The 72089-nt window shown below is 36.5% G+C and overlaps 1 long non-coding RNA gene across 1 annotated transcript; it reads right to left on the minus strand.

The window, feature by feature from the left end:
- Positions 1 to 22162: 22162 nt before the first annotated feature.
- LOC120068564 (uncharacterized) lies at positions 22163 to 52694 on the minus strand. The gene is made up of 3 exons (XR_016525514.1): positions 52033 to 52694; positions 22604 to 22663; positions 22163 to 22421 (listed from the first exon to the last, which is right to left on the minus strand). It is a non-coding gene; the product is annotated as an uncharacterized LOC120068564 (long non-coding RNA).
- Between the last annotated feature and the right edge of the window lie 19395 nt (positions 52695 to 72089).

Here is a 72089-nt window from a genome sequence, read left to right on the forward strand (position 1 = left end):
TAGTCTCAATTTTTTTAAAAAGAAATAATATTCTCAATTAAAATTGATGTAATTTCAACTATTTCAGAAGATATTTTTTTTTCCTATATGTTTTTTATATTCATGTTCGAGTTAGTTTATATTTCTTTCAATTACACACTAGTTTTCAATTTTCAAATGCTTAATTAATTTAAATTACAGATGATGCTCTCTATTTATTTAGAGTAAGGTATCTTTTCCTATATAAAAATTTGATTGCATGTACCATCCAAATTTTATTTTATTTTTAAATATGGGGACATTTTTCTTTGTTGGTCAATGATTGAGGCTTTATTATAAAATAAAATCATTTGAGAAATAATTAGTAAAGGTGATGATATAAAAATTAGGATAGAGTAGAACATATAATTTATTTGTTTTGACGTCCACATATAGTTTATTTGTTTTCCTTATGTGTCTTTTTTCATTTTAATCTTTAAGGTTTCATTTGATAATCATTTTGTTTTTTATTTTTTTTTAAAAAAATTTAAGTCTATAAACACAATTTCTACCTCCAAATTTTTTCGATTTGTTATCTACTTTTCACTAATAGTTTAAAAAATTAAACCAAATTTGAGAACTAAAAAAAGTAGCTTTGAAAAAGTTTTTTTTTTTTTTTTTAGAATTTTTATTTAGAAACTTTGTTGCATTCTTCAAATTTTATTAAATTATTTGTTTATTTTCCAATAAATCTTACTCTCAATTAAAAAAATATATATATTATTCTGAGATATTTAAAATGGATGTAATTACCAACATTCATAACCTACACATTCTGGATTACCATTGCTATATGACGATATTAAAGGTGAAGCTTAATCAAAGTTTTTATGTTTTAAATAATTGTTTATAAAATTCAAATTAAAGCAGCAAAATGAGAGAGGAAAAGATTTAAATCTGTTTTTTTTTATTAATTTATTTTATAAGCAAGCTGATTTTAGTATTGAACTTATAAGATCTCTTCCATTTTGATTCATAAATTCTTAAATTATCTTATTTAGATCTTATTTGGTAACTATTTCGTTTTTTGTTTTTTGTTTTTTAAAATTATTTCTTCCCCATTTCTTACATTGATCTCTATCTTTCTTAAATACAATGGTTAAATTCTTATCTAAATTCTAAAAATAAAAACAACTTTTTTTTAGTTTTCCAATTTTGGCTTAGTTTTTTAAACTATTGGTAAAAAGTATATAACAAATGAATATATGTAGAGGTGGAAGTAGTGTCTATAGGCTTAACTTTCAAAAACAAAAAACAAAAAACAAAATAATTACCAAACGGGACCTTAATATTTGAAACTTCGTAGTCTACATCTAATATATTTTAGCAATTTATAAAATTATAGTATTTTCATTTATATTCCATTCTTTTCAATGTACAAAGGATAAATAGAGAATTAATTATACCTACAATTATGCACCTGATTTAGGAAAGAATGATTACATTAATTTTTTTTTTTACAAAAGAGGTATTTCCTAATTAGCTCAATACAACTGATATTTTCTAAAAAACTTAACACTCCCCCTCAAGTTGGTGCATGGATATCACACATGCCCAACTTGCTAATGATCTTGAGAATACTCGCTGAGAAAGAGCTTTGTTGAGGATATCGCCAACTGATCTTCTAACTTTATCTTAGGCAATTCCACAATATTTTCATCCAACTTTTCTTTGATAAAAAATCTATCAATCTCAACATGTTTTGTACAATCATATTGTACTGGATTACGGGCAATATCACAAGCTACCTTATTATCACAAAACAATAAAATTGGTTACTTGGAACTTTGACCCAAGTCTTCTAAGATTTGTCTTAGCCATAATGACTCAAGAATCCTGAAGGTCATACCTCTAAATTCAACTTATGCACTTGAGCGAGCAACAACATTTTGTTTCTTACTTCTCCATGTTATGAGATTATCACCTACAAAGGTAAAGTAGTTCGAGGTAAATCACTTATCATCCACGGATCTAACCCAATCTGCATCAGTATATACTTCAATTTTCTGATGGTCATAATTCTTTGTGAACAAAATTCCCTTTCTAGGAGCATTTTTTAGATCTCTTAAAATATGCATAACAACATCCATATACAGTTCTCCAGGATTATGCATGAATTGACTTACAAAATTTAGTGCATAAGCTAAATCTGGTCTTCATCGCATAAGCCCATGACAAGTCATTTCCAGATGCTTCTTTCGGAAGAGCATGGGAAATGCCTATGGAATCCATTGTATTAAGACTCGAAAGATCATCCAAGGACTGAAAATCGGGACTCAAAACGAACGAGTCAAGAAAGCTTAACTCAAGCAATAAGTACATCAATTTTTCAACAATTCTTTGGTGTCTTCCTTTATCTGTAAGTATTTGATCAGATTTAATAGATAATTTTTTTCCTTCTTTTATTGGAGTATTAACATAATAGGTTAACATCCTGACATTCCAATCTCTTATAAAAGGTCTAGAGCGAACTTCCTTTGAGATAGGAAGATTCCAGTGCTTGATCGAGAAACTTCAATTCCAAGAAAATATTTTTAAAATTCCCAAATCTTTCATTTCAAATTCTTTAGACAAGAAATTTTGTAGCACCTTCCTTTCTTCATCATCGTCTCCTATAACTATCATGTCGTCAACATAAACAATAAGTGTTGTGATCTTACCATTTTGTTTATTCGAGAATAGGGTATGATTTGAATTGATTTGACAATAGTCAAATTCTAACACTCAGATTATGACAAGACCCCTTGACTGATGTGGGTGAACGCATACTTGAAGATTAAGGGGCAAAATTCTGACCAAGTATGAAAACTATGCTATGAATACATAGCATAGTGGAAATTTGACTATACTGTGATCTTTAGGAAAAATTTTGCTATGAGAATTATAGGAAAGAAGGAAGGAGTTGGACTAGGAGTTACTAGAAGATTCACCTCAACTAAGTCATAACATAGTTGGGGGAATTTATTCATAGAATAGTAAACAAAAAGTTCAACTCATAGCATAAAGAACCATGTTGGGTGCGTGGTATAGAAAGTTTGTAGAGTTGGACACATAGGGTGAGACATTAGGCACAAAGAAAACCTCCAAGTAACTTTAGTTGAACAACTTAGACACAGGAAGTGACTATCTTGGATATATGGAAACTATGCTATGAGAAAATGAAACTATGAACATAAAGGACTTTGCTATGAACTCTAGGGAACTACAAGATCGGCCTAGGAAAGTGAAGAAATGACTAAGTACCAAGGGTGTGAGAAGTAGGGATGTAGCTTTGGATATGACATTTCAAATGGAACATGTTATGGGAAAAGAACGAATATTTGGACGCATGATAGGGTATGTTGGGCGCATATTTAAGGCCCTTGGTCGCATAGGAAGTGTTGCGTTGGGATGTTTAGAGTAGGTAAGCATATGAGGAAAGAATTGGTTAGCATTGGAAGGCCATGTATTGAACTATGCACAACTAAGAGTAGGAACAAAGGTTGGACGCATAGCCCTTGGAAGATGGGCGCATGGGACAACTTAGGCTGAAAATTTGGCTAAGTGTTGGACAACATAAGACACAATAGGCAAAGAAACCCTAGGAAAGAGAAATTCAAGGCCATAGAGAGAGGAAGTGAACGCATTCCTTACATATTGGTGTACTTTGGACGATCAAGAGGAGAAATCATGCTACAAAAAGGAAGCTAGGTCTCAGAAGTGGGGATTGGGGAAGTTTAATGCATGGAAAATGGGACCATGCGTACAACAAGTAGCATCTATGCATTGAGAGACACCAAGGTGAGGAACGTGGCTTCTCCGAATGCAAGATTGAGCATGTAAAAGTATAGAAAAACCACCTCAAAAGTAAGCATGCGTTGGACATGCTTAGGTGAAGACAAAACCTACCTATATGCAAATAGGTGGTGACAAAAAAGAAGATGGTGGCTCAATAGGAAGAAGACACTAAAATTTCCTCCAAGGAGGAGGTGTCATGAGTTGGGAGTGGGGAGGAGTGACGAGGATGAAGTCTTGAAGCCTATAAAGATCCTCCGAGGTTCTCATTTCATTCTACGACTCAAAAACCTCTTAAAAGATTCAAGAAGGAAGTGATTGGAGAGATTCGGGAGTGACCTTGCGTTGAGAGGCTCATCTATGCTTTGAAGAGGATCCAACATTGTGTTCAACTGGTCTAAGAGGAGTATCCTTGCATCCAACAGTGCAACTCTGCGGCCAACAGGCTTCTCTACCACTTTAAAAGTTTAGTTTGAGGTCTTTGGGGTTGGTAAGCTAGGTTTAGGGTTAAGAAAGAGTTCTAAGATTATTTAAACCCTAAACATGGGATTCTAAGTTGGTTTCTGGATCGTTACAAACTCAAGATTCAAGTGAAATAAAAAGAACAGAAAGCATGAAAAACCCTTTTTCTAGTGAAATTGTGAGCGGTTTTACTGTGAATTTGTGTGCTTATATGGCTATATATATGTGTGTGTGTATATATAAGATGCATGTATATTGTGAATTTGATTGGAAACTAGAACTATACTCGGGATATTGTTAACATATCTCATGAACATCTGGCTGGGATTGTCAGAGTAATCTGACTAGGATTGTCAACATACCCGAGTATGACTAGCGGGAATTATCGACATGTATACATTCGATGGGTTATATTGAGTATTAGAACAATTTTCTTGGATATGTGTTTGGTTGAATTACTCGTCCAATTGGTCTTGGATTTGGAGAGACATATGATCATGCCAACATTATCTCAGTTACCAAATTCAGGTCATGTACACTATGTTTGTTTTCTCAAATCGATTTAAAAAAAGAAAAACTTATTTTCATACATCATGTTTAAGAATTTGGGAGATAGTGTATGGTCTATAATCATGAAATTGTATGAATATTAAAGCTTTGTGTAGAATAAATTCTTTTTAAAATGCTTCCGGTTGTAGAATATGGTTTGTAAAAGCAAGATATTGGACAGTTGGCATTACAAAAGGGTAATGTTCGCTATTTTCACACCTCATTTCGAGAGAAAGAGCTAAGCTCGGGAGGGGGTGTGACAAGTTAGTATCAGAGCAAAAAGTTTTGAGCAAATTGAGTTAGTAATGGCGCGGAAAGGCCAAAAGTTTTTAGAAAAACCAAGAGTGGTACCTTGAAAAGTCAAGTCACTAGAATTAGGACAAAAACCAAGAAATACAGTGGGTAAAGGTTTATATAAAACTAGAAGAGGGTAATGGAAGGTAGGGATTTGGGGAATACATGAAAAGGATCCAAGAAATACTAGACTAGAAGAAACGAGTTACGCAATTGGAACAAATTTCTTGGAACTACATGATTATTATAATTCTAAGTTAATCATTATTGTAGGAAACACGTATTAGAGGGATAGATATATCGAAAGGTAGGGTAATCTACTATGTTGTCAGAAGGAAACCGAAAGTATCATGAAGCCCTTGTCCCTATATGGAACCTGAATTGATAGAAAAAATTAGAAGTGTTGTCGTATCAGAGTGTTCGAAGTGTGAAGGAAAGCATATGAGACCCTATCTAACTTCATTAAGAACCTATTTCGAATGTGGTAAAAAGGGCCACCTTCGGAGGGACTGTGTTCTCTATCAACAGAAAAGTAAGGGTAAATAGAAGCAGGTAAGTAAAAATAACCCACCCCAAAAAAGATACCTTCCTAGGAAAATAACACACTGGATTTCGGATGACAAAGAAGCTTGGGATTCGTTTGAAGAAGATTCAAATAAAGGATGGACCTAGTCAAACTGTGAATGATGTTAGGATACTGACTGATGAGATACTGAAAACTCGATAGGGAATTTGCTTAAGTAAGATACTAAACTTCATAACACCTTTTGTTTCTTTTGTCTACAACCAAGATATTCTTTGGAGGAGTGTCTATGGAATCTGGGAGAAAAATATGGGATAACAAGAAAAGAAAAAGAAAAGGTAGAAGATTAGTAAGGAATAATGACTGTAAACTTATAAATATAAATATAATGCATAAGTTGGATGTAAAATACAAAAATATTGTGATAACTAAAGAAATAAAAGTGCTATAAAAAGTAGATGTTTTGGTAATGAAATTTCCAGTACTTAATCTATGTGTTGACTAATTCTTTTATAGAAACCATGTTGAGAAGTGGGAGACAAAGAAACCAAGCAAGTACCAGTAGGTCCAAAGAAGGCAGTGAAATCCAAGCAAGTAATTCTCAGAAGCAAGTTATGTCGGAAGAACAATATTTAGATAGATTCGCACAACACCTTATTGAAAGTTTGGATACAATTCAGCTATACCCAAAGAAGAAATATGGGATTGAACGATTCAAGTCACTAGAATCAAGTACATTTGAAGGGACCACAGATCTGGCTGATGTTGAAGCCTGGATCACCTAAATTGAAAAATGTTTTAAAGTTGTGAGGTGCCTGAAGAACGGAAAGTAACTTTGGCCACCTTTCTATTACAAAGACGGACGAAGGACTGGTGAAAGATAGTAGAGAATAGAAGAAGGGGAAGAGATGAACCAACGTGGGGAGAATTTCAAAAATCTTTTTACAAAAAATTCTACCCACAATCATTTTGTGATTTGAAACAAAATTAAGTTTTAAAACTTACTCAAGGGAACATGATGGTGAGGGAATATGAAAAAAAAAATTACTAAGCTCTCGAGATACACCTTGAACATTATTGAAGACAATGGTGAACACTATAAGTGTTGGGGTTGGTGTCCTAAATGTCGTATGGTTCTAAAGTTTGTAATTGTAATGTACAAACATTTTCTTATGTAATAAAATATGTGATATTTTATTTCAAAATTAGTTGCATTAACTACAAGCCAATAAACTAACATCCAAGGTTATCTTATAGCTTAAACATGTATGTAGAGACATACGAGTGGATCATGTTTTAGTGATAACCTAAATGGTCTGTAGTAGATGGATAAGGCTGGATACCTTATCCTAGTGACACTACAAGTATGGCTCGCTTTTTAGATGTTACAATTATTGTAAAGTGCTACAAAGGATTTGATCCGGATCATTCATATGGAGATATGTGAGCGAAGATATTCTATACAAAAAAGTTGGTATAAGATCGGACCAAAAAATATGTAGTCTCATTATATAATGCTGTTCATAATAGAGACTTACATTTCACCAAGATGACCATAGGAAAAATGACCTGAATCCTGAGTGAGTTGTGAACTCCTACCCATGAGAGCGGTCTTTTGATTTTTATAGGTGAGAGTGACTAGATCGCCGACTCAATAAGCTGACCATTTTGGGGATTCGTTTGAATGGGGAGTTGGGAACACACTACACAAAAAGGAATTCACTCATTCCCCAATGTCGGGGCAAGTAGATAAATTGTTCCCTTAAGGGTTGATTCTAGGGCTTGAACAATGTGGCGCCACACCCTCTCCTAGCTCGAGAAGGGTTTGGTCATAGTTGGACTACGATTTATTAATCATTAGAGGGATTAGTGGTACTTAAAGAGTTAGATGTAACTATAGGGGCAAAACGGTAATTGTGGCCCAGTTATACTTACAAGCAATTTGTTAAGGGTCATTGTACTATTGATTTGTTAAGGGGATTTATCTTCTACCTCTGGGGGATTTTTTCACAGAAGTGCTCTAAACAGAAAAGTTCTTAGAAAGTTCTCTGCTCCTCCATCTCCTCTCTCAATCCCTTCCCTCAGAATCCAAAATAGATAGAGCTCACACCTCCTGGGTTCTCTGCCTGAGAATACTGAGGTTTCCTAGTGGTGGTGCCCTTTTGGCCTTTCAATTATGTTTGTGATTTTCACAGATAAGAGGAAACGTGAAGATTTTAGTCCTTCAAAGGTAAGAGTTTTTTGAAACCCTATTTATTTTTCTATTATTTTTATTAATGCATGTTGTAATTTTTTGGGTTAAATGCATATGTTCTTTTTGTCTCTATAAAATTTTATATTCTGTAAAATTGGAAAGATTGTGAAGATCCATCGCTTTCGCTCATGGTCCCTTTATAGGGTTCCTTCAGTAAGAGGTTCGATGCTAGTTTGAGACAAGAAATTGAATCCTTGTTACTGCTTGTATCGCTTGGGAAGAATTCTCTAAACTCATCGAAGCAGCAATGATAGTGGAGAAAAGCCTGATCACTGAAAAACATGGAAGGGAAGACGCTTCATTACCAAAAAAATAGGAAAAGAAAGACGTGGAAAGTTTGTTCCAAAGTGGCACGTAAAAAGATATTAAAAAATAAAGGTGCTTCCAAGTCTGTGTTGGGGTGTATGCCCTAAAGCCTCGTAGTTTTTGTTAGTTGACTCGATAGTTGATTGATTTTGTATTACTTGTGCAATAATCCATTAACCTAAGATCCAAGGTTATATGATGTAACTTAAACATGTAGTTGAGACATACAGGTGGATCATGTTTAAGTGATAACTTAAATGGTTTGTAGTATATGGATAAGGCTAGGTGCCTTATCCTGGTAACATTACTAATACGACCCACTTTGTAGTTATTACAATTGTTGTAAAGTGGTACAAATGATCTAATATTGATCATTCTTGTAAAGATGTGTGAGTGGGGGTATCTTATATAAAATGAAGTAAATCACAAACACAAATCTCCATGAACAGTGAAAATGGACTGTTCCAAATTCCATTCAGATTGAACATCAACAATTACAGTCTTAAATGGAAACTAACAAGTTATGCATCAATAGAAATTACAGTAGCTATAAGATATTTGAGGGATAGAGTATGCGTACCTTTGAAGAATCATTCTTCAAGACTCCTTCGATCGTTCTCCAATGCGTCCACAACAACAAATGATCGCAACGAATAGAACACGAACAACACAAACGTCTGAATGCTCCTTGAAACCAATCGAGCCCAACTCGATTCACGAATAGAGTAAGAACACCACTACAATGGTTACCTTGATATTCTCGATGTGAGGATCTGGGAGTTGTGGGCTCTATATGATCTTGGACTGAGGAAGACAAGAGGTCTACGATCGAGTAAGTGGGAGATAAGAACATTATATCGCATAACGATGTACTCGATCGTTTAGTAAACTGAAGCCTATCGCACAGACTTTGCTACTTAATCGGGTAGCAATGATCAGCTGAGTAACTATCGTATAGTTAACTCTAAGCGACCGTGTAGACTCTCAGTAGCTATCGCTTAGTAAAAACAATTTTAACTTGATAGCCCTTTTCCGTGAGAATTATTCGAATGGATCAACTACTAATTTTGGATAACAATTTTCCTTTTATCTCATGGTTACCATAAAACTTCTAATAACCTCCCACTCAAACGGTTATAGAGAAAAAGAAATTATTGATCATATAATCAATATATTATAAATAAATATGATAACTAACTTATCATATTATATTTATAACCTATAGTTTTAATATTTCATCATATGAAACATATAAACCATAGTTCTTTTTCTATTTTATGGTACTTAATACAAATCATATTTATATCAATTCCTCTATTTAATGTATCTAATACATTACACCAATTATATCACATATAATTAAATTTCCTCTTGTTAATTTGAACACTTCAAACTAACCCCAAAATCTAATTCTCAACTTGAACCCATTGAGCTACCAAGGGGGCCTCATGGATATGTAGCTTGAAGCTCCAACGGTACGTGAATAACTGACTAAACTCTTTAGTCACGAGATCCACCATCCGTTAACTGCTGGACATTCCACTAAAGATCGGCAGCTGCACCCTTCTCACTACAAATATATTTATGTGTCCACGTAACCAATCAACAGTGCAATAACCCTTTACAAATCACTCATAAGTACAGTTGGACCAATTTACCTTTTTTCCTCTGTAGTTACATCTAACTCCTTAAGTACCACTGATTTCTCTAATGAACAATAACTCATAGTCTTACTATGACTAAGTCCTCTCTTCCAAGGAAATGGCGTGACTACTACGTTTAAAACCCAGAATCAGCCCTTAAGGGAGAATATTATCTACTTACCCTGTTTTGGGGAAGGAGTGAAGTCCGTATTGTGTAACTAAGTTCCCAACTCCCCAATCAGACGAATCCCTAAAAAGATAGGCTTGTTGAGTTGGCAATCTGGCCACTCTCACCCATACTAATCAAAGGACCGCCTTCATAGGCAAGATTTCCTAAAACACTCAGGATTAAGGTCATGTCACCTATGATCGTTTTAGTGAGATATAAGTCTCAATTATCAACGGCGTTATATAAAGATACTAATCATCTCATGGTCTGGTCTTATACAAACTCTTTGCATAAGACACTCCTACTCGTATGTCTTCACATGAATGGTCAGAATCAGACCATCTGTAGCACTTTACAACACTTGTAAATATCTACAAAGCGGGTCGTATCCGTAGTGTCACAAGGATAAGGTATCCCTCCTTTATCCTTATACTACAGACCATTTAGGTTATTACTTAAGGCATGATCCATTTGTATGTCTCACATACATGCTTAAGTTACATAAAATAACCACGGATCTTATTTTATTGGATATGAGTAAATGCAAATAAAATAACATTTCTTTTATTAATAACAATGTGTACAAACTGCTTACAAACTACAAGGCTTCAGGAGACTTGTCCTAATGCCTCGGGAGACTAATGTACAATATATAACATAGTACAATATACAATAAACTAGGACATACTCTATACCTCAGTATCATCTCCCACTTTCCTTAAACAAGGTGTCGCATGTTCCGTAGACCCAGACTCTCCCGATGACATTCGAACACTTTAGCTATGAGGAAATTTGTAGATGGATTAGCAATGTTGTACTCTGACGCGATCTTCGTGACTATCACATCACCGCGATGCACAATCTCCCTAATCAAATGATACTTCTATTCAATATGCTTGCCTTTACGATGACTCCGAGGTTCCTTTGAATTCGCCACAGCTCTACTGTTATCACAATAGAGAGTGATCGACAAAAACATATTTGGAACAACTTCCAAATCTGTAAGGAACTTTCTAAGCCAAACAGCTTCTTTAGCAGCTTCAGAAGCGGCTACGTATTCGACTTCCATAGTGGAGTCCGCGATACATCCTTGCTTGATGCTTCACCAAACTACAGCCCCTCCATTCAGAGTGAACACTAACCCTAATGTCGATTTCTGAGAATCTCTATCAGTCTGAAAGTCAGAGTCTGTGTATCCTGTAAGGATCAAATTCTTGTCTCATGAGCATATAATCCCCGTTCTCCGAAGATACTTGAGAATTGTTTTGACCACAGTCCAATGATCTAATCCTGGATTAGATTGATAATGACTGACAATTCCTACTGCATAGCAAATGTCAGGTCTAGTACATAACATTGCATACATAAGGCTCCCAATAGCCAAGCATAGGGAATCTGTATCATTTCCTCAACCTCTTAAGATGTCTATTCCTTAGATAAAATAATTCTATGCCTGAAGGGTAACAAACCCCTCTTGGAATTCTAGATCGAGTACTTGATCAACATCTTCTCAATGTGCGATGCCTGAGACAAGGCCAACCTCTTGTTCTTACGATCCCGAATAATCGGGATACCTGGAACATACTGTGCCTCTCCCAAATCTTTCATGTGGAACTGGGCAGCTAGCCATTTCTTAATGTCAGTCAGAAATCCTATGTCATTCCCAATGAGTAAGATATCATCCACATACAAGACCAGGAAAGCTACTAAGTTGTTGATGATTTTCTTGTAAACACAAGGCTCATCAACATTCTGATCAAAGCCAAATGATTTGATTGAACTATCAAATCTAATGTTCCACGATCTAGATGCCTGTTTCTGACCATAAATGGACCTATTAAGCTTGCAAACTCTTTGCTCTTGTTCTGGAACAATGAACCCCTCTAGTTGAGCCATGTAGATGGTCTCCTCAAGATTACCATTTAGAAAGGCAGTCTTGACGTCCATTTGCCATATCTCATAATCATAAAATTTAGCTATGGATAAGAGTATCCTCATAGACTTTAACATGACAACAAGTGAGAAAGTTTCCTCATAGTCCACTCCCTCAACCTAGGTATAACCTTTTATCACGAGTCTAGCCTTAAAGGTCTGCACCTTTCCATCTACACCTCATTTTCTCTTGTAGATCCACTTACACACTATAGGTTTTACCCCATAAGGCTAATCCACAAGTTTCTAGACCGAATTGAAGTACATAGACTTCATTTCCTGATTCTTGGCCTTAATCCACTCATCTTTGTCAATATCCTCCATTGCTTGCTTATAAGACAATGGATCCTCAACTCTATCATCAGACATGATGTTTTGGGCTTCAGTCAAACCCATGTAGCATTCCGGTGGGTTCACAACCCTCCCACTATGTCGAGGTAGTCTAAACTCTTGAGATGGTTGACTAAATGAACCGACATCAATAACTCTTGTTGAACCCTCAGTAGTCTACTAGAAATCTCATGTAAAACAAGCTTGCTTCATGCTTTATGATCCCTAATGTGGTATTCTTCCAAGAATATAGCATTTTCCGACACAAACACTTTATTCTCACTTAGAGCATAGAAGTATCCACCCTTTGTTTCCTTGGGGTAGCCTACAAAGAGGCAAACTTTCAATGCGGTTCCAACTTCTTAAGGTTAGCCATGAGCACGTGGGCTAGACATCCCCAAATCCTAAAGTGGCATAAACTACCTTTACAGCCTCTCCATAGCTCAAAAGGTGTTTTAGAAACACTTTTCGAGGGAACGTTGTTTAAAATGTAACATGCAATCTCCACTGCAAATCCCCAAAACGAGTCCGGAAGATGAGTATAACTCATCATAGACTGAACCATGTCCAACAGAGTTTTGTTTCTCCTTTCTGATACACCATTCTACTGAGGTGTACCTAGGGCCGAGAGTTGGGACGTGATTCCATGTTCTATCATATAGTTTTGGAATGCGAGGTCCATATACCATCCACCACGATTAGATCGTAGTGTTTTTATCGCCTTACCAATCAAGTTTTCAACTTCAACCTTATACTCCTTGAACTTGTCGAGGGCTTCAAACTTATCTTGCATTAGGTATAGATACCCGTATCTTAAATAATTATTTATGAAAGAGATGAAATATTCATACCCACCTCGAGCCCTAAAACTTATCAGACCACAGAGGTCTGAATGTATAAGCTCCAAGGTTTCCTTGGCTCTATAACCTTTTCCAGTAAAAGGTCGTTTGGTCATCTTGCCTTCAAGGCATGATTCATATATCAGCAAGGATTTTTCTTCTAAACTCTTTAGAAGTCCACATTTCACCAACTTCTCAATCCTATTAAGGTTGATGTGACCTAACCTTAGATGTCAAAGATTGACGTTTTCCTTTGGAGAAACATTTGGTCTTTTTGCAGTTGTCGCTGTTTTAAACATTTTAGTATTAGGCAAGGCTTTTATGACTAACAACCTTAGTACATATAAGTTATTTTCCATTGAACCAAAACCAATCTCCATACTATTCTTGAAAATAAACACTTTACTCTCAGAAAAGGAGATGGTATAACCTTGTTCAATCAGACAAGAAACCAAGATTAAGTTCCTCTTGATATGAAGAACTACAAAAACATTATACAGTAACAGATAACGTTTCTTGTCCAAAAATAACTTCAGCCTGCCTACAACAATAGCTGAAACAACCTCACCAGTACCGACTCGAAGAGTCAACTCTCTATCTTCCAATATTTTCCAGGAACTAAACCCTTGGTAGGAAAAACTTACGTGGTTAGTAGCACCTGAATCAAGTATCTAGGTAGAATCATCATTCTCTACCAAACACGTCTCCAAGACCAATAAATCATATTTACTATTTTTAGACTTCTTCCTCTTCTGGAGAGTAGTGGAATTAGTATCAGAACCTAAATAAGCTCCAAGATTCATTTTAGAGAACAATTCTCGTCGATGAACTTCAACAGAGTCAGCAACAATTACTTTCTCATTTAGTCCATTGACATTTAAGAAAGACTAGAGGTTATCTTGGGAACTGACACTACTAGTTTCTTTGTCATCCATCCCTTTCTGCTCAAAAAATGAGAATTGACGTTCAAACAATTCTTGTAACGAGTCCGTGATCTCACGTGCAATGACAATGTTCTCAACCATTTTGGCCAATGCATCAGGTATGCTAGCCAAATGTGAAGTCGGGCCATCGAATTAGCCTTCATCCATACTTCATATGCATTACGAACATTTTGCGGTGCATCAAGGGTTGGGACTTGAGGATACTCCTCAACCATGACAAACTTAAGGTGTTTACCACATCAATGTTTTTACTCTTTCCAATGTATATAACTGGTCAAATTAAAAGAGGCAACTAACGAAAAAGCATACACGTTGCTGAAAAAACAAACACATTGATCTACATTAGATTTTAGCAAATACTCTTTAAAACAAAATCCAATATGGTTTAGCAAAATCTAAATGAACCCCGTATGACATCTAATTTTTCAATGACGCTTCAAAGGTTTAAGACAAAAGCCACTGAAGGGTAATCAATTTATCTCTCCTCTGAATTGAGACACTCTCAATCACTCATTAATACCAGAACAATTCTTGTTCCTATAACAACTAGCCATTATTGATTTGGTCAAAAAACCATTAACTTGCTTAATAATTTCCCGTAAGTGTGACCCTTCATTTTAAAACTTAGAGTTCCGCCTCAAACAGCCAATTCGAAGGGACAAAATTTGATTGGGGAAAAAACTAAAGCGAACCTATCCATTTCTGAAGTTCACCTTGATATTGACCAACTGCACAAACCATCTAAAGGGGGACGCTCTCAAGGCACCATAAGGCCGTGCAAGAAGATCTCACGATGCAAACCAATGAAGGAGACCGCAGGACATGTTGACACACATCCTTCACCTACGTACTGTAACACTCTCTCCGTCCATCTTGATATTGACTCATGCAAACACCATCTGAAGGGGGATACTCCCACGGCACCAGGAGGCCAAGCATGAATCTCAGGCATGAACATTCGGAGAGAAATGTGAGTGGAATTGACATATCATCTACATCTTTTTCTCCTAGTGATTATTTTATAACCTAGGGTTTAGTTTACTTAGAAAAAACATGGCTAACGATTTTAACTAAGTGACTTTTTAGGTATGCCCAAAAGTAACTCTTACTTTGGAAAGTTGAACAACTTTTGATCATCATTCATTAAACTCTTTAATGAAGTCTTCGATCAACTGTTGCATGCTTATAGCAAATCTATCTAATTCACCTTTCCAGGTAGGTTCCCAAGTAGGGGTGTCCTGTTTCCGTCAGCTTAAATATCTCAGCCTAGATAGAACCCACCTTAGATAAAGGTCCCTTATAGATAGATTTAATACAAATTTAATCTTTTACGGAAATCAATTTAATCCTATTAAACCTATTGAAAAAGATTAAAATTAGGTATTTAATCACATTAGAACCATGAACTTAAGTCTATCTCGATCCAATTTTAAAACCCTTTTAAAACATGAGTTCACCTAAGTTCGCATGTAACTCTTTCTTATTTATATTAGTTCTAATTTTCATTATAACACTTATCACAGGAAACAACTAAAACCATCCACAATGTAAAGCAACACATACAAGGCATTCATAACTCTTATAAACAAGCCTAAGTATCATGCTCCATGCATTGTTCATTCATTACTACTTGTATATAACACATATATAAAAAAGCGATGAACCAAGCATACATGCTTCCATACACCCTTATACTATAACTCTTATAATATAAAGATGATGCATGAATATGCTTAAAGCATGTATAAATATAACTCTTATATTTCATGATGCATGAGCATACTTTCTTGTAATTTCATCATGCCATTAACTATATTATAACACTTATAATATATGATGTATGAATAAAATACATAACCTAAGGTGGGTTTTAAATCTATATATCATACACTATGGCATATAAACAAATATACAACTCATGTACATTAAGTAAAAGTTGATGAACCGGGACAATTAGCCTTAAATCCTAAAAAAAAAACAAAGCTAACTATTACAAATAGCAATGAGTCAACCGGTTCAAACAGGCGAACCAGGTCTTGAACCGTCCAGGTGAAGAACGCGTCTCCTTGATCTTGTAACAAATCCTTGTGATCATCTAGCAACGCTGTGTGAGCATAAACGATCGTTTAGCAACGATCATGTACCTTTGACTATGCGATGAAACATATGGCCACGCGATCGTGTAGCACGCATCGTGCAATGCAAGCTTTAAACGATCAAGTAGATGACAACGATACGGTGCAACAAATGATAGCTGAGCAAATGTAAGGTATCGTATATCGAGTGATTGTATAGTCAGTGACTATGCGATGAGGCATGCTAAACTACACGATCGTTTAGTGCACACGCCTTTTATTAAACGATGAGTATCAAATACTCTATGCGATCGTTTACCTCAAGCATCCACACGATCGAGCAACCAATGCTACACGATAGAGTAAACTCTTTACCCCATCGTTTAGCATTAGCTAAACGATCGTTTAGTAAATACTACACAATCGGGCATATCTTTTCTACACGATCGTTTAGCCAAATATCAACGATTGTTTAGCTTGGGCTACACCATACGACCAACCTTCGGTCTTCTTACTCGATGAGAACTACATCTTCATGCTATGAAACTACATCATGAATGACTCAAACAACTTCAAACACTTTGAATACAGACTCGATTGCTTGTTAATTATACCCAAAAACACAAGGGCCCTTACAAATTAACACTTTGTAAATTTAAAGAAAGCTTTAAACAGAGGCAATCATCCCATAAACATCCATAAACACATTTAACTCTTAAACACATTGCAGAAAACTTAAAACCCCCCACGATTGTAAAAGAAGTTCAGTACAGTAATGGAATTTGGAATATTAGAACAACTTAGCTCTGATACCAATTGAAGAAAATCACAAACATAGATCTCCATGAGTAGCGGAAGTGGATCGTTCTAAATTCCATTCAGATTGAACATCAACAATTACAACCTTAAACGGAAACTAACAAGTTATGCATAAATAGAAATTACAGCATGCTATAAGAGATTCAAGGTATAGAGTATGCGTACCTTTGAAGAACCATTCTTCAAGAATCCCTCGATCTTTCTCCAATGCATCCACAATAGCAAATGATCGCAATGAACAGAACATGAACAACACGGACGTCTGAATGCTCCTCGAACCCAATCAAGTTCAACTCGATTCACGAACAGAGTAAGGACACCACCACAATGGTTACCTTAGTATTCTCGGTGTGAGAATCCAGAAGTTATGGGCTCTATATGATCTTGGACTAGAAAGACAGAAGGTCTATGATCGAGTAGACGATCGAGTTAGTGGGAAATCAAGACACTGTCTATCGCATAGGCGATGTACTCGATCGTTTAGTAAATTGAAGCCTATCGCATAGACTTTGCTACTCAATCATACAACAACGATCAGCCGAGTACCTATCGTATAGTCAACTCTAAGCGATCATGTAGACTCTCAATAGCTATCGCTTAGTAAAAACAATTTTTACTTGATAGCCCTTTTCTGTGAGAATTATTCGAATGGATCAACTACTAATTTTGGAAAATAATTTTCCAGAAAAAAATTAATTATCATACAATCAATATATTATAAATAAATATGACAACCAACTTATCATATTATATTTATAACCTATAGTTTTAATATTTCATCATATGAAACATATAAACCATAGTTCTTTTTCTATTTTATGGTACTTAATATAAATCATATTTATATTAATTCTTCCATTTAATGTATCTAATACATCACACCAATTATATCACATATAATTGAATTTCCTCTTATTAATTTGAACACTTCAAACTAACCCCAAAATTTGATTCTCAACTTGAACCCATTGAGCTACCAAGGGGACCTCATGGACCTGTAGCTTGAAGCTCCAAAGTACGTGAATAACTAACTAAACTCTTTAATCACGAGATCCACCATCTGTTAACTGTCAGACACTCCACTAAAGACTGACAGTTGCACTATTCTCACTACAAATATATTTTTATGTCCACATAACCAATCAACAGTACGATAATCCTTCACAAATCACTCGTAAGTAAAGCTAGGCCAATTTACCGTTTTGCTCCTGTGGTTACATCTAACTTCTTAAGTACCACTGATTCCTCTAATGAACAATAAGTCATAGTCCTACTATGACTAAATCCTCTTTTCCAAAGAGAGGGTGTGGCCACTATGTTCAAGACCCGGAATCAACCCTTAAGGGAGCAATTTATCTACTTTCCCCTACTTCCTGGAAGGAGTGAATTCCGTCTTGTGTAACTGAGTTTCTAACTCCTCAATCAGAAGAATCCCCAAAAAGGTATACTTGTTGAGTTGGTAATCTAGCCACTCTCACCCATATTAATCAAAGGACCGCCCTCATAGGTAGGAGTTCCCAAAACACTCAGGATTAAGGTCATGTCACCTATGGTCATTTTAGTGAGATGTAAGTTTCAATTATCAACGGCGTTATATAAAGAAAATAATCAACTTGTGGTTCGGTCTTATATAAACTCTTTGTGTAGGACACCCCTACTCCCATGTCTCCACATGAATTGTCAGGATCAGACCATCTGTAGCACTTTACAACACTTGTAAATATCTACAAAGCGGGTCGTATCTATAGTGTCACTAGGATAAGATATCCCTCCTTTATCCTTATACTACAGACCATTTAGGTTATTACTTAAGGCATTATCCACTTTTATGTCTCACATACATGCTTAAGTTAAATAAAATAACCACGGGTCTTAGTTTATTGGATATGAGTAAATGCAAATAAAATAACATTTCTTTTATTAATAACAATGTGTACAAACTGTTTACAAATTATGAGACTCTGAGAGAATTAGGACACCCAACATAAAAAAGTTTGTATAAAGACCGGACCACGAAATGTTAAGTCTAATTTCGAGAGTTGGGAACACAAATACATAAGAAGGAATTCACTCCTTCCCTATAGTTATGATACGAACATAACTTGCTCCCTTAAGGGCTGATTTCGGGGCTTGAACAATGAGGCACCTCACCCTCTCTTGGCCTGAGAGGGGTTCGGTCATAGTTGGACTATGATTAATTGATCATTAGAGGGATAAGTGATACTTAAGGAGTTAGATGTAACTACAGGAGTAAAACAATAATTAGACCCAACTATACTTAAGAGCAATTTGTGAAGGGTCAACGCACTATTGATTAGTTATATCCAATGGACACATAAATATATCTATAGTGCAATGAGTTCCACGGTGGGTCTTTAGTGAAGTGACCAGCAGTTAATGAATGTTGATTAATTTGATTAAAAGTGTTTAATCAATTAATCTCGTATCGTTGGAGCTTCGATCTATAGGTCCATAAGATCCTCTCATTAGCTCAATGAGGACTGATGGGAAACAAATTAATTTTGATGTGATTTGAATTATTCAAATTAATTAAAGGGAGTTAATTGTATAAGATACAGTTAAATAATGTACATTGATACATTATATAATATAATGTATGTTGATACAATTTGAGAGAAATAAATGTTTGAATATGATTCAAATATTAATTATATGAATAAGATTCATATAAAAACTATATATTAAAATTTAATGTGAATATGATTCAAATTAATTTTATGAGAGAAATAAATATTTGAATATTATTCAAACATTGATTATGTGAATATGATTCACATAGAAACTATGTGTTAAAATCAATATGAATATGATTCATATTAAATTTATATAGTCTGATGAGAAGGGTCGTTATTTGAATGTGATTCAAATATTAAATTATATGGATGTGATTTATATAAAAATTATAGGTTAAATTATATGTCATATAATATAAGCTATAGGTTATATGTGATAAAACCTATAATTTAATATTTATATATATATTAAGTTAGTTAAAATATGTATTTATTAAAAAAAAAAAAATTTTGAATATGAATTTATTAAAAATTTATTCTCTCAAAAAACTCACGTAACAAATTAGAAGAGAGAAAACTCTTTCCCCCCTCTGGTTCATCTTCTCTTTGTGATTTTTACAGGGAAGAATTTTTTTTCTCTAAAAAATCTCTTATTCTTTCCTCACACCAAGATTGACTGCAGCAACTCTGCACGATTCTCGTCCCTGAGAATAATAAGGAAGACCCTTTAGTGGTGTCTGTTCCTGTTCGTTGAGTTCATGGATGCCGAGTTCGTGAGCTCGGGAGAAGACAACTCGAATTAGAGAGGAACATGAAAATTTGATCTTCAAAGGTGAGTGATTTATTAATCTCTCTCTTCAATTTTCACTGTAGTAGCATGTTTGAATTAATAATGTTTATCAATGGTTTCCGCTACTTTGTATTTTGTATGTTCTGTAAAATAAATTTAGAGATCGTTGCATCCAATTGCTTCCGTTGCAGGGAATTTCAATCCCTTCAATTGGTATCAGAACCATCTCGATCTCTAAATTTTTTTTTTTTGGAACTTTAATTTAGAGTTTATATGGGTGCATGATGCATTATGAATGTATGAGTTTTGCATATTGGATGGTTTCAAAAGTGACCTACAATTTATCAATTTAAAGTATTTAAAGTTGTAATCGCCCGGTGTTTTGGGCATTTAATTCAAGTAATCTAGTCTGTATTTTTCTGTGTCATTCGTGATGGAGTTTCAGCTTCGAATCGGTGATCTTTTGGAGCAAGAACAGAGAAATTCGAATGAACAGACAAAGTAGAGCAGGCTTTCTGCCTTACAGTACCGCAACACTCCTGTCGCAACGTTGCATGGAGCATTGCAACACTGCCATAACATAAAAACCAACATTGCAATGGTTTAAATGGTTTACGCATGTGTCAGGAAACTACCAGATTGAAGGTTCAAGCATCTTAGCGGTTTCTTTGTGTAGTTTTTTGTTTTTTTTTTAATTATTAATTTGTAATAATTAAATATTTATTCTATTTTCATTAACTAAATTAATACAAGTGTTATATTAATTTAATTAATATTTAGGATGTCAATTTCAGTCTAATATTGTCGTTTTATTTAATTATACCTATGATGTATGATTTTAATTATTTATATGTCATATTGTATATCATATAGTATAAATCCTACCATAGAATAAACATAAAGTCATGCATCATTTTAATATAAAAGTTATATTATATAGTTGCATGATTAAGTTAAGCATGCTCATGCATTTTAATATAAGGGTTATATTTAAATGCATGTTTAATATAGTTTCATTAATTAATATAAGAGTTATATTTTATCAATGAAAAGCATGTTCATGTATCATGTTTCTAATAGTTATAGTATATGATGGCATGACTATGTAGTATGCATGTATTAATTTTAATATAAGAGTTATATTAAAGTAATGTATGTTTACTATATGATTTTCATTAATATCTTAGTATAAGAGTTATATTATATTTGTTTAATGAAAATGAAAATGCATGAAGCATGACATTACCTTAGAAATATAATTCTTATATTTTTATGTATGTCATTAGATGCATGGCTTAAGTTTTAATTGTTTCATTAAACTTTATAATAGTTCTAAGTCAAATGAAATCAGAACTAAAATCTATAATCAAGAGTTGCATGGAACCATAGGTTAAAATTAATTTTAAATATTCTAAAATTAATTTCACCTAAACCTATGTTAATATATTTCTAATACAATTAGAAATAGGATTAATCTTTTAAAAGTGAATACACCTACCTGGGAACCGATCTGAAAAGTGAATTAAACAATAAATTTTATAAGCATCCAATGAATAATTTACATTTATTATAGTGTTTAATAAACAAGAATCAACATTGTTAAACTATCACTACTACAGAAATTGGATTTACATGACATTTTTCCAATATCAAGTAAAGGGTATACTTGACATTTATAAAAGCGTCGAGTATTCGACTGTCAAGTATAATGTGATAACTTGACTCCAAAAAAAGTCAAGAAAAATGTTTCTTGATACAATTTTCGTGTCAAGAAAGATAATACACTTGAAATTGGTGGTATATCATGTTTATTGCTTCTTAACATTGATTATGTATCATATATGATAATTCTTGACTTTTTTTTCAAGTATATGTCTTTTTTTTTTTTTTCAAATTAAATGCCCCAATTGATATTCTCATTGTCTGCCTTGTATTCCAATAATATTATTACATCAACTAAATCAACATTATACATGTAAGATCATCAACTCAATATATTCACTAAAAATTGCTTTTGTATACAACTCGACTTTCAACAACACAAAAGTGACAAATTGTTTAATAAGTAACCTCTCAACAAAGTACATTATTTTATCTATACATTGAACTTTGAAGTCTAAAGATCGAGAAGTAAGGGTTAGGCAAGCCATGTTTAAGCAAGTCAACCTGCAAAATAGAATAAATGGTGATAACATCAAATTTCAAATTATAGAAATAAGTGTTAAGATTCAACAATGACAAAAAGACACGCACAAGGAAAAATGTACATGATTGGCTTACTTTATGCAATGGAAAAATATCATACTCAAAACTTAAAAAATATCTACAACTTAAAGTTAGGGACTTACTGGGATTTCATTCATTCTCTTTTGACCATATCCAGCCTCAGGAGGACCAATTACCTTTCGCTACAAAACGAAGGAAGATGGGAGAGGTTTGAGAAAATATAATAAAGAGGAAGAAGATTATCAACAAATCAAGCATATGCTAAAATTTAAAACAGAAGAATGTAGACACCTTTTCCCCAACTTTCACAACTTTCAAGCAAAAGCGACTTGACACAATTGAAATCTCTCTATAAAGGCAATCAAAGTGCATCTTTAATAGAAAACTAATACAGGAATCAATTAATAGAAGAGAATATTAGAAGCCCAATATTATCTACAAGCAATAAAAAATTTCTTCAAAATTTCATTCACCAAAATAACCAATTAACTCCAAATAGATTACCCAAAGTGTGGCTTGATTCGAATGCCACTTTAAAACTACAACTAAGTAATCCAACCTACGAAAAGTTCAATAATAATGGTTAGAAACCCAAATTCCAGCAACTATGTAACAATTCCAAAAGAGTTTCAAGGCTTTAATACCTATCAAAACGTCCAAATATCGTTAACTCTGTTGGACAGTGGCTCCAATCCCTTGAAATCATTGAATTGAACATCAAAAATTGAAAATAACTCAATTATTAGAGCAATACATCAATGGGTAACAAAGAACTATTAATACTAACCTTCAAACTTATCAAAACCTTGCCAAGATTGGTCTCAAACCTATTGGATTGCAACTCAACTCCTTCCAACACTTCAAAATCAATCTTATCATCAAACATTCAAACAAGCAAATCATTACAGAAGATGCTATAATTCTTCATGGCTAACTCCTAGACTAACAAGCCCTCAGATTCATGAAAAACAGACTTACCCAAAGTGTTTGTTGAAATCGACGCTTCACTCGAGCCTCGAACACGAAATTCAATGCAAATACAAGCCAATTTGAGGGGTCTCAATCCAAATTTAAAACCCAACCAAAAATTAAACCCACGCCAGACCAATGGGTATAACAAAATAATAAGAACCTACTAACCTCACAAAGAGGAACCCAACTTACACTAATTTTTTCTAACTCCACGATCCGGCAAAAATCCCAAGGAATGGCGACGGTTGAGGATGAAAACAGTGGATCCGATGGAGAACTGACTGGATCTAGAATAGGGGAATGCAGCTATACGACGAACATCGTCTAGTGCGAGGCTGGGCAACTCCAAACGGCGTGTGATAGCGTCATGGTGGCTGGGGCGTGAACAACAGCGTCTGGTGGTGCGAATGGCAAGCGGCGAACGCTCCTTCCGGCTTGGGCGAAAGAGACGAGTAGAGACGTCTCGTCACATAAATGGCTAGGCTCGACAGTGACGGATAGCTTTGGCTAGAGGCGGAGGCTGAGGGAGGAGCTGGTCGACTACCGGCGGTGGGGAGAACGAGAGTCGGCTGGGGCTGGTGGGGTTTTGCAAAGAGAGGGTTTCGGGGGAGGGGGCGAGGGGTTTGTAAGAGAGAAAATGAGGAAGAGAGGGTTTCAGGGCATTTAACCCATTTACTTGTTTAAAATAATAAGTTAATTATTTTTTATATTTTACTTGACATGAAAAAACATGTCATGTAAGAGATTTTTATACTTGACACGAAAAATGTGTCAAGTAAGACCTTATATTACTTGACACGAAAAACGTTGTTGCATTACACATTATTCAAACTCCAAAGATAGATAGGATTACTTTAGTTTCATGTCCTAATTGGTTTTTCCCTATGGTTGGCTCATTGGGGCAGAACTTTAGAATCTAAAACGATGGATTACACTTACAAGAAATGTTAAGTGAGTTTAACAATTTCTGGACCGAAAATGGTGACTGATATTTACAGTAACAAGGAATTGTTCTGCCTATTCGTTGAGATTGTCTTAATCTAGTGAAGGAATGACTGACTGCCCTACAGTAGATTTTATTCTAACTCACTGAAGTATCATAGCAATAGAAATTTTGTAGTTATATGAATGAGATTCATATTCAACTTCATGGGTTCATCTTTAAATTTATTTGCTGAATTAGAATGGATAATAGATTGCATGTAGTCGATTAACATATTTTATATGATTCAAAGTTATGTATATTTCTCTATAAGTTTTATTTAACGATATAAGTCAAAAGTTTTGATGAATTTATTACATTGAAAATTTCATCAACACATAATAGCAGTGTAATTTAGTTTTTTAATTTAGGAAATGTTCTCAAAAGAATTGTTGTCATTTCTTGAAGTGTTTATGAATAAACTTTGCAGTGATAGCTTACTGTAATTGTCTATATAACATATGATGTGTGTAGATTAAAAAAATGACAAAACATATTGTATGTTAGAGTCATGGCAAGCTAAATGATCTACAAAGTTAAGTATCATCAGGGTTCCAAGAAAATTATAATGACTAGAACTAATGAGGAAAAATTTCCTAATTAGTTTGGGATGTCCATTGTTGAGGGATTTTGGAAATGTCTCAAAAAGAGGAAAAATTAGAACAAGTAAATATAATTTACTAAGTTCAGGGTGGAGAATACAGATTCACATCTTGATAGCTGAATAATGATTCACTATCAGAATTTTTCTTCATTATAATTAGAATGAAAATCTTGACAAATACTTATTTAAGTGGAGTAGTTCTACTAATTGGCCACAAGATGCTCAACTCAGTTAAAGTAGTAGGAGGCATTAAATATTATTTAATTTTGCTGAATATGGTGCTTTTATCACCAGAAGAGAAATTCAATTTCTCCAAACTTTATTACTAAATATTTCATAGTGTATGAATAGTTAGTGATAAGACATGTTTTTCAAAAGTTGTTTTGAAAACATGTTCAACTTTAATTAAATGCATTTTTGTGCACAAAAATGTAATGATGTTTATGTTGGGGTTGATGCCCTAAACTCTCGTTGGGTTCTGTTGTTTGTAAACACAGTATTAAACAAACACTTGTGATGTAATAATATATGATATTTTCTTCACTTTTGTCTATGGAACATTGGATATTTTAATTGCTTTACTACAAACTAATAAACTAAGAACCCTGGTTGTCGTTTGTAACTTAAACATGTATGTGGAGACATATAGGTAAATCATGCCTTAAATGATAACCAAAATGGTCTGTAGTATATGGATATAGGAGGGAAACCTTATCCTGGTAACGCTACGGATGCAGCCTGCTTTGTAAAATAGTTACAAGTGTTGTGACTTGCTACAGATGGTCTGATCCTGATCATTCATATGGAGACATGCTAGCAGGAGCGTCCTATGCAAAGGAGTTTGTATTATACCTGACCATAAAGTGTTATAGTCTCGTTATATAACGTCGTTCATGACAGAGGCTTCACTTCACTAGGATGACCATAGGTAACATGACCTCAATCCTGAGTGAGTTGGGAACTCCTACCTTTGAAGGCGGTCATTTGATTTGCACGAGTGCGAGTGGCCAGATCGCCGACTCAAACCTACCACATTGGGGATTCGTCTGATTTGGGAGCTGGGACCTCAGCTACACAAGATGGAATTCACTCCTTCCCCAAAGCAGAGGTAAGTAGATAGATTGCTCCCTTAAGGGCTGATTCCAGAGCTTGAACGATGTGGCACCACACACTTTCTCATGGCCCGAGAGGTGTCTACACATAGTAGAACTATGTTGTATTGTTCATTAGAGGGATCAATGGTACTTAAGGAGTTAGATGTAACTACAGGGGCAAAACAATAAATTGGCTCAACTGTACTTACAAGCATCTACGAAGGGTTATCGTACTATTGATTGGTTATATCCGATGGACACAAAAATATATCTATGGTGAGAAGAGTGTAGTTGTCGGTCTTTAGTGGAATGCCTGACAATTAACGAATGGTGGATCTCGTGGCTAAAGAGTTTAGTCAGCTATTCACATACCATTGGAACTTCGAGTCATAGGTCCATAAGGTCCCCTTGGTAGCTCAATGAATTCAAGTTGATAATCAGTTTTTGGGTCAATTTGAAGTGTTCAAATTGACAAGAGGAAGTTCGATTATATATGATATGATTGAACTGGTCAATTATATATGATATATTTGACATGATGTATGAGATACATTAATTGGAGGAAAATGACATAAATATGATTTATATCTAGTGGAGGAGAAAATGACTATAGTTAATGTATTGTATATGATGTGATATTAAACCATAGGTTATAAATATAATAAGATTATATTTATTTTTTAATTTAACAATTATGGGATAATTATGGCGGCTTTTTCTCCATAACCAAATGAGTTAGTGGGAGGTTGCATTCAGTTTTGTAACTAAAGGATAAAATAAAAATTATTTTCATTTTGCAAAAGATCAAACATTCGCTCATCAATTGTGTATACTACCTATTGCATAACAAATCGAGAGCATACACGACAACTCAGTGTTTACTAAACGATTGTGTACACGCGCATCTTTTCCTAAACAATCGCATAGACTTACCTAGTCTATTCCGAGTGGTAGTGTCTTTCTTGCTATCGAGTTCGTGAAGAGTCTATTCCTGGGTAGATGACAACGATTTAGTGGACGATTAGCTTGGACGATCTCAGCAAGGGCGAGAGCTGCAGTCCGTTTAACGAGAGTGAGATTTCTGTGAAGAAGAGTTCTTCAACTGGTATGTTTCTTGTTCTCTTTTGTTGATTAAAAGTTTCAAAGCATGCCTGTAATCTATTGTTAAATACATAACTAGTCTGTTTGATTGTGAATGCAGTAATTCTATCACAATGAGTTTAGAACGATCTTGCTTTTGCTAAGAGGTACTCTTTGATAAGAGTTCCTTTAATTGGTATCCAAGCCAGGTTCTGATATTCCAAATTCATTGATGAAAATAATAGCATTTACTTTCTCGGTGGGTGAAGCATGTCTACATTCTGTTTAATTGTTAAATTGTTTGTGGATGTGGATTAATGGAGTTTTTGGGATGAATCCTCTGGTTGTTTAAATTCTTTTACATTTAAAGTTAATTGTAAAGGCCCCTACATTTTGGGCATATTAACTTGCTATCGAGTCTATAAATTCAAAATTTTTTAGTCTCTATGAGTCGTTCGTGATTAAGCTTCGAAGCAAGGAGTTGTTGTTCTTCGAGGATGAAGACAACCAAGTGTTGGTCAGGTCGTGTACACAATCGTAGAGTATCGGATACTCGGGAGCAGGTTGACGTGCGTGCACTAGACGATCGTGTAGCTCAACAAGCTTCATCACTTAGTTACTAACTACACGATCGTGCTTCACAGCAACGTAGTCGTTTAAACGATCGTTTAGACTTGCGGGTTAATGTCTTGTGCGCTAAACGATCGCATAGTAAAAGGTACTTGATCGTAGCTAAACGATCGTGTATACCCGGCTGCATTTACTAAACGATGGGAGCTTCGCCCGGCGGTTCAAGATCCGGTTCGCCTGTGAACCGATTTTCTCAATGGAATATGTAATAGATAGAATTTTTATTTTCAGTTATGATGTGGTTCATCTCAGTCCATTAATCTTTTTGAATGTACATAGGATGTATGTTTATTTATATGTCATATGGTATTCTATATAAAAGAAATCCCACCTTAGGTTATGCATTGGTCATGCATCATCTCTTTATTGTAAGTGTTATGATTTAGAGAAGCATGATTTAAATTACATAAGAGCATGCTCATGCATCATATAATGTAAGAGTTATATTTATGCATGCATTAAGCATAGACATGCATCATCTTTATATTATAAGTGTTAAAGTATAATTGTGTATGGAAGCATCTTTGCTTGGTTCATTACATGTATATAAAAGTTATGTATAGTAACAAATGGACATTGCATGAAGCATGACACATGGGTTAAATTTATAAGCGTTATAAATACCTAATGGTGTGGCAATGTGTATGGTTTTAATTGTTTCTTTTATAAAGGTTATAAGGAAATTAGAACTAAAATCTATAAGAAAGAAATGCATAAAAACTTAGGTTTGAATCATGGTTTTAAAAGTGTTTTAAAACTTGGTGGAGATAGACCTAAGATCACGGTTCTAATAAGATTAGCAACCTAGGCTTTAATCTTTTAATCAGTTTAATAGGATTAAATTGACTAATAAAAGGCTAAAGTGTAGCAAATTTATCTATAAGGGACCTTTTGTCTAAGGCAAGTTCTGTCTAAGCTAGGGTATTTGATGCATTATTTTATTAAATGTGGAAAATGGATGATATGCATTGATAGAATTACATTGTGCACTCAAGTTTCCCAGCGGAATCCAAGTGTAAATTCCTCTGAGTTTCCTGGTAAGTCCAAGGTCGATCACAGGGACTTGTGAAAATAGTTTCCATTGATAATTTTCTTATGAAAACTTTGCGGTAACGGGTAAAATAAATAAAGTGGTTGGTTTGTTGTTGCGTTAATGAAAATAATAATAAATGCAGCAAAGTTCGAAAAGAGTTGGCAACGAAAAATACGATGAATATGCGGTGAATGGGTTGAGAAGTGTTTCGGCTAACACTCCCTAGGTTTCATTCATGCCTTGCGCTCATGCACATGCATATAATAGTAAACCACCTCTCGGCGTGAATGCCACGACTTCTAAGGCTAGAACGCATGCGATAAATAAGCGATAAGTCTACAGGGTTTACACATAAACCTCTATTTCTATTTATGCAATGACAACATGACATTCACACAAATATGCGACCGCATAATATCATTCCCATTCCTAGGATTCATGCGATGCAAGTTGACAAACAGAGCTTATCTTTAAGTCTCTATTTCTTGTTTATGTAGGCCTAATCTTGCTCTTTCAAGTCAGATTCTAACCTAGCTCTCTCAAGACATTAGGTTCTTTCTTTAGATTCTCTCTCGAGAAACTCTAAAGGGATGTTTCGCACAGCATAAAACAAGACAATCGCAAGCAATGAACTTCCTAGATCATTTTAGCTTAGTTCCTCTCAACCCATTCAACTAGTTTAGCTACTCCTGCGTATTAAGAGAGTGAGCAGATGTAGAAATATAACTTCCATTGAATAGATAAAAGATGAAGTACAAAATAACAATGCAAGTATAGTAAAGAGCCTGGAGCAATTTCTTGCCACCAGGTGTTACACTGTTCTACTCGTGCTCTAAAGATATTCTTGCTTTCGCGAGGGTCAACTCGCTCTCTGTTCTCACACCCCAAGGTTCTCTCTCGAGCTGCCTTGGATGATCTCTGGCGTCACCACTCTTTTCTAGCTCCACCGTGAAATGGAAAAGAAAACTATGAACAGAGGTGTGAACTTGTAAAGTGGTGAAGTAATCGACTACTTAACCCCTTTACTAAAGAATGCACTTGGTATTTATAGGGCATCAAAGGTGAAAGGTGTTGACTTTTCGCTGATAGGTATGATTGATGATGTTCTATGCTAGAAATGATGCGATACTACTGCTAGATATGCGTTAATTATGGATGTTCACGTAGTATGCCATGCGTTGTCACAAGTTTCTTTACGATGGAACCAAGTGTAATTCCACCGCAAGTTTCTCGGTGTGATCCGAGGTCGAACTCAAGGACTGTTTTAGGTTATGGTGATATGTTCATGATATATGTGACCAGGTTTTCAATCTTTAAAAATGTGTTTGTACAGGTATATAAATTGCGATAAAATAAAGTAAAGCAGTAAAGATGCGATAATAAAATAAAGTACAATAAACCTAAGCTAAATGATACAAGATACATGCTTCATGTTACAAGATGTTGGGGTCAAGGCTGGCTGTGAAAGTTATGCAAAGACGTGGAATGCAGCGGCAAGTCTTATGAATAGAATAGAAAGAGAAAGATAAATAATATAAACAACACAAGTTCTCAATTGCATTGAAGCTAGAAATATTGTTCCGCTCTTCTCTTGGTGTACACCTTTCAGTGATCGGCCACGTCCCACATGTATGTGGTGAAACAGAGAATAAAGTAATGAACGCAAGGTTGCTTCCATGTATGGACGTACTACTCGCTTTAGTTAACACATTCTTCTAACCCTCTCTCGATAGATCAGAATGGCATCTTCACTTCTACTCTCATAGGTGAAGATGTCGTCTAACATGCCTTAACTAAACGCATTTTATACCTTCAACACAGTTTAAGTCTTGTTTGATTCATATTAACTATCAGGGGATTGAAAAGACATCATGGAGAAAATGATTTAACGGAGGAACGGAAATAGACAGAGAATGGTATATGAAAGCTATCGAAACATACATGGTGTGTGAATGAAAAGATAAGAGAAAGTGAAATACAACGATGAAAGAGATAGAACAAATATAAACAAGTGCCAATATCTTGGCACTGATTCGATGGATATCTGCTTTCCAGATAGGATGGATTTGATAGTAGGAAGAGCTTCCCTCTCAGGCTTGCTCCACTGGTAGCAGAGATCTTTACACAGAACTTCTGATCGGGTATTCGACAGGTTAGATCTGAGATTCACCTCTCGGCCTTATCTCGTCTTCTTCCCGAATATCTTCAATTAAGCACTCAACTCAGCCTTTTCTCTCAATACTTTAGTAACAATTCGCCCCATATCAAGTAGCATAAGTTTTCTCTGAAATCTATGAGGTATTTATAGGTGTAGGCCTTTGACTCCGGCCTTGTGGTCCCCACTGATGGTTATGGTAATTCCGAAGATGGAGGGATATTATTCCTTCTGTTATGCAATCAGATCGTCAATTCTGCACAATCGTTAGTTGTACACGTGTCTCAATCCTTCGCTTTTGCGTTGCTCAGCTGCATCTTTCGATCGTGGATTTGCATGCGGTGTTGTTTTTATTACTGCATGAGATTGAAAGTTAGCTCTGGATCGACTGTCGCATTGCGTCGTCATTGCGGTGATCGTCTCTTCATTATTGATTGACGGGCGCAATGTGACAGAGATGCGTTGATCAGTTTCTCATGAGCCTTGAGCGCAAGCGGTGACTTGGTTTCCTGCAAAACAGAGTAAAACTCGGCTTATCTTCCATCTTTATGGCGTTAGTGAGTGTAATTGCAATCATTTATAATTATTGTAATTCTAAGCTAATCTTCATACAATCGGCGCTTATTTACTAATTTTTGGCCGCAATATCTAGATAAGGTGGCATAAATAACTTGTATTTCTACAAGTTATCAAAAGGCGGCTTCTCTCTTCTGGCTGTACAGATGGGACAGCTTTAATTCCTGACTAATGCGCTGGATAATTGTCACCGATAAAGCTGGATGTACTTTTTGACCGTTATCGACTGTCAACTTAATTTGGATTCGACTGCTATTAGCTTTCTGTCCCATCAATCTTAATTGTCCTTTCGTCCGCATGCGTCCACCATGTTGCGATGATTCTTCTTGGGTGGATGTTTTCTAGCACGATTAACGCAAAGTCTTGCGATGAAATTGCGCTCGACCGATGTATTCCTATGATTGCATTCTTTGTTTTGCATTAACATATTATTCTGCACAAAAATATAGAGATCAACTTCCCTAATGCGTTGGACGCATGCGACCGCAATATTGTAGAATTTATGCTTAATGGACGCAAGTTAACATATTCTATCAACGCAATCCAACATTGTTTAAGAACTTAGTATTATGATAACATGCATTTCTACTCGTTATCAGTATTCAAGGTGATGGAAACAGAACACCCCTACCTGGGAACCTACCTGGAAAGGTGAATTAGATAAATTTGATGCATGCATGTAAATTTGAGGATAGTCCATTAAAGAGTTTAATGTGACTACTTGAACTTGTTTAATTTCAAAGACAAGAGTTGTTTTGGGCAGATTAAATTGACTTAGATTAAAATTAGTAACCGGGTGGTCTAAGTTAATGAACCCCTAGGTAGAACATTCATTGTCCACACCGTGAGATCTATCCTCGGTCTCGTGGCACCCTAGGAGTGTCCCCCTAAAGGATGGTGTTTGGGTAGGTTAATATCAAGGTGGATGGAGAGAATGTTCATAGTAAGTGGGAGCGTGACGTGCGACAGCATATCCCACGGTCTCTCTCGTTAGGTTGGATAAAGTTTTTGTGCATCGCCTCGAGGCACCCTGGGAGTATCCCCCTATAGGATGGAAGTTTTGCATGTTTCTTTATTTAATCTCCTGTATAGGATAAGGTTGCTTTAGTCTCTTGTTATAATCTAATTTTTTCCTACGGTGGGTGCATTAGGGCGGGACTATAGGGCCGAAAACGAGGGGTTACACTTACGTAGAATTGTTAAGGGTTAACAGTTTTGGGCCAAACAAATGGTAACTGTTAGGTGGAGTTACAAGAGTTGTTTCTGTCTAATGGTTGAGAGTGTCTCATCCTAGTGAAGGGGTATATGATCACCCCACCGGTGACGTTTGCCTGCCTCGCTGGGGCATCATTATGAAATTGAAGTCTTTTCACTTAGAGTACTTGGAAACTATTTTGCTAAAACTAAAATTGGTTAAAATGTGGTTTTGCATACACTTATTAAGTTTGTTCTGTTTTCATAAACGTAGTAATGACCAGCGGCACTTTAGCTCTACTTAGCATCGATAAATTAACTGGTAAGAATTACGCTAGTTGGAACCACACGATCACAAAAATAGTGATCATCGATGATCTCATGTTCGTCCTTACAGAGGATTGTCCTCCTATTCCACCTCCTAACGCCACTCAAAATATTCGGGAGGTCTACGAGCATTGAACACAGGCAAATGAGAAGGCTCGAGCCTATATCTTGGCCAATCTTAACAACGTTTTGGCCAAGAAGCATGAGTCCATGGTCTCAGCGCATGAGGCTCTTAAATGCATCTTCAATTCCAAAATGGAGGAATACACGTCTGTTCGTGAACACCTACTTAACATGAGGGTTCACTTCAATGTGGTGGAGATGAATGGGTCGAGGATCGATGAGGGCAGCCAGGTTAGCATTACCTTGCATTCGTTGCTGGATAGCTTCCTACACTTTGTTAGCAATGTGATTCTTAACAAAGTGAACTATATCCTTACAACTCTCCTCAACGAGTTACAGACATTCCAATCCTTACTGAAAATTAAGGAGAAGAGGGTTAGTGAGGCAAATGTTGCCTCGTCTTCAAAGAAGTTCCATTAAGGTTCGAGCTCAGGGACTAAGTTTGCACCTTCTACTTCTAACACTACTAAATGGAAGAAGAATAACGGCGATAAGGGGAAGCAGAAGGCACCTACTAACTCACTGTCTGTCGCCCAGCGGGGAAGGCGACCAGCACCCAGAGACTAAGGAATGTATTTACATTGTAACCAGGATGGGCACTGGAAGAGGAATTGTCCTCGTTGGATCAAGAAGAAAAACAAGGCTAAGGCTGAAGCCAAGGCGAAACAAGGTAAATATGATTTATTGGTGTTAGAAACTTGTTTAGTGGAGAATGATGATTCTGCCTGGATTATTAATTCAGACCCACTAATCATGTTTGTTCTTCTTTTTAGAGGATTAGATCCAGACGGCAGCTGATGGCTGGTGAGATAACGATGCGAGTAGACATTGGGCACATCGTCTCAGTTGTGGTAGTGGAAGGGATCCAGTTGACGTTACAGAAGAATTTTTTTGTTTTACATGATGCATTTTTAGTTCCTGAGCTGAAAAGGATCTGTAAAATGCGTGTTACAGTGTAAATATACTCTTAAATTTCAATTGAATAAAGGGTTTATTCATAAAGATGGAGTTTAAATCTATACAACATATCTGAAAAATAACTTGTATGTGCTAAGGTCGTTAGCAACGAGTTCCCACTATAACATAGAAATGTTTAAAACTGTTATAACTCAAAATATACGTCAAAAAGTTTCTCCAAAAGAAAATGCCCAACTTTGGCACCTTCGAATAGGGCACATCAATCTCAATAGGATTGAGAGGTTAACGAAGAATGGCCTTTTAAGCAAGTTAGAAGAAAATTCTTTACCAGTGTGTGAATCTTGCCTTGAGGATAAGATGACTAAAAGACCTTTTACTGGAAAAGGTTATCGAGCCAAAGAGCCTCTAAAGTTAGTGCATTCTTACCTCTGCGGTCCGATGAATGTGCGAGCCAGGGGAGGCTATGAGTATTTCATCATCTTTGTTGATGATTACTCTAGGTATTGATATATTTATTTGATGTAATGGAAGTCTGAATCCTTTGAAATGTTCAGAAAGTTCAAGGTTGAAATTGAAAATGCAATTGATAGACGGATTAAGACACTTCAATCGGATTGATAGAACATGGAATCGTTTCCCAGCTCTTAGTGTCGGGTACACCTCAGCAGAATGGTGTAGCGGAGAGGAGAAACAGAACCTTGTTGGACATGGTTCGGTCGATGATGAGTTACGCTTTCTTACCAGACTCATTTTGAGGTTTTGCAGTGGAGACTATAATATATATACTTAACTGTGTTCCTTCCAAGAGTGTTATGAGAACACCTCTAGAGTTGTGTAATGGACGTAAAGCTAGTTTACGTCACTTCTGCATATGGGGTTGCCCAACATATGTACTTAAGGCTAATCCAAAGAAATTGGAACCACGGTCGAGGTTGTGCCTCTTTGTAGGTTATCCCAAAGGTACACGAGGGGGTTACTTTTATGATCCAACAGAAAAAAAGAGTGTTTGTTTTCATGAACACTACCTTCATCGAGAAGGATCATATTAGGAAGTACAGTCCCCGTAGTAAGATCGTGTTACACGAGCTTTCCAACGAAACTACTGAAACTTCAACAACAGTTGTTGAAGGACCTGCTTCATCAGCAAGAGTTGTTGATGATAGTTCATATAGTAGGTCGGTTCCACCTCAAAATTTGAGGGAACCTCGATGCAGTGGAAGGGTTTCGAACCCACCTATTCGTTAGATGGGTTTCACGAAAATCCCTGGCTATGGTAGCCGATGGCGACATTGAGGATCTGTTGTCTTATTAGAAAGCAAGGGAGGATGTTGACCGGGATGAATGGGTCAAAGCCATGGATCTCGAGATGGAGTCAATGTACTTCAACTCAGTATGGGATCTTGTAGATCAGCCTGATAGAGTAAGACCCATATGTTGCAAATGGATCTACAAGAGGAAACCGGGTGCCAATGAGAAGGTGCAAACCTTCAAGGCTCGACTTGTGACAAAGGGTTATACCCAGGTGGAAGGAGTAAACTATGAGGAGACTTTCTCGCCTTTGCCATGTTGAAGTCAATACGCATCCTCTTTTCTATTGCCACTTATTATGATTATGAGATGTGGCAAATGGACGTCAAAATTGCCTTTCTAAATGGAAATTTTAAGGAAACCATTTATATGGTGCAGCCCAACATTGTCCAAGGTCAAGAGCAAAAAGTTTGCAAACTGAAACAATCGGTCCATTTATGGGCTGAAACAAACGTCTCGATCTTGGAATATTCGGTTTGATACTGAGATCAAATTGTACGACTTTGATCAAAACATTGATGAGCTTTATGTCTACAAGAAAATCAACAACAGTTCAGTAGTTTTCCTAGTGTTATATGTAGACGATATCCTACTCATTGAGAATGATGTAGCTAAAGGAACTTTTATACAAGAGTACCTCTGAGTGGAAGCGAATCTTTCCAAATACATAGTGATAGAATTACCACATTTACATTCAAACATACATATGTGTATCAAACTATAAATTACCAGCATGCTTTAAGATTGAATAATAAGAGAACAAGCAACCTTACCAGTTGCATAACTTTTCTTCTCGACAAATCACAATCTCTCCAAGGGAACAGATGCTCTCGCTGGTACGTCAAGCTATTGTTCACCAACACTTAGTCGTCTACCACAAACAGCCTCCACACGAATAGAAGAAAGATGGGGACGACACCACCACTTGGAACCCTCAGTATTCTCGGTGTGAGAATCCAAAGAGTGAGCTATGTTCGGGTTTGGTAGAAGGGAGGAGGAAAAGAGGATCATATACAACAATCAAGCAAGTGGGAGAAGGCTTAGTCTATCGTATAGACAAAATGCTTGATCGTTTAGAAAAGTGTACACAATCGTGTAGGAAAAAGGCAGCGATCGTCTATACGATCGTTTAGTAAATGCTCCACGCTAAGCGATCATTTAGTAAAACATAGGCAATCGTTTAGAAAGAAGCGTGCGTGTGTAAGCAATCGTGTAGTAATACGAGCTATCGTATAGTCTCTAATTTTACTAAGTGATGGTCAGTATACACTTCACTTGAGCGAATTCCGTGATTCCATTTTCAAAATGAAAACGATTTTTATTTTACTCTTCAGTTATGAAAACTGATTGAAACTTCCCACTAACACACGGTTATGGAGAAAACGGCATCTAATTATCCTATAATTGTCAAAATAAAATAATAAATATATCATATTATATTGTTAACCTATAGTTTAATATCACATATCAACTATAGTGTTATCTCCTCCACTAGATATAATCATATTTATATCCAATTTCCTCCAATTAATGCATGTCATACATAAAGTCAATCATATCAAATATAATTAACCAGTTCAAACATATCGTTATAATCGAACTCCCTCTTATCAATTTGAACAATTCAAACTGACCTAAAAAACAGATTCTCAACTTGAATTCATTGAGCTACCAAGGGGACCTTATGGACCTATGGCTTGAAGCTGCAACAGTACGTGAATAGCTTATTAAACTCTTTAGCCATGAGATCCACCATCGGTTAACTGCCAGACATTCCACTAAAGACCGATAGTTGCACTTTTCTCACCATAGATATATTTCTGTGTACATCGGATATAACTAATAACAGTACGAAAACCCTTCGTAGATGCTCGTAAGTACAACTTAGCCAATTTACCGTTTTACCCCTATAGTTACATATAACTCCTTAATTACCACTGATTCCTTTAATGAACAATACAACATAGTCCTAATATGTGTGGACACCTCTCGGGCCATAAGAAGGTGTGTGGTGCCACATCATTCAAGCCCCGAAATCAGCTCTTAAGGGAGCAATCTATCTACTTACCCTTACTTTGGGGAAGGAGTGAATTCCATCTTATATAGCTAAGTTCCCAACTCCTAAACCAGACGAATCCCCAAAGTAGTAGGTTTAAGTTAGCAATCTGGCCACTCGCACCCGTGCAAATCAAAGGATCGCCCTCAAATGTAGGAGTTCTCAACTCACTCAAGATTGAGGTCATGTTACCTATGGTCATCCTAGTGAAGTAAAGTCTCTGTCATGAACAGCATCATATAACGAGACTATAACACTTCATGGTCCGGTCTCATACAAACTTTTTTGTATAGGATGCCCCCGCTCGCCTGTCTCCATATGAATGATTAGGATCAGACCATCTGTAGCAAGTCATAACACTTGTAACTATTCTATAAAGTGAGCTGCATCCGTAGCGTTACCAGGATAAGGTTTTCCTCCTATATCCATATACTACAGACCATTTTGGTTATCACTTTTAAGGCATGATCCACCTGTATGTCTCCACATGCATGCTTAAGTTAATAAATGATAACCAGGGATTTTAGTTTATTGGTTTGGTGGTAAAGCAAATAAAACATCCAGTGTTCAAAGATAAGTAGTGAAGAAAATATCATATATTATACATCACAAGTGTTCGTACAAAATTGTGTTTACAAACTACAGGACACGAGACTTTAGAGCATCATCCCCAACAATCTCCCACTTGTCCTAAAATAAGTAGCATGTACAAAAACTAGTACAAAAAAATAAACTAGGGCACTAAGTACCAATACAATAAAATCTCCCACTTGCCCTAGTCCAACAGCAAGTGGTCCCATAGACCCATGCTCTGAAGGTGACCCTCAAACACTGTAGCCATGAGAGCCTTCGTAAAGGGTCAGCAACGTTGTGCTCCAAAGCGATCTTCGTGATGATCACGTCCCTTTAATGCACTATCTCGCGGATGAGATGATACTTCTGTGTTTGTCACGCCTGTGACTCCTAGGCTCCTTGGAGTTCGCCACAGCACCACTATTGTCACAATAGAGGGTGATGGCCTAGACATATCTAGAACAACTTTCAGCTCTGTCAAGAACTTCCTGAGCCAAACGGCCTCCTTAGCAGCTTTACAAGGCGCTACGTACTCTGCCTCCATCGTGGAATCGGCGATGCACCCCTGTTTAGTGCTTCTCCACACTACAACTCATTCGTTAAGAGTAAAAACTGACCCTGAAGTGGACTTTCGATTGTCCTTATCAGTCTGAAAGTCAGAATCTGTGAATCTAGTAAGGATCAAATCCCTAGACCCATACACGAGCATGTAGTCCCTCGTTCTCCGAAGATACTTGAGGATGTTCTTAATTGCGATCCAATGACCCTGGCCAGAGTTAGACTGATACCTACTGACTATTCCCACAGCATAACAGATGTCTGGCTTAGTATAGAGCATCGCATACATAAAATTGCCAATGGCAGATGCATATGAGACTCATTTCATCTCCTCGACCTCTCAAGGTGTCTTAGGACACATGTCCTTAGACAAAGTGACTCCATGACTGAATGGTAGTAGGCCCCTTTTAGAGTCCTGCATCGAATACTTGAGTAACATCTTGTCAATGTATGATGCCTGAGACAGTGCTAGCACTTTTTTCTTACGATCCCGAAAGATCTGTATTCCCAAAACAAACTGAGCCTCTCCCAAATCTTTCATTTGGAATTGGTTCGCTAGCCAGTTCTTAACTGCAGTCAGTAGACCTACATCATTCCCAGTGAGTAGGATATCGTCTACATACAATACTAAGAAAACTACTAAACCATTGACGATCTTCTTGTAGACAAAAGCTCATCAACGTTTTGGTCAAAGCCATACGATTTGATCGCAGTATCAAACCGAATGTTCCAAAATCGAGACACCTGTTTCTGCCCATAAATGGACCGATTTAGTTTGCAAACTTTTTTCTCTTGACCTTGGTTAATGAATCCCTCGGGCTGCACCATGTAAATAGTCTCCTCAAGATTGTCATTTATAAAGGACGTCTTGACGTCCATTTGCCAGATCTCATAATCATAATAATTGACAATGGACAGAAGGATGCGCATTGAGTTTAACATGGCAACAGGCGAGAAAGTCTCCTCATAGTCGACTCCCTCCACCTGGGTATAACCCTTTGCCAAAAGTCGAGCCTTGAAGGTTTGCACCTTCCCATCGACACCCCGTTTCCTCTTGTAGATCCATTTACAAACTATAGGTCTTACCCCATCAGGCTGATCTACAAGATCCTATACTGAATTGAAGTACATTAACTCCATCTAGAGATCCATGGCTTTGACCCATTCATCCCGATCAACATCTTCCATTACCTTCTGATAAGACAACGAATCCTCAACGTCGCCATCGGCTACCATAGCCAGGATTTTCGAGAAACCCATATAGTGATCGAGTGGGTTCGCAACCCTCCCACTGCGTCAAGGTTCCCTCAACTCTTAAGGTGGAACCGACCTACCAAAAGAACTATCATCAACAACTCTTGCTGATAAAGTAGGCCCTTCAACAACTCTTGTTGAAGTTTTAGTAGTTTCGTTGGAAAACTCACGTAACACGATTTTACTATGGGGATTGTGCTCCGTATATGATCCTCCTCCAGAAAAGTAGCATTCATGGAAACAAACACCCTATTTTTCGACGAATCATAAAAGTAACCCCCTCGTGTACCTTGGGGTAGCCTACAAAGAGGCACAACCTCGACCTTGGTTCCAATTTCTTTGGATTTGCCGCAAACACACGTGTTGAGCAATCCCATATGCGGAAGTGACGTAAACTAGCTTTACGCCCGTTCCACAACTCAATAGATGTTCTCACAACACTCTTGGAAGGAACATAGTTGAGTATATGTACCACAGTCTCCGCTTTAAATCCCCAAAACGAGTTCAGTAAGGAAGCATAACTCATCATCGAATGACCCATGTCCAACAAGGTTCTATTTCTCCTCTCCACTACACCATTCATCTGAGGTGTACCCAGCACTAAAAGTTGGGAAACGATTCCATGTTCTATCAAATAGTCTTAGAACCCGAATCCAATCGAAGGAGAAATATGGTCTCTGAACTTTTCAAAGATCCAATCGAAGTATTCTAGAACCCGAATCCAAACGAACTGTTCTATTTCTCCACCTCGATCCAATCGAAGTGTCTTAATCCGTCTATCCAATCCATTTTCAATTTCAGCCTTGAACTCTCTGAACTTTTCAAAGGATTCAGATCTTTTTTGGTAATTAGACATGTTTTTAAAAGTCATTTTCAAAATATGTTCTGCATTAAATATACACATTTTTATGTGTTAAAGGTTAACACATTTACTACTCAACTCTGAGAGTGTAAGGATTAACGAATCCAGAAATAAAGACAAATTTTATTCTCCTGAAGGACACATGACTTTGTTTTTTATAAAGGATAGTTACAAGTAATTCTCTAAGAATTAGAGTTAAATTATTATTACATGTCAAAAGCTTTGCTTCTCAAGCAGATGTGTCATTAAACCTTATTAGATAAGGGCCGATGTTCGACTTTTTTTTTTTTGACCCAAATGATCCTATGTTAGAAAGCATAAGTCTAATTTCATAGATAATCCATTAAAATGATTGATGAGTATTTATGAACAAATGTATCTTATTCCAATTTAACTCATGTCTTATTTTCTTTGAAATGTTAAAAAGAAATTAGACTAAAGTTTAAATCACTTAGGCAAATTTAATGTGACATTATGATCTTATCATAATTAGTATCGGATATTTTATGTACTAAGCCTAATTGACAAAGATGAGATGAGATCTCACTTTGAGCATTCAGTATAATTTGCATGACATTTAGCTGCAGGAGAAATATGGTCTTGTTCAACTTAGTACATTTTAAGTTCTCTGTTGAACTGAGTCCTGATGTTTTTAAAGTACACTATGTCTGACTCCTAAGACAATGCGACATAGATTGCATTGTTTTTAATGTTATTTATGCCAACATGTTTGCGAAACATTGTTGTATCATAGAAGTATTATAAAACTTGTTTATGACATTTCAGGTTTTGGGCAAGTTGAGACACTTGTGTCAAAACAAACCCTTACTAAAAGTAATTTTCAAAAGATACCTAAGTAGTCCTTTGGACATTCCAAAGTAAAATGATGTGTTTGTGTGACAAATACCGGTTTATATGGAAAGTTGAAGGGTGCAAATTATGTTAATGAATTTATTTCAAGTACAACCACATAATGTTAACAAGTGTTGTTGACCATTTGTTTCATTTGTACGTCAAAAGTTTTTATGGTAGTGGGAAAGTTAGGAGATAACTCGACCTTTACGACAATGCTTACCTAAAGTCTTTATTGTCATTTAAGATGACAAAAATGATAACTTATGAATCTTTCAGTAGTGGGAGAGCATTTATGAATCTTTCAGTAGTGGAAGAGCCAAGCGATGACTCAACCTACGTTATGACTTATTGGAAGTTAAAGTGATCATACTAGATGATAAGTATTGAAAGAAGTTTACAAACGTTATTGAAGTCATAATTATGAGATAAAGTATTGTACTTAATCTCAATAAGCATTTTCTAGAATTTCATTGATTGGATTACCTCATAGGATATGCAAGGGTCTATGAAAAGAAAGCTTGAAAGTGTAGTATTTGAAGCTATAGATCTTCAAAATAAGACTCTTGGCATCAGGTTAAACCCCACGCTAGAGTTGTTGGGTGAAATTAGACTATGAGTCAATTTTCTACCTAGTTATATAGCAAAGTCTTAGTGCATGCATTATTGCATCTGAGATGTAAAAATGAATACCTTCTTTTATGAAAAGGAGTTCAAAGCATCTGTACAGTTTCAAGTAAAATTTTGATATAGTATCACATTCAATGACTTTAAGTGTTGACGGTATTCTTGTACAGACAAGAAAATAAAACGTGGATGTTTATCTATCCTATATTGATATTTGCTCATTATGAATGAAGTGAAAATCGATATAAAAGTTTTGACTATTAAATCAATTTCAAATAGTTGATTTGAAGTGATTTTGTATATTAAAGTCTACATACAGATGTTTAGGACATGTTGTTTAATTCTTCTCATGCATCTTACATTTAAAAAGTAGTTGTTTAATGTTCGATGTGATTGCCAAAGACAAAATGGTAATGTACCAATCTAAAATGATTGATATGTCTAAGGAAAATGTTTCCTACAAACCTCAAATGTTGAAGGGATATCAATTTTACATGAGACTTCATTAACATTTAATATACAATTAGTTGGTTCAATCGGGGAATTCAATGGTATGAGCATTGAGTGTTGAAAATTAAAACTTATGAATAATAAAATTTCAATATATATATATATATATATACATATATTAAGATTTTTTTTCTTTATGAGTTACAATGTTTCTTATTGGATTTAGAGAAATCCATGTTTTATTCTAAATGGTCTCTATTGGACTGAGAGGCAGTATTTTGCTTATGAAGCAATAATTTGCCTATGTTCAAGGTGTCTTGAGATATTTAAAAACTGTGTCAGATATAACTTAACCTATTCACTTTATGTGATAACGTGATTCAAGGATTAGGTTGGAGACCATATGTAAACACCAATGGCAGGAATAACATGGAATCTGGGTGCATCTCGTTGGTGAACAGATGGTTTTTATTGACATAACTGTTTGTTTGTATAAAATGATTCTCTAGGCTAAAGTGTGAAAGGATCTCTTAGACTGTCTAGGATTATGAGACATGTCTCTAGTGTGCTAGGATAAGTGGGAGAGCATGTAGGATATAGTGTATGCCCAAGAATACATGTCTCACCGGCTCATATTTCCTTAGCTTTAGCGCAAGTGGGAGATTGTTAGGATGTATGTTCAAAAGCCTCGTAGTTTTATGTTAGTGAAATCAATGGTTGATTGATTTTATATTACTTGTGCAATAATCCATCAACCTAAGATCCAAGGTTATATGATGTAACTTAAGCATGTATATGGAGACATATAGGTTTATCATTTTTAAATGATAACTTAAATGGTCTGTAGTATATGGATAAGGTTGGGTACCTTATCCTGATAACACTACTAATACAGTCTGTTGTGTAGTTATTACAATTGTTATAAAGTACTACAAATGGTCTAATCCTGATCATTCTTGTGCAGACATGTGAGCGAGGGTATCTTATATCAAAGAGTTTGTATAAAGACCGGACCACAAAATCCAAAGTTTGCTAGAAGAGACTTACATTTCACCAAGATGACCGTAGGTGACTTGACCTTATTCTTGAGTGAGTTGTGAACTCATTCCTATGAGGGCGATCCTTTGATTTGTATGGGTGAGAGTGGCCAAATTCCCCGGCTCAATAAGCCTACCATTTTGGGGATTCGTCTGATTGGGGAGCTAGGAACACAATTACACAAGAAAGAATTCACTCATTCCCTATAGTTAGGGTAAGAAGATAAATTACTCCCTTAAGGGCTAATTTCAGGGCTTGAACAGTGCGACGTCTCACCCTCTCCTGGCCCAAGAAGGGTTCGATCATAGTTGGATTATGACTAATTGTTCATTAGAGGGATCAGTGGTATTTATGGAGTTAGATGTAACTATAGGGGTAAAACAGTAATTAGACCCAGCTGTACTAATGAGAAATTTGTGAAGGGTCAACATACTGTTGATTGATTATATCCAATGGACACATAAATATAACTATAGTGCGAAGAGTTCAGTTACCGATCTTTAGTGGAGTGACCAGCAATTAATGAATGTTGATTAATTTGATTAAAAGAGTTTAATCAGTTAATCTCGTATCATTGGAGCTTCGATTTATAGGTCCATATAGTCCCTTCATTATCTTAATGAGTACTGATGGGAATCAAATTAATTTTGGTGTGATTTGAATTGTTCAAATAAATTAAAGAGAATTAATTGTATAGGATACAATTAAATAATGTACATTGATACATTATATAATATAATGTATGTTGATACATTTTTATGTGAGAAATAAATGTTTGAATATGATTCAAATATTATATGAATATGACTCATATAAAAACTATATGTTAAAATTTAATGTGAATATGATTCAAATTAAATTTATGAGAGAAATAAATATTTGAATATCATTCAAATATTGATTATGTGAATACAATTCACATAGAAACCATATGTTAAAATCAATATGAATATGATTCATATTAAATTTATATAGTTTGATGAGAGGGGTCGTCATTTGAATGTGGTTCAAATATTAAATTATATGGATGTGATTTATATAAAAACTATAGGTTAAAGTATATGTGATATAATATAAACTATAGGATATATATTATATGTGATATAACATATAGTTTAATATTTATGTATATTGAGTTAGTTAATATATGTATTTATTTAAAAAAATTCAAATTCTAAATTTGAATTTATTAGAAATAAAGGGGAGAGAGTTATAACTTTTTCATCCCTTATTCTCTCAAAAAAACTCACATAACAAATTAGAAGAGAGAAAACTTTCTCTCTCTCCTCTTGTTCTTCTTCTCTCTGTGATTTTTGCAGAGAATAATTGTTTTCTCTAAAAAATCTCTTCTTCTTCACTCACACCAAGATTGAGTGAAAGCCCACAACTCTGCACAATTCTCATCCTTGAGAATAACGAGAAAGACCCTTTGGTGGTTTCTATTTCTTTTTGTTGAGTTCGTGTATGTCGAGTTCATGAGATCGGGAGAAGATAACTCGAACTGGAGAGGAACGTGAAAAATTGGTCTTCAAAGGTGAGTGATTTCTTAATCCCTCTTCTCCATTTTCACTGTCGTAGCATGCTTGAATTAATAATGTTTATAAATGTTTTCTGTTACTCTGTATTTTGTATCTTCTGTAAAATAAATTTAGAGATTGTTCCATCCAATTGTTTCCATTGCGGGGAATTCCAATCCCTTCAGTCTGGACTAGGAGGAGCTAGTCAAATGAACATATCTTCTGGAAGACGCTACTCCAAATCGATCGTTATTGATAATAGAAAACCTTGGTGCCCCAACTGTAACAGGTATCATTGGGGTAGTAAGTGTCCTGAGAGAACGAATATTTGCTACAATTATGCACAAATGGGACACTTTAAAAGAGAATGTCCACAACTAGTAACTGAAAACAAAGAAGCACTTCTCAAACGATTCATCAAGATGTAGGACCATTAACAATGGGTAAAGGACAACCAAGTAGATTGAAACAAAAAAGAATAGTGGAACCATCATGACATTCGGAAAACTATATGCCATGAGTCAATTGGAACAGGAACTAGGGAGTAAGGGAAAGAACCCAAATCTGTAACTACTAGAATTTTTGTTTACTATTTGTACAAAACTATTTTAATAAATAACATTTGTTTTACATGAGTTAGTAACTTAGTGAAATTTCAAGGATGAAATTTTCTAAGGAGGATGGATTTGTAATGCCCAAATTATGACAAGACCCTTTAAGTGATGTGGATGAATGCATGCTTGAAAATTAAGAGGCAAAATTCTAACTAGGTATGAAAACTATGCTATGAATTCATAACATAGTGGAAATTTGACTATGTTGTAAGCTTTGGGAAAAACTTTGCTATAGAAATTATAGGAAAGAAGGAGAAAATTGGACTAGGAGTTACTAGGAAGATTCACTTCATAGCATAGTTGGGGTAATTTATTCATAGCATAGTAAACAAAAAGTTTAACTCATAGCATAAAGGACCATGTTGGACGCATGGTATAGAAAGTTTATAGAGTTGGACAAATAAGGTGAGACATTAGGCGCATAGAAGGCCTCCAAGTAACTCTAGTTGAACAACTAGGACGCATGAAGTGGCTACCTTGAATATATAGAAACTATGCTATGAGAAAATGAAACTATGAACATGAAGGACTATGGTATGAGCTCCAAGGATCTACAAGATCGGCTTAGGAAAGTGAAGAAATGACTAAGTACCAGGGATGTGAGAAGTAAGGACTTAGCTTTGGATATGACATTTCGAATGGAACATGTTATGGGAAAAGAAAGAATATTTGGACGCATGGTGATAACGGGCAAAAATGTACGTTATTACAGTGCTAAGTTATTAAACAATGAACGTTTGTGTTGATAAAATATGTTAGATTGCGTCCAAAAAGCATTAAGTTTATAACATTGCGGTGGAATGCGACCATCTCATAGAAACAGTTAATTTTTGTATTTTTATGCAGAATATGTGTTGGTGCAAGGCGAAAAGCACGATCACAAGAAATCAATGGTCGAGCGCAGTATCACCGCAAGGCTTTGCGATGATTTGTGCTCGCAAACATCTACTCAAGAAGGATTGCCGCATAGAGTCGTCGTAACTTGGTGGGCGCATCTAGTGAAAGGCATAATTAATCACGATGGGACAGAAAGCTGATGACGGTCAAATCCGAATTAAGTTGACAAGCCGCTAACGATAACAACTACATCCAGCTTTTCGGTGACAAATATTCAGCGCATCAGTCAGAGAATTAAAGCCATCCCATCCGTGCAATCATAAGAGAGAAGCCGCCTTTCACCTCGAAGGCTCTATAAATACCAAAGGCATCCTTCAGAAAAGGGGTTCAGAAGTTCACCAGTTTAACATTGTCCATAGTTTTCCTTTTTATTTTAAGGCAGAGCAAGAGAAGAGCCGACACGTCGGAAGATCGCTCAGGGCAACTCGAGAGAGAACTCGGAGGTGTAAAAGCAAAGAGCAGGCCAACTCTCCCGAGAGCAAGAATATCTTTTGAACACGAGTAGAAAAACAGTGTAAAAGCCTGGGAAGCAAGAGATTGCTACCAGGCTCTTTATTCTATTCTTATATTGTTATTTTGTACTTCAACTTTATATTTACACAACGGAAGTTCTTATTCTACATTTGTTCACTATCTTAGCACGCATGAGTAGCTAAACTAATCGAATGGGTTGAAAAGAACTAAGCTAACATGACCTAGGATCTTCGTCGCATACGATTATCTTGTTTTATGTTGTGCCCAACACCCCTTCAGAGCTACTCGAGAAAGAGTCTAAAGAAAGAACCTAAAAACTCGAGAGAGCTAGGTTAGAATCTAGACTCGCGAGCACGAGATTAGATCGGCATAAGCAAGAGATAGGGACTTAGAGATAAGCTATGTTTGTCAACCTGCATCGCATGCACCCTAGAGATAGGTATGATATTATGTGGTCGCCTTATTTGTGTGAGTGTCATTTCGTCATCGCATAAATAACAATACAGGCTTATGTGTAGGTCCTATCGCATATATCACATGCGTTCTAGCATTAGAAGTCATAGCATTCGCATCGAGAAGTGATTTACTATTGTATGTGTATTGCATGATCGCAAAGCATGAACGCGTCCTAGGAAGTGTTAGCCGAAACCCTTCTCAATCCGTTCACCGCATACTCATCGCAGCTTCCGTTTTATCAACTCTTTTTGAAACTCCGCCACATTTGTTAATTTTTATTACCACAAATAACAACCCCAACAACTATTGATTTATTTGGTTACCGCAAAGTTTTCTGAAAAATTATCACCACCTACCATTTTCCCAAGTCCCTGAGTTCGACCCTGGACTTACCACGAAACTTAGTGGGGTTTACGCTTAGATTCCACTGAGAAAATTTGAGCAGCTTGGATTCCACTGAGAAAACTTGAGTGCTCAACGCAACTCCATTATCGCATTTCATCCATAATTCCACATCATAAAATAACGCATCAATTTTTTGGCGTCGTTGTTGGGGACTTCGACAAATCAGTGTGCTAATGGTAATTTTTCTGATTTCTTTGCAGACTCTCAATCTCTAGTGAATTGTGACTCGGAGATTGAGAGGACGTTCAGAAGAATATAAAGAGATCGCTAACAACAACAGCCAGATAAAGAAAATACGGCGGAGCAGCCTGGAAACGGAGTACCAAACAAAAACAACGTCATGGCGAATCCAATCCTCCTGGCAAATGATCGTAATAGGCCCATTAGGGACTATGCATCGCCAAACCTCTATGATTTCTCTCAAGGAATCATGAGGCCTGCCCTTGATGGAAGCCGATTCGAAATGAAGTTGGTGATGCTGCAGATGATCTAGACTGTAGGACAATTCGGAGGACGGCGTAGCGAGGACCCGCATGCCCACCTCCGTAGCTTTATAGAAATTGCAATACTTTTGTGTTCCCGAACATCTCTGCCGAAGAAGTTCGACTAACTCTGTTTCCATTTTCTCTATGTGATCAGGCAAGAAAATGGGCGTATTCCCTCATGTCGGGTGAGATCACTTCATGGGAACAAGTCGTAGAGAATTTTATGAAGAAATATTTTCCACCTACTGATAATGCTCGACGAAGGAAACTAATCGCCAATTTTAAACAAGACATGGACAAATCGTTCAGCGATGTCTGGGCGAGGTTTAAAAGGTTGGTCCGGGATTGTCCACACAATGGATTGCCAGACTACCTTCAAATGGAAACTTTTATCATAGTTTAAATCCCACTCCCCAAACCGCTGCCAATGCAGCAGCTGCTTGTGGTCTGGCTGGACAAGACGTATGACGAGGCTAAGAACATCTTGGATCGTATCTCTAAAAACCACGAAGATTGGAGAGAGAGTGATCAGAGACTGAGAATAAAGGATAACGACGCAAATAATGGTGTTATTGCTTCACTATAGAATCAGATGACCGCAATGATGAACTTAATTCAAGGAATTGTGATCAACAGTCCAACATCGCAAATAGGATAAGTAAACGCAATTAATCAAAACACTGCAAGGTGTGCAACTTGTGGTGACAGACACGCAATGGAAGAATGCCCACAGAATCCACAGTCTATTTACTTTGTGAAAAATAATCCCTTTTCTAATACCTACAACTCCGGGTGGAGAAGCCACCCAATTTTGCATGGAAGAATCAGCAGCAGAATTTTCCAACCTGTGGTGCAAAAAGAAGGGCTACCTAGATTCTTCCCACGGAATAACGGTCAGACAAGCAATCAGGCTAGTAGCTAACAACCACCGCAATCTTCCTCCTTGGAAATTTTATTGAAGCAGTACATAGAGAAAAATGAAATTGTGCTTCAGAGTCAGGCTACGTCCATCAGCAATCTCGAGTTACAGATGGGCTAGATTGCAAGCGAGCTAAAGAGTAGACCACAAGGGGCTGTGCCGCATTCAACAGAACTCCCACGCAACTCAGGGGGATCAGGTAAAGAGTAATGTCAGGTTGTGACATTGCGGAGTGGAAAAACTGTGGATGGAGAAAGAAAGGAGCCTAGTCGGACTGCTCACATTGCATTGGAACCTAAAATTGCGGTGACCCAAGAAGAAGAAAGGGAAAAAGAAGTGATAGAGCTAGAAGTTACGTCTACCTCTAAGCCAACAGAAAAGGGGACCGTGAGAGTGCAGTTACCACTTTTCCCGCGGAGACTCAGAAAGAAAAAAAAATGATGAGGTACAATACCAATGCTTATTATCTATGTTAAAACAATTACATATTAATATTCCATTCAGTGAAGCGATTGAGGGGATGTCTGCTTATGCATAGTTTCTAAAGGATATGGTAACTAAGAAAAAGGGCACTGGTAAGTTAGCCGCAGTGGCTTTAACGCAAGGCTCGAAATAAATAATTCCACCAAAGATGAGTGATCTTGGGAGCCTTACTATACCTTGCTCCATTGGAGGACTGTACATTAGGCAAGCATTGTGTGACCTTGGAGCCAACATCAATTTGATGCCTCGTCAATCTTTAAGCAACTAAATGTGGGGCAACTTGCGCTGACGACTGTGACTCTTCAACTTGCAGATAGATCTCTAGTGCATCTAGAGGGGAAGGTGAAGGACGTGCTGGTCACCATCGACAAATTTATTCTACCAGCCAACTTCATCATCTTAGATTACGAAGCCAACGAAGATGTGCCCATCATCCTGGGGCGATCATTTTTATCAACATGTCGTGCCCAGATTGATGTGCACAAAGGAAAGATCACTTTGAGCATAAATGAACAGAAGCTCAAGTTTGGCATAATCCATGCCATGAAGTTTCCTGATAAAGAAGACCTGCATGAATCTGACAATGACCAGAATTTGACTGAAGAAGAAAAACTTGACGAAGAGAATGAAGAAAAGGATACAAGCGCATCCATTGCTGCATGTAATGCGATCATAAAAAAAACAAACAAGGAAGTTGAGATGAGCGCAACCCAAGAAGAGGAGCCAACAAAAAAAAAATAAAGAAAAACAACGCAACCGTCCTTAATAGAACCACCAATAATGGAATTGAAGATCCTGCCAAACCACAGTATGCATTTTTGGGGCAAAATGGGAAGTTGCCAGTAATTATTTCCTCGGAACTTAATGAAGACCAAGAGAATGTGTTGATGAGCGTTCTAAGAAAACATGTGCGAGCAATTGGCTGGACGCTCACAGACATCTGAGGAATTAGCCCCACGTACTGTATGCATCGCATTCGTCTTGATTAGTTAGGTATGTTACAAATGTGATTCCTTCCCCCCAATATGATAACAGCATATGAGCAGTTATCAATAACGCTCTAACAACTACTAATAAGTGTTGAATTTTCCACTCAGTAGTGCCATTTTTTCTAGATGTGTCAACATAAGTTGTTTAATGAATAATTCCATATGCCTCAAGATATTGTTGAAGATCCAAACTTTTATATTCTCCCTCATTATCACTACGACGAACTTGCACCTTTGTATTGTAATGAGTTTCAGTCATTTTATTAAATCTTTTTTAAATAATAAAGTTACCTCGCCTTTGGACTTCATCAAGTATAATCAAGTCATTTTGGGACAATCATCAATAAATTTAGCAAACCAACCTGATCCATTTAAAGTTGGAACTTTAGATGGACCACAAAGATCATAATGTATAATCATCAAAGGAAGAGGGCTCTTATTCAAACTCAAAGGAAAAGAAGAACAATGACTTTTTGCAAGTTCATAGACATCACAATGAAAATCAGAAACATCACGCGTAGTAAATAAATTTGGAAATAATTTTTTTAGATACATAAGGAAAATATGTTCTAATCGTCGATGGCACAACCAGAGATCACATTGTTGTTTATCTGTTTTAGGCAGTTCTGCTATAAATGCTTGCTTCAAATTGGTGGAATATGTTGGGCGTAAATCCAAGTAATACAGCGTTACTTGCTTAACACCATAACCAATTGTCTCTCTTGTTTGGATGCTCTTAAAAACACAAAATTCAAGCAAAAAAATGACAATGCAAGATAAGGTTGCAGTTATTTGAGAAACAAAGAAAAGATTGTATTCCAATGTTGGAACAACTAAAACAGATTCTAAGTTCAAATTATTATTTAAGGTTAATGACCCTTCTCCTAGAACTGAAACTATGTTACCTTAGCTATAGATACAACCCTATTTGAGGATTTTTTTTTTTTTAAATGTGAGACATGTCTAGACACAAATGTCATATGATCAGTCGTTTCAGAATCTATTATCCATATACTATTGTTAATAGGTGCAAAAATGTTTTGTACCTCCATTATCTGTAGTGGCTACCAATGTTGTGATCTTTGTGGCACCATCATCTTCAATTTTTGTTTCCACAATAGCTGCTATCGTGGTCTTTTTGTACTCCTTTCGATTCTGATCCCACCATTCTAGGTAACCCGCAATCTCAAAGCATCGATTCTTAGTATGGCCATTCTCATTGAAAGTTTATGAAAACCGTACAGAAGCATAATTGGATCCTAATTTTCATATTTCACAGAAACGTAAATTTACAGAGGATGGAAACCATAGGCATTTGGATTTATAGCATGCTTAAAAGAGAAATGAGAGGAAATTAGGTCTAGATAATTACCCTTGAAGTCACAATTCTTCTTGAATCCTTCTCCGTTATCACGAACACTTCGAAACTTTAGATCAGGAACTCCCAAAAAAAACAATACATCTAATAACCAATTAGGTTGGATACTACCACAAAAAATCCTCGGTATTCTCTATAGGGATGAGAATCAGATGGAGTTTGTGGGCTTCTCTTAATTCTTTGGAAGAGTGAAGAGTAAAATTTAAAAAAGTAAAGTTGCAGAGAGATTTTGAAATAACTCAGAGATCTCATCTAAAAAGAAGAAGAAGATCCCTCTAAAAAACCAACTCACAAAAAATGTGAAACCAATTTCACAGTTAAACTGAGATAATGGGGTGGAAAGAGTTACGATAACTCCCTCCCCTTTGAATTTAATGTAAAAAATTAATTTTCAAAACATGAAACAATTTAATATAAATATATATAGTAACTACATTATTATATGTATACCATATATGAAATTAACCATATGTTATATCTAATATAACATATAACCTACCGTTTATATTATATCAAATATCACATAATATATAGTTTAAAAACTCTCATTTAAATCTATAGTATTTAATATAAATCAAATTCATATTTAAAAAATAATCAATTCAAGTACTTATTTTCTCTCAAATTAAACTTTATATTATAAGTATCAAATACGTTATTTTAATTATATAACATATGATTAATTTATATTAATTATATCATATATAACTAATTTCCTAAATTAATTTGAACTAATCAAATTAATCTAAAATTAATTCGATTCTCAATAATTTCAGTTGAGCTATCGAGTGGACCTTATGGACCTATAGATTAAAACTTCAGTAGTACTTGGATAATTAATTAAACTTTTTTTATTCGATTACCCAACTTCCATTAACTGCCGGTCACTCCACTAAAGACCGACAACTGCACTCATCTCATTTCAAATATATTTATGTATCCATTGCATCTAACCAATCAACGATGCGGTGACCCGTCACAAATTGCTCGTAAGTACTGCTAGACCAAAATTATCGTTTTGTCTCTGTAGTAATATCTAACTCCTTAAGTACCACTGATCCCTCTAATGAACAATATGTCATAATCCAACTATGACCAAACCCCTCTCGAGCCAAAAGAGGGTGGCGCCACATTGTTCAATCCTCGGAATTAGCTCTTAAGGGAGCAATATAATCGTGGTCCGGTCTTATACAAACTTTTTGTATAGGACACCCTCGCTCACATATCTCTACATGAATTATCAAGGTCAGATCATTTGTAGCACTTTACAACAATTGTAACAATTACAAAGTGGGTCGTATTCATAGTGTCACAAGGATAAGGTACCCAGCCTTATCTATCTACTACAGACCGTTTAGGTTATCTCTTAAACATGATCCACCTACATGTCTCCACATACATGTTTAAGTTACAAAAGATAACCTTGGATCTTAGTTTATTGGTTTTGTAGACTAATACTACTAAATGTCAAATAAAATGGCTCAGATTTTATCAGATAAATAAATTATTTGTACATTACAATTACAAAATACATAACCCACGAGATTTAGGGCATCAACCCCAATAATCTCCCACTTATCCTAAAGCTAGTGGGGTATACATCATAAAAGTCAAACTATTACAAAAATACGCAAAAAACAAGAAACTAGGGCATACAATACAAATCTTCCACTTACCCTAGATTAGATGTGGCCTGTCTCGTAGACCCATATTCTCCAGGTGACCCTCAAACACCTTATTCGTAAGGGCATTTGTAAATAGATAAGTAACATTGTGCGCCAAAGCTATCTACGTGATGATCATGTTGCCTCGATACACAATATTTCGTATCAAATGATACTTTTGCTTTATGTGTTTCCCGTGTTTGTGACTCCTAGGTTCCCTGGAATTAGCCAAGGCACCACGATTATCATAATAAAGAGTGATGTATTTTGACATGTCTGGAACTACTTCTAGATCAGTCAAAAACTTCTTGAGCCAAACAGCCTCCTTGGCAGTTTCACAAGCTGCTATATACTCTGCCTCCATGGTGGAGTCAGCAATGCCCTGTTATTTGGTGCTTCTTTTGACTACAGCCTCTCGATTGAACACTGGTCCTAAAGTGAATTTTCTAGAATCCCTATCAGTCTGAAAATTGGAGTTTGTGTATCCTGTAAGGATTAAATTTCTAGACCCCTACACGAGCATATAGTCCCTCGTTCTCTGAAGATACTCGAGGATAATTTTAACAGCAGTCCAGTGATATAATCCTGGATTTGACTGATATCTACCAACTATCTGTTGGGGTTTGTGCCCTAAAGTCTCGTGTCCAGTAGTTTGTAAACAAATTTGTACGAATACTTGTGATGTATAATATAAATGATATTTACTTCACTACTTGACTTTGCACATTTAGATTTTACCACAAACCAATAAACATAAAATTCCTGGTTATTTGTATGTGAATCAAGCATGTATGTGGTAACATACAAGTGGATCATGTCTTGAGTGATAACCAAAATGGTCTGTAGTATATGGATATAAGAAGGAAACCTTATCTTGGTAACACTACGGATGCAACCCGCTTTGTGGACACAAGTGTTGTGACTTGTCATAGATGATCTGATCCTGATCATTCGTGTAGGGGTACGAATACTTGTGATGGGGCGTCCTATTTACTTCACTACTTGACTTTGCACATTTAGATTTTACCACAAACCAATAAACATAAAATTCCTGGTTATTTGTATGTGAATCAAGCATGTATGTGGTAACATACAAGTGGATCATGTCTTGAGTGATAACCAAAATGGTCTGTAGTATATGGATATAAGAAGGAAACCTTATCTTGGTAACACTACGGATGCAACCCGCTTTGTGGACACAAGTGTTGTGACTTGTCATAGATGATCTGATCCTGATCATTCGTGTAGGGGACATGCGAGCGGGAGCATCCTATACAAAGAGTTTGTATAAGATCTAATCACGAAGTGTTGACGTCTCGTTATATAACACCATTCATAACTTAGACTTCACTTCACTAGGATGACCATAGATAACATGACCTCAATCCTGATTGAGTTGGGAACTCCTGCCATTGAGGGCGGTCCTTTGATTTGCATGGGTGCGAGTGGCCAGAACGCTGCCTCAAACCTACCATTTTGGGGATTTGCCTGATTTGGGAGCTGGAAACTCAGCTACACAAGATGGAATTCACTTCTTCCCCGAGGCAGGGGTAAATAGATAGATAGCTCCCTTAAAGGATGATTCCAGGGCTTGAACGATGTGGCGCCACGCACCTTCTCATGGCCCGAGAGGTGTTCACACATAGTAGGACTATGTTGTATTGTTCATTAGATGGATCAGTGGTACTTAAGAAGTGAGATGTAATTACAGGGGCAACATAGTAAATTGGCCTGCTGTAATTAGGAATATCTGTGAAGGGTCATCGTACTGATGATTGGTTATATCCAATTGACATAGAAATATATCTATGGCAAGAAGAGTTCAATTGTCGGTCTTTAGATGAATGCCTGGTAGTTAACAGATGGTGGATATCGTGACTAAAGAGTTTAGTCAGCTATTCACGTACTGTTGGAGCTTCGAGCCATAGGTTCATAAGGTCCCCTTGGTAGTTTGGATACAAGTTGAGAGTCATTTTTTAGGTCAATTTGAAATATTCAAATTGACAAGAGGGAGTTCGATTATATATGATATAATTGAACGAGTTAATTAAATATGATATAATTAACTTTATATATGAGATACATTAATTTAGAGGAAATTGGATATAAATATGATTTATATCAAATGGAGGAGAAATTACTATAGTAGATATGTGATATCAAACTATACGGTAAGAATATAATATGATTATATTCATTTATTGTTAAATTGATTAATTATGAGATAATTGGCCGAACTATTCTCCTCCATTGTGCATTAGTGGGAGAAGCCGTATTCGGTTATGGTATCTGAAGAATAAAATGAAATTTTGTTTCATTTGCCAAAAAGTTCGAAAAATTGCAATCAGTGTGAAAACATCTTGATCACTTACTCGAGAGCCTATACTATAGAGTCTCATCGTCTAAACGATCGCACACCCACGTCTAAACAATTGCACGCCTTTCTCTAAACGACCGCCTAGCATGCCGCATTTTCTAAATGATCATTTACCTATTACTAGACGATTACTTAGTAAAACCTACACGATCGTGTAGCTTTGTCTAAACGATAAGCATCCCTGCTATACGATAGTTTACTCTTCCATTTGCTTATCGTCTACACGATCAGCCTGTTCCTCCAACCTTTACCAAATTCACTAAAGACCACACTTTGGATTCTCACTCAGAGAATACAAAGGGCTCCAACTGGTGGTTTCGTCCCCGCTTCTGCTTGCTCGTACTTGTTCGTGTTGCTGCCATTCGGGTAAACAATTATGCTGTCGTAGCCGACTGATTTGTTGGACGATAGAGTTTGTAGAGGTTCTTCCACTGCGTTAAGTTCGAGTTTGAAGAGAGTCTTCAACTGGTATGTGAACTCAGTCCTTTGTATTTTATTTACCAAAGCATGTCGTTAATTAGCATTAAGTTGCATAACTATATGTTAGAATGTATGTATTGTATTTTGGCCACAATGAAATCGAAAAGATCTGAATGCGCTCATGGAAGCTCTTCGTTAATAGTTCTTTCAATTGGTATTAGAGTCAGGTTTTGATATTCCATTTTCATTGTTGCAACGAATTGCATATACATTCTTGATGGGTGTATATCTGCTCTGTTTAATCGTTAAATTGTTGTGGATGTGCAGATTAATGGAGTTTTCTGGGATGTTAGCCTCGGTTTGATTTAATTCTTTTACATTTTCGGTTGATTGTAAAGGCCCCTGCGCTTTTGGGCATTATTAATCATTATCGAGTCTGTAATTCAAAGTCAGTTTGAGTCCTGAGTCGTTCATGAAGAAGATCAGAGCAAGAGTTGTAGTTCTTCGAGGAAGGAGACGATCAAGGGTTGATCGGGTCATATAGACGATGGAGTAAGCGATCGCTGAGTATTGGGTTGTTTAGACGATAGGATGCTTACGTATCGTTTAACACACGTGCGCACTAGACGATTGTTTAGCTCAGCAAGCTTCATTACTTAGTAACTGACTAAACGATCGCTTAGCAACGCATGGTAAATCGTTTACCTTTCGCCGCGTTAAGCGGTTGCCTAGATGATCAAGCTTCGCAATCTCGTTATCGTCTAAGCGATCGTTTAGCTTTTGCGCCTATTGTCTACTGCGCATTGGGCGTTTACCTTCAGCATTTACTAGATGATGGACTTCTCCTTGCGGTTTAAGACCCGGTTCGCCTGTGAACCGGCTTGCTCGATGGAAAATGTAATAGTTAGTGATATTTCATTTCGGTTTTTGAAAGGCTCATCCCGGTCCATTAATCCTTAGTTTAATACATGCAGTGTATGGTGTTTATATGTCATATGGTATGCACATATAGTAAATCCCATCTTAGGTTATGCATTGGTCATGCATCATCTCTTTATTGTAAATGTTATAATTTAGAGAAGCATGATTTAATTATATAAGAGCATGCTCATGCATCATATAATATAAGAGTTATATTTATACATGCATAAGAAGCATTGACATGCATCATCTTTATATTATAATTGTTATAGTATAAGGGTGAATGGAAAGCATGTTTGATTAGTTATTATGCGTATATAAAAGTTGTGTATAGTAATGATTGGACATTGCATAAAGCATGACACATAAGTTACTTTATAAGTGTTATAAACACCTAGTTGTGCGCAATTTTTTTTAGTTTTTTTTTTTTAAGTTAAAGAGAAATTAGAACTAAAAGTAATAAGAAATACATACATGCTCACTTAGGTTTAATTCATGGTTTTAAAATGTTTAAAACTTGGATCACATGGACCTAAGATCACGATTCTAATATGATTAGCAACCCTAAGGCTTTAATCTTTTAATCAGTTTAATAGGATTAAATTGACTAATAAAAGGTTAAAGTGTAGCAAATCTATCTATAAGGGACCTTTTGTCTAAGGCGGATTCTGTCTAGGCTGGGTTATTTAAGTTGACGGAAACATAATACCCCTACTTGGGAACTTACCTGAAAAGGTGAATTAGATAGATTTGATGCATGCATGTAAGTTAAAGACAGTCCATTAAAGTGTTTAAATGTGACTACTTGAACTTATTCATAATTCATAGACAAAAGTTGTTTACGAACGGGAATTAAAAAGACGACGTAGACTAAAATCATTAGCCGAATTGTCTAGGTTAATGAATCCCTAGGTAGAACATTCAGTTGGAGGTACTTGGGGCATAAGATGCTTCACTTAAACCTTTCACATTTCACCTAAATAGTCCACACCATGAGATCTACCCTCAGCCTCGAGGCACCTTTGGCATGTCCCCCTAATGGATGGTGTTTAGTAGGTCAATATCAAGGTAGATGGAGAGAGTGTTCATAGTAAGTGGGAGCAGGAAGTGCGACAGCATATCCCTCGGTCTCCCTCGTTGGATTGAATAAAGGTACTGCGCATCGTCTCGAGGCACCTTGGGAGTGTCCCCCTAAAGGATGGCAGTTTTGCGCTTTATTTGATCTCCTATAAGAGGATAAGGTAACTTAGTCTCCTGTCCTAATCTGCTTCTTCCCTACGATTAGCTTATTAGGGAGGGACTCTGGCACCGAAAGCGAGGGGTCACACTTATGCGGAATTGTTAAAGGTTAACAGTTCTGGACTGAAAAATAGTGGCTGTTAGGTTCAGTTCCAGAGTTGGTTCTGCCTAATGGTTGAGAATGTATCATTCCAACGAAGGGGCATCTAATCACCCCACTGATGACGTTTGTTCTGATGGAAAAGTAGCCATGCGTAGCGGAAAAGAGGAACAACATTACTCTAATTGCATAAATTAAACATACAACCCTAAATCAATTAATTAGGGTTTTTAGAAACATAACCTTTGAAGCTCCCGAAACTCGTTTATCTCTGCTCAAACACGAATCGAACAACCACTACAGCTAACCTACTATCCTCTGGACTCAGAACCAGGTTGTGGGACCCGATGGATGAAGAACTCGAGAGAGAGAAAAAGATGGAAATAGAAGAATGAATTTTGGGTTGGGTTTAGGTTTTTTCAGCCCAATTTTATTAAAAACTAATTCTTGCAAAATGTCCAAAAGTCTTTAATCCAAATTCAAAAGCCCATATTTATAAAAAAAAAGGGTCATGCAAAATTGCATGAAACAACTTCATAAAAACCCAACACCTAGAATTCACTATCTAAGTGGGCTTAATGTCTCCACTATAAGCCAACATCTAGCCCACTATTTTGTTAGTGGAATTATCCAACAAAAGTTTGGATTTTTCCACTAACTTCAGTCAAAGGGCAAAATAGTCATTTTGTCAAAATCAAACTTTGACCAAAAAGTCAACATTTTGACTTTTTATGATTTTTTTCGTGTTGACTGATTTTAACCTCCCGAGCATGAGTCCACATTCATTTTCTCAAAATTCAAATCACATTGGAATATAGGCCGGTCAAAGTTTGACTTTTCAAAGTCAAAATTCAACTCTTTGACTTTTTACATCTTTGACCGAATATGAACGTATTCATATTCTTGATATTTAAATCACATTTAAATATTAAATTTGTATCTCTAAACTAAAAAACCAACCACTATATCACATATACTTGTCGGTTTCTCTCTCTTCACCTAATTCGAACAATTCAAATTATTCTATCATACTATTCTAAGTTTATTCCATATGAGCTAGTAGGGGAACCTAATGGACCTATAGATCATGGGCTCCAACGATCCGAGATTAGTTGGCTAAACTCTTTAAATGGAGCTAATCAATATTTGTTAACTCACGGGTCATTCCACTATAGTCCTATAGCTGCACTCCCCTCACTATAGATATATTTGTGTCCATATGATATAACCATGATTAGTAAGCTAATCCTTCACAGGTTATTCGTAATCTTGGCTAGGTCATAAAAATTGTTTTACCCCCGAGACTACATCTTATTCCTTAAGTTCCATTGATCCTCTAATGAACAATTGATTTAAGGTCCAACCTATAAACCGAACCCTTCTCAGGCCAATGAGAGGGTGGGGCCCCTTATTCAAGACCTGGATTCAGTACTAAAGGGAACAACCTATCTACTATCCCTATAACGAGTAGGAGTGAATTCTGTCTTACACCCTATGTTCCTAGCTATCCACCTGATCTTACCTCTGAAATGGGAGGTTTATTAGGCTAGCCATAATGAGCTGCCTTCACCTATGCAGATCTAAGGATAATTCCAAGTGAACAGGAGTTCATAGTTAGCTCAAGATTAAGATTAAGTTACCTAGGTCATCAATTAACGAAATAGTCAATTTTATACATTAAACGGCATTCAGAACGTAAAAAGTGAGTATTTCATGGTTCAGTCTTATATAAACTCTACATAGAATGCCCCATTTTCATGTCCTGCCTCACTGAGGTATCATTGCAAAATTGAAGTCTTTCACTTAGGGTACTTGAAACTATTTTGCAAAACTAATTAATTAAGCGTGGTTTAGAAAAATCTAAAAAAGTTTTGTTCGTATTTTCAGCAATAAGTTTTCAATATGGCAACAGCCACATTAGCTTTGCTTAGTGTAGAAAAATTAACTAGCGACAATTTTTCGACATGGAAACACATGATCACGACGATTCTTATCATCGAGGATCTCATGTTTTCTTTTACGAAGGTCTGTCCTCCTGTTTCAGCTTCAAATGCCACTCGAAATGTTCGGAAGGCATACGAGCGATGGACACAGGCGAATGAGAAGTCTCGAGTCTACATCTTGGCAAGTCTTACTGAAGTCTTGGCCAAAAAACATGAGCCCATGGTCTCAGCACGTGAGATCATAGAGTCCCTGCGGGGGATGTTTGGACAACCGTCTAAACAGCTTATGTGTGAGGCTCTTAAGTACATATTCAACTTCAAAATGGAAGAAGGCACCTCTATTCGTGAACATGTGCTTAACATGATGGTCCACTTCAATGTGACTGAGTTGAATGGGTGTACCATCGATGAGGGTAGTCAGGTAGCATAATCCTGCATTCTTCGCCGGAGAGCTTCCTACACTTTGTTAGTAATATGATTCTTAACAGAGTGAAATATAACATACAACTCTCCTCAACGAGTTGCAGACCTACCAATTTTTACTCGAAAGTAAGGAGAGGAATAAGGGTGAGCAAAATGTTGTTTCATCCTCCAGGACATTTCATAGAGGTTCGACCTTAGGGACGAAGTCTGCACCTTCTACTTCTAACTCTACAAATGGGAAGAAGAAGAAGGGTGGTAAGGGAAAAGAGAAGGCGCCTGCTAACCCGCCGCCCATCGCCCCAAGAAGGCGTCCACCGGTTGAAAAGAAAAAGTGTTTTCACTGTAACCAAAATGGACACTGAAAGAGGAATTGTCCTCGCTGGCTAAAAGAAAGGAAGGCCACCAAGGCTAAGGCCAAGGAAGATAAAGGTAAATATGATTTACTTGTACTTGAAACTTGTTTATTGGAGAATGATGATTTTGCCTGGATAATTGATTCGAGCACTACTAATTCTATTTGTTCTTCTTTTCAGGGGATTAGATCTTGGCGACAATTGGAGGCTGGTGAGATTACGATGCGAGTAGGCTACCCCAAAGGTACACGAGGGGGTTATTTTTATGATCTATCAGAAAATAGGGTGTTTGTGTCAACGAACACTACTTTCCTATAGGATGATTATATAAGGGAGCACAGTCCACGAAGTAAAGTCGTGTTGTGTGAGCATTGCAATAAAACTACTAAAACTTCAACAAGAGTTATTGATGGAATTTTATCTAGTAGGTCGGTTCCACCTCTAGAGTTGAGGGAACCTCAACGTAGTGAGAGGTTTCTGAACCCGCCCGTTTGCTAACTGGGTTTCATGGAAATTCTTGCTATGGTAGCAGATGGCGACATTGAGGATCCATTATCTTATCATAAGGCAATGGAGGATGTTGACCGGGATGAATGGGTCAAAGTCATGGATCTCGAGATGGAGTCGATGTACTTCAACTCAGTATGGGATCTTGTAGATCATCCTGATAGGGTAAGACCTATAGGTTGTAAATGGATCTACAAGCACAAACGAGGTGTTGATGGGAAGGTACGGACCTTCAAGGCTCGACTTGTGGCAAAGGGTTATACCTAGGTAGATGGAGTCGACTATGAGGAGACTTTCTCGCCTGTTTCCATGTTAAGGTCGATTCGCATCCTCTTGTCCATTGAAGCTTATTATAATTATAAGATCTGAAAAATAGACGTCAAGATGGCTTTTTGAATGGGAATCTTGAAGAGACCATTTATATGTGCAACCCGAGGGATTCATAGCCCAAGGTCAAGAGAAAAAGGTTTGCAAACTGAATCGGTCCATTTATGGGCTAAAACAGGCGTCTAGATCTTGGAACATACGGTTTGATACTGCGATCAAGTCGTATGTCTTTGACCAAAATGTTAATGAACCTTGTGTCTACAAGAAGATCATCAATGCTTCATTAGTCTTCTTAGGTTGTACGTAGACGACATACTACTCATTGGGAATGATGTAGGTTTACTAACTGCAATTAAGAATTGGCTAGCGACCCAATTCCAAATGATAGATTTGGGAGAGGCTTAGTTTGTTCTAGGTATACAGATCTTTCAAGATCATAAGAACAAAGTGCGAGCACTATCTCAAGTATCGTACATTAACAAGATGTTGCTCAAGTACTCGATGCAGGACTCCAAGAGGGGCCTACTGCCATTCAGGCATAGAGTCATTTTGCCTAAGGACATGTGTCCTACGACGCCTCAAGAGGTTAAGAAGATGAGACGGGTCCCATATGTGTCTGTCGTTGGCAGTTTGATGTACGCGATGCTCTATACTCATCCAGACATCTGCTATACTATGGGCATAGTCAGTAGGTATCAGTCTAACCCAGGCCAGGGTCACTGGACCGCAATGAAGAACCTCCTCAAGAATTTTCAAAGAACGAGGAACTACATGCTTGTGTATGGATCTAGGGATTTGATTCTTACAGGATACACAGATTCTAACTTTCAGACCGATAAGGACTCTCGCAAGTCCACATCAGGGTCAATCTTTACTCTTAACGGAGGAGTTGTAGTATGGTGAAGCACTAAGCAGGGATGCATCGCTGACTCCACTATGGAGGTAGAGTACGTAGCGGCTTGCGAAGCTGCTAAGAAGGCCATCTGGCTCAAGAAGTTCTTGACAGAACTGGAAGTTGTTCCAGATATGCCTAGGCTCATTACCCTATATTGTGATAATAATGGAGCAGTGGCGAACTCCAAGGAGCCGAGGAGTTAAAGGCGCGATAAACACATAGAGCGGAAGTATCATCTGATCTGCGAGATAGTGTATCGAGGGGACGTGATCGTCACGAAGATCGCTTTTGAGCACAATGTTGCTAACCCGTTTACGAAGGCTCTCACAGCTATAGTGTTTGAAAGTCACCTACGAAGCATGGGTCTACAAGATCGCCCACGACTGGACAAGGACAAGTTGGAGATTTTCTTGTACTGGGTTTTTATGCCCTAGTTTATTTTTTTGTACTAGTTTCATGTACACCCCACTTCGCTTTAGGACAAGTGGGAGATTATTGGGGTTGATGCCCTAAACTCTCGTGTCCTATAGTTTGTAAACTGTTTCTACAAACGCTTGTATTGTATAATATATGAATTTTACTTCACATCTGGATTTTGCTCAGTTGTATGTTTTATTTGCTTTACCACAAACCAATAAACATAAAATCTTTGGTTATTTGTATGCAACTTAATCATGTATATGGTGACATACAAGTGGATCATGTCTTGAATGATAACCAAAATGATCTGTAGTATATGGATATAGGAAGGAAACCTTATCCTGGTAACACTACGGATGCGGCCCGCTTTGTAGAATGGTCACAAGTGTTGTGACTGGTCACAGATGGTCTGGTTCTGTTCATTCATGTAGAGGACATGCGAGCGGGGACATCCTATACAAAAAGTTTGTATAAGACCTGATTAAGAAGTGTTAACGTCTTGTTATATGACACCGTTCATGACAGAGACTTCACTTCACCAGGATGACCATTGGTAACATGACCTCAATCCTGAATGAGTTGGGAACTCCTGTCATTGAGGTCAGTCCTTTGATTTGTATGGGTGCGAGTAGCCAGGTCACCGATTCAAACCTACCAGTTTGAGGATTCGTCTGATTTGGGAGCTGGGAAATCAACTACACAAGATGAAATTCACTCCTTCCCCAAGGTAGGGGCAAGTAGATAGATAGCTCCCTTAAGGGCTGATTCCAAGGTTTGAACGATGTGGCGCCACACATCTTATCTTGGCCTGAGAGGTGTTCACACATAGTTGGACTATGTTAAATTGTTCATTAAAGAAATCAGTGGTACTTAAGGAGTGAGATGTAACTACATGGGAAAACGGTAAATTGGCCCAGTTGTACTTACGAGCATCTGTGAAGGGTCATCATACTCATGATTGGTTATATTCGATGGACATAGAAATATATTTGTGGTAAAAAGAGTTCAACTGTTGGTTTTTAGTGGAATGCCTGGCAGTTAACGGATGGTGGATCTCGTGGCTAAAGAGTTTAGTCAATTATTCACGTACCGTTGGAGCTTCGAGCCACAGGTCTATAAGGTCCCCTAGGTAGCTTGGATAAAGTCAAGAATTAGTATTTGAGTCAAGTTGAAATGTTCAAATTGACAAGAGGGAGTTTGATTATATATGATAAAATTGGCTAAATGTATGAAATACATTATTTTTTTAAGGAAAATAGATATAAATATGATTTACAAGTGGAGGAGAAATTACTATAGTAGATATGTGATAACAAACTATAGGGTAAGAATATAATATGATTATATTCATTTATTATTAAAATGGTTAATTATGAGATAATTGGCCAAAACATTCTCCTCAATCGTGCGTTAGTAGAAAAAGCCGTATTCGGTTATGGTAACCGAAGAATAAAATGAAATTTTGTTTCATTTTGCAAAAAGTTAAAAAAATCGCAATCAGTGTGAAAATGTCTTATCACTTACCCGAGAACCTATACGATAGAGTCTCAACATCTAAATGATTGCACACCCGTGTCTAAACAATTGCATGCCTTTCTCTAAACGATCGCCTAGCGTGCTGCATTTTCTAAACGATCGTTTACCTATTACTAGACGATCGCTTAGTAAAACCTACACGATCGTGTAGCTTTGTCTAAACGATAAGCATCCCTGTTATACGATAGCTTACTCTCCCACTTGCTTATCGTCTACACGATCAACCTGTTCCTCCGACCTCTACCAAATTCACCAAAGACCACATTTTGGATTCTCACTCCGAGAATACCAAGGGCTCCAACTAGTGGTGTCATCCCTGCTTCTGCTTGCTCGTGGTTGTTCGTGTTATTGTCGTTCGTGTAGACGATCGTGCTATCATCGACTGATTTGCTTGGTGATAGAGTTCATCGAGGTTCTTCCGCTGTGCTGAGTTTGAATTTGAAGAGAGTCTTCAAATGGTATATGAACTCAATCCTTTGTATTTTATTTATCAAAGCATGTCGTTAATTAGTGTTAAATTGCATAACTATCTGTTAGAATGTATGCATTGTATTTCGGTCACAATGAAATCAGAAAGATCCAAACATGCTCATGGAAGCTCTTTGTTAAGAGTTCCTTCACCCACACCTTGAATAATCATCAGTGAAGGTGATGAAATATTCAAACCTTTCTCTTGCCTTAACATTCATAGGACCATAGAGGTTTGAATGTAAAAGTTTTAAAGGCTCTTTGGCTCTGTGGCCTTTTCCAGTAAAAGTTCTCTTAGTCATTTTGCCTTCAAGACTGACTTACATACAGATTAAGAATTTTCTTTTAACTCACTTAGAAGTCCATTCTTAACTAATGTCTCATCCTATTGAGGTTTATGTAACCTAATCTTAGGTGCCAAAGATGGGCATTTTCTTTAGGAGAAATTTTTTGTCTTTTATTTTGAGTTACCACAATTTTAAACAGTTCAGTATTAAGGAGGGCCTTTGTTGCTAACGATCTTAGCACATAAAGATTATCTTCCAACTTAGTAGAACAAATCTCTGTTGGGCTGAAATCCCAAGCACAGTGGAAAAAAATCTAAAGCATTTTCATGTTTTAATAATAAATTAACAGAGGAAATAAAATTTAGAATCTCTTATTTTCGTTGATGACTCTAAAGGGCTTCAACTTTTGGATCTACGATCTTGACTCCTTTGCTATAAATCAAGTGAACACCACCAAAATGATTTCACTAGTATTCTCTTTGGGCTAGTGAGGTAGAAGGAGGTGGAATCCTTAGAGGAAATTTTCAACAAACAAAAAATCTCAGAAAGCCAGAAGCCCCAGACAGAAAATTCTGCCTATCACTTTTTTCTTCTGTGATGCAGATAGAACTTACTAGAGAGAGGAAGAAGTTGGGAGAAGATCCCTCTCCCACTCCCATATAACTCCCCAAGTTTAAGAGTTTATTACAACAAATTTATTTAAATTTTATTTAACCAATAAATTAAATCAAATTTAATTTATTTAATTAAATACAATAAATTCATTTGATTTAAAAGATAAATTAAATCAAAATTTAATTAATAATAAATAAATATCTCATATTTAATTAAACGTGCATAAGAATCATATTCTAATACATCCCTCTTTCATAACATATAGTTTTAATTCAATGAATTTAATTAAATCAAATTAAATTAAATTAAATTAATTAGTTAATTAATACTCCAATTAATTAATCATTAAAATAAATATCACATATTTAATTTAACCTTATAATTGAATCATATTCAATCATGTTTTCTCTCATATTACCTATAATTTTAATGTGCATCTAATGCACATTAATTTTAGCCTATAGTTTTAATTTGAATTCTACTCATATTAAATTTAATATTTGAACTTCTTCAAATATTTAATTTTCCCATAAATTAATTTTGAATCAAATTCAAAAATAAATTTATATTATAAAGTTTAATTAAAATATAAACTTTATATTATAATGTATCACTATATATTATATTCTTTCCCTTAGGAAATTTGAACATTTCAAATTACTTTAATTACCTCAATACCCTTTATGAGCTACCAGTGGAACTTAATGGACCTACAAATCAAAAGCTCCAACAATATGAGATTAATTGGCTAAACTCATTAACCAAGTTAATCAATATTCGTTAAGTGTGGCTAAACTCTTTACAAGAAAATCGTTAACAAAATTGTCGCTTTTCTAGTGTTGTATGTTGATGATATTCTACTCATAGGGAATGAAGTAGAATTCCTAGCTGACATAAGAGATGAATGGCTACGCAATTCCAAATGAAAGATTTGGGAGAAGCACAGTTTGTTCTTGGGATCCAAATAGTTCTGAATCACAAGAACAGAACATTAGCACTGTCTCAAGCATCTTATATAGACGAGATGTTGAGGATATGAAACGAATTTCATTTGCATCAGCAGTAGGGAGTTTAGTGTATTCAATGTTGTGTACTCGTCCCGATATATGTTATGTCGTTGGAATAGTCAGCAGATTTCAGTCCAATCCTGGATATGATCATTGGACTACTGTTAAGAACATTCTCAAGTATCTTCGGAAAACGAGAGATTATATGCTCGTGTATAGTGTTGAGGATCTTATCCTTACTGGATACACTGATTCTAACTTTCAAACCGATATTGATTCTAGGAAATCAACTTCGTGGTCAGTATTCACTCTGAATGGAGGAGCAGTTGTGTGGAGAAATGTCAAATAGAAATGCATTGCTAACTCCACAATGGAAGCTGATGTAGCTACAAATGAAGCAGCAACAGAAGCAGTATGGCTTAGAAAGTTCTTAACTGACTTGGAAGTAGTTCCCAATATGCACCTGTCTGTCACCCTCTATTGTGTCAACAGTGGAGCAGTTCAAATTCAAAGGAACCTCGATGCCATAAAAGTGGAAACCATATCGAGCGGAAGTACATCTCATCAAGGAGATTGTACACAGAGGATACATGATTGTCATGCAGGTAGCCACACAAGACAACTTAGCTGATCCATTTACAAAGGCCTTCTTGGCCAAGGTGTTCGAGGGTCACCTAGTAGGACTAGGTCTACGAGCTATTCATCACTAGGGCAAGTGGGAGAATTTATGAGTATTTAAAGCCCTAGTTTATTGTATTTATACTTTTTTTTCCCTCAGTATAACTCAACATTGTATATATTTGTATATATATTGATCCACTAGAGTTTTAGTTCAAGTGGGAGTATTGTTGGGTTTTATGTCCTAAAACTCGCAGTTTATAAAAGATAAACATATTCTAAACTTATTATTGATTCTATTAAATTGCATACGTAAAAGTCTAAATCCAATAAATTAAAATCCACGGTTATTATATGAATACTTGAACTTTAGGTAGAGACATGGAGATGGATCAAGTTTGAGAAAATAGCTCAATGATCTATAGTACATGATTAAGGTTGGGTACCTTATTCTGGTAACACTATTGGATGTGGCCTACTTTGTAGTTGTTACAAGTTGTTGTAAAGATACTACAAACGAAGTGATCCAGATTCGTTCATGTACTGACATGACAAGTAGAGGCATCCTATGCAATGAGTTTGCATAAGATCGGACCTAGAAATAAGTCACTCTTACTTTATAACGTTGTTTACTGTATAAGACTGACTATTTCGCTTAGATGACCTAGGTAACTCGATCTTAATACTGAGCTAACTATGAACTCTTTTTTATTCGGGATTATCCTTAGATTTGCATAGGTGAGTGTTGGCTCAACAGCGCCAGCTCAATAAGCCTCCCATTTCAGGAGAAAGAATAGTAGATAGCTGGGGACATAGGGTGCAAGATGGAATTCACGCCTACTAGATTTAGGATAAGGAGAAAGGTTGTTCTCTTAAGTACTGAATCCTAGTCTTGAACAAGGGGACCCACACTCTCACTAGGCTGAGAGGCATCTGGTTTAGTGACTGGATCACAAATCAATTGTTCATTAGAGGACCAATAGAAACTTAAGGAATAAGACGCAATCTCGGGGGTAAAACAGACATTTAACCCAGTCGTTATTACGAACAACCTGTGAAAGGTCAACTTACTAATTATGGTTAAATTATGTAGACATAATATATCTACAGTGAGGGGAGTGCAACTATGGGTTTTAGTGGACTGACCCATTAGTTAACGAATGGAGATTAACTCGGTGCAAAAAGTTTAGCCAATTAATCTCGGATCGTTGGAGCCCATGATCTGTAGGTCCATGAGGTGCCCCTACTAGCTCGTAAATGGATTAACTTTAGAGTAGCGGCATAAGTTTATTTGAAACGTTCAAATTAGAATTAAACGGAATTTGTGTAAAATTAATTTAATGTTTGATACTAAATTAATTAGAATTAATTAAATTGTTTAATTATCTATTTATTTATTATTAATTAGAAAATTAATTTATGAAATTAATTTTGTAAAATTAATTATATTTTTAATTTTTGAAATCAATTTTATTTTTAAAATAAAAATTGAAAATTGAAAATTGAAAAACACAAAATGGGATTGTGGATTTTTCCATTATCAGTCTGAAAGTCAAAATCCATGTATCTAGTAAGGATCAAATCCCTAGACCCATACACGAGCATGTAGTCCCTCGTTCTTCGAAGATACTTGAGGATGTTCTTAACTGCGGTCCAATGACCCTGGCCTAGGTTAGACTGATACCTACTGACTATTCCCACAGCGTAGCAAATGTCTGGCCTAGTACAGAGCATCGCATATATCAAACTGCCAATGGTAGATGCATATGGGACCCGTCTCATCTCCTCAACCTCTTGAGGCGCTTAGCACATATGTCCTTAGATAAAGTGACTCTATGTCTGAATGGCAGTAGGCCCCTTTTGGAGTCCTGCATCAAGTACTTGAGCAACATCTTGTCAATGTACAATGCCTAAGACAGCGCTAGAACTTTTTTCTTACGATCTCGAAAGATCTATATTCCAAAAACAAACTGAGCCTCTCCCAAATCTTTCATTTGGAATTGGTTTGCTAGCTAGTTCTTAACTGCAGTCAGCAGACCTACATCATTCCCAATGAGTAGAATATCATCTACATACAACACCAAGAAAACTACTAAACTGTTGAACGAAAGACTGTATTTACATTGCAACAGGCACTTTACAGAAATTAAGTTCCTTTTTAACTCAAGAACTATAAATACATCTTTTAAAACAAGAAATCTATTCTGTAAAGTTAACTGGATTCCTCCCACTGCCACAGCTGAGACGACGTGCCCGGTGCCTACTCGTATCGTCATCTTACTAGCCTCCAACTTTCGCCACGATCCAATCCCTTGAAAAAAGAACAAACATGATTAGTGGCACCCGAATCAATTATCCAAGCAGAATCATAATTCTCCACTAAACAAGTTTCGAGGACAAGTAAATCACATTTACCTTTGTTCGCCTTGGCCCTAGCCTTGGCGGCCTTCCTTTCCTTCAAATAGCAAGGATGATTCCTCTTCCAGTGTCCGTCTTGGTTGTAGTGGAAATATTTTCCCTTATTAACCGGCGTCGAATGCCTTCTTTGGGTGATAGGAGGTAGGTTAGCAGGCGTTTTCCCTTTCTCTTTACCACCCTTCTTCTTCTTCCCCTTTCCAGAGTTAGAAGTAAAAGGTGCAAACTTCGTCCCTAAGATTGAACCTCTATGGAACGTCTTATAAGACGAGGCAATATTTGCCTTACCTCTTTTTCCTTCCTTACTTTTCAGTAAATATTGGTATGTCTGCAACTCGTTGATGAGAGTTGTAAAGGTATATTCCACTTTGTTAAGAATCGCATTGCTAACAAAGTGAAGGAAGCTCTCTGGCAAAGAATGCAGGATTATGCTAATCTGACTACCCTCATTGATTCTAGACCCATTCATCTCCAGCACATTAAAATGGACCATTATGTTAAGCATGTGTTCACGAACAAAGGTGCCTTCCTCCATTTTGGAGTTGAAGATGTATTTAAGAGCCTCGTGCTTGAGCTGTCCAGACAATTGTTCGAACATCTCCCACAGAGACTTCATGATCTTACGCACTAAGACCATGGACTCGTGCTTCTTGGCCAAAATGTCACTCAGATTGGCCAAGATATAGGCTCGGGCCTTCTCGTTTGCCCATGTTCGTCACTCGTACGCCTCCTGAACATTTCAAGCGGCATTTGGAGCTGGAATAGAAGGACAGACCTCCATAAGGGCAAACATCAGATCCTCGATGATGAGTATCATCGATCGTATGTTTCCAACTCGAATAGTTATTACCAGCCAGTTTTTCGGCGCTTAACAAAACTATTGTGGCTATAGCCATTTTTAAAATCGTTGTTAAAAAACGAACAAACTTTTATCAGATTTTGCTAAACCACATTTTAACCAATTAGTTTTAGCAAAACAGTTTTCAAGTATCCTAAGTGATTAGAGTTCTATTTTGCAATGATGCCCCAACGAGGCAGGACAAACATCACCAGTGACGTGATCAGATGCCCCTTCACTGGAATAAGACATTCTTAACCATTAGGCAGAACCAACTCTTGGAACTGAACCTAACAACCACCATTTATTTGGTATAGAACTGTTAACCCTTAACAATTTCGCGTAAGTGTGA

This window comes from Benincasa hispida, chromosome 12 (assembly GCF_027475165.1).
Source record: "Benincasa hispida cultivar pf3 chromosome 12, pf3_genome.v1.1, whole genome shotgun sequence".
Taxonomy (NCBI): Eukaryota; Viridiplantae; Streptophyta; class Magnoliopsida; order Cucurbitales; family Cucurbitaceae; genus Benincasa; species Benincasa hispida.